Source organism: Pleurodeles waltl, chromosome 12 (genome assembly GCF_031143425.1).
Source record: "Pleurodeles waltl isolate 20211129_DDA chromosome 12, aPleWal1.hap1.20221129, whole genome shotgun sequence".
Classification (NCBI taxonomy): domain Eukaryota; kingdom Metazoa; phylum Chordata; class Amphibia; order Caudata; family Salamandridae; genus Pleurodeles; species Pleurodeles waltl.
Genome location: NC_090451.1, coordinates 95,680,921 through 95,747,910, shown reverse-complemented (window position 1 = coordinate 95,747,910; position 66,990 = coordinate 95,680,921). Strand labels below are relative to the sequence as shown.

The window sequence follows — 66,990 nt, the reverse complement described above, 5'->3', positions numbered from 1 at the left end:
TACAGAGCTTCCCCCCTCTGGAAACACCAGCACAGCACCCACCCAGCGGGCCCATACCTCTGTCCCCAGGACACGTCAAGCAGCAGTGTGTCCACCACTACAGGGAACCCAGTCTAACCCACCACCCCAACAACAACAGGGACCTGGGGGCAGTGGCAGTGGGCACACGGTTCAGGGGACAGAGGCCCAGGAACACAGGGGAACTGGGAGGGCTGCTGTGTGATAGGGGGAGGACAGGCCCAGGGAACCCACTCTCCACAAGGCCCTCTCCAACATCATGGGAGCCTACCACCATTCCCAGGAGACGATGGCAACGGTACTGGACAAGTTTCAGGAGACCCAGCGGATGCAGGAGGAACAGTATTTGGGGTTCAGGGAGGAACTCAAATCCATCAATACCACCCTGGGCTCCATTGCAGGGGTGCTGAAGGAACTTGTGAACACCAGGAGGGACACTGTGGCACAACAAGGGGCACCTGACACTAGCCTGGTCGATGAACTGCCCACCACCTCCGCCGGCGCTAGTGGACAGGAGGCACCGCCACAGGACCACCACACCAGCACTCCACCCCCTGCAGAGGGAGAACCACCCCGCAAACGGTCCCTGAGATCCAGGACAAAGACAGAGAACGATGCCAAGACCCCCGCCAAGAAATGAGACCGCCCTGATTGTCATCCATTTGTCCCACCTTGTCACCCTGTCCATCCTTAAACTGCCCTAGCTCCACTTCCTATGCCCCTTTGGACAATGCACCTGTGAGACTAATAGACTGGACTCTGCCATGGACATACCTCCACCATCACCCCTGAACATTTTACCCACCCATCCATTATTGAGCACTTAAATAAACACCCTTAAAGCACAAAACAATCTGGAGTCTGTCTGTGATTTCGAAATAGTGTATTAGCAACTACAGTGGCAAAATGCTCTTTCAAATGTAATGTCAACATACCTATGTCACACAGCTGTAGTCCATGAGGAAACAAAGCAGATGTCACACAATGGGACCCACATCTGTGAAATCGTAAGGGAAAGTGACAACTCAGTGACCATACAATGGGTGAAAAGGACAGACAGTAGAGAGGTAGTAGATTAATTCATAAGTAGCAGGCAGTGTTGTCTTCTTACCTGTGTCTCACTGGAAGTATTGCAGGATCACTGTGTTCCTGTTGTCGATGTCCTCTTCTTCTGCGTCCTCGTCTTCACTGTCCACAGGGTCCACAGCTGCCACAACACCTCCATCTGGACCATCCTCATGCAGAAAAGGCAGTTGTTGTCGCAAAGCCAAGTTGTGAAGCATACAGCAGGCCACGATGATCTGGCATACCTTCTTTGGTGAGTAGAATAGGGAACCACCTGTCATATGGAGGCACCGGAACCTGGCCTTCAGGAGGCCGAAGGTCTGCTCTATAATCCTCCTAGTTCGCCCATGGGCCTCATTGTAGCGTTCCTCTGCCCTTGTCCTGGGATTCCTCACTGGGGTCAGTAGCCATGACAGATTGGGGTAACCAGAGTCACCTGAAAATGGTGAGGGACAACTGTTAGATACACACTAACTCACAGGGACATCCACAGTCCCAGCAAATATTCCCACTGTATTGGGTCCATGTGCTCGACTAATAGCCATACACGGTGCCTCTGGAGTTACACCATCACATTAGGGATGCTGCTATTCCGCAGGATGTAAGCGTCAAGCACTGATCCAGGGAATTTTGCATTAACATGGGAGATGTACTGGTCTGCCAAACACACCATCTGCACATTCATGGAATGGTAACTCTTCCCGTTTTTATACACCTGTTCACTCCTGCGGGGGGGACCAAGGCCACATTGTCCCATCAATGGCACCTATGATGTTTGGGATATGTCCCAGGGCATAGAAATCACCTTTCACTGTAGGCAAATCCTCCACCTGAGGGAAAACGATGTAGCTCCGCATGTGTTTCAGTAGGGCAGACAACACTCTGGACAACACGTTGGAAAACATAGGCTGGGACATCCCTGATGCTATGGCCACTGTTGTTTGAAAAAACCCACTTGCTAGGAAATGGAGTACTGACAGCTCCTGCACTTGAGGGGGGATTCATGTGGGATGGCGGAGAGGTGACATCAGGTCTGGCTCCAACTGGGCACACAGTTCATGTATTGTGGCATGATCAAGCCTGTAGGTGATGATCACATGTCGCTCCTCCCTTGTCAACAGGTCCACCAGCGGTCTGTGCACTGGAGGATGCTGCCATCTCCTCACATGCCCCAGCGGACGGTGCCTATGGAGGAGAACAGCGAGCAGAGAGTCAACCAACTCTGAGGTACGGAAATACAGCTTACTCAGAAAATATAGATAAATCTAAATTTGCCTGTATGAGTGTTTAGGCAAGGCCTAGGTATGTGTGACACAGTCAAAAATAATGCCATGTGGCCCCCTGAAATGGCGGCTGCCTGACCTGTAAGGTGGGACAAGGGGATATGAGGTAACTGCGCTAGCGTTGTACACCATCGAGGTAGGCGGTCGAAGACCGCAGCCCAATCCTGCATTGGTTAACATTGGACCCTATGGGTCCCAGGAGCCAATGACGATGTACTCCGGCGGGGACGGTACGCACCGCCACGGACGTGACTGCCATTTCACTCTGTTCAATCACTCGATGCCTGATCTTCGACAGGAGAAGACCTACACTGCAAGTGCTGCTGTGACCTCAGTCTGGAAGAGACAATGGCTCCTGTGTCTGGGGAAAGGGCCCCTGCCTTCAGCACGGAGGAGTTGGAGAAACTTGTGGATGGGGTCCTCCCCCAGTACACGCTACTCTACCGTCCTCCAGACAAACAGGTAAGTACACTGTGAGCATGCTGTGTGGGCAATGTCTGTGTGGAGTGGGGTGGATGAAAGATAGGGGGGGTGAGAATGAGGCGTGCATGAAACGACGGTGAGTGCATGTGCTTCATGGGTAGGGATGTGGGCCAATGGCAGTTGGTAATAACTTATTTTTTTCCCCTGTACAATTCCTGTAGGTCAGCGCCCACCAGAAGGACATTTGGCATGCCATCGCCAAGGAAGTCCTGACCCAGGGCTACCACAGACGGAGCACCCACTGCCGGAAAAGATGGGAGGACATTCACCGCTGGAGCAAGAAGACGGCGGAGGCCCAGCTGGGGATGGCCTCCCAACGTGGGAGGGGTGCCCGTCGCACCATGACCCCCTGATGTTCAGGATCCTGGCGGTGGCGTACCCAGAGTTAGATGGGCGCTTGAGGGCATCACAGCACACAGTTCACTCTCATTCTGCTGATTCAGCGCGCATTGGAGGCGTCTGGGTGGGGGAGGTGGGCTGTGGGTTCCCCTAGGCCAGGGCGAGTTTAGTAGGCAAGGTCCCTTCTTCCGGCAGGCCCTGTGGCACCCCACCCCACCTGTGTACAGTGCCAACTACACCTAGTCAGGCTCCTGTGAAGTCCATGTGTACAGAAATCGGCCATAGCCTTGTAAGGCATGTCCCAGGGATTGAATAGTGGACTCCAAGTGCACCACGTAGTGCAGGGGGCTTCTGTGTCTGTCGTGTCCTCCAACGGTAGCGGTATTGCATGCACTGAAGATGTCTTTCTTCTGTCTCCCCCCCCCCTTTTTGTGGTCTCCCTGTTCTTGTGTGCATTAGCATCATCAGGCTGAGGAGCGGTGGCATTGGAGCAAGAGGGAGCTGCATCCCACATGGCCCTGGGGGGCGACACTACGGAGTCAGAAGTCACCAGTGGGACGGAGGGCGAGGGGAGCTCCACGGTGGGGACAGGAGCTGACACCAGCGATACGGACTCCTCCTCTGATGGGAGCTCCCAGCACCGCCCTCCCAGCAACCCCTCAGCTTTTGCCCCGTGCCCGCTCACCCAGGAGGGTGGGCATCACCTTCGCCCCAGGCACCTCAGGCCCTGCCCCAGTCACCCCTGCTGCCCTCAGTGAGGAGGCCATTGACCTCCTCAGGTCCCTCACTGTTGGGCAGTCTACCATTTTGAATGCCATCCGGGGTGTAGAGAGGCAGTTGCAACAAACCAATGCATACCTGGAGGGCATTCACTCTGGTCAGGCAGCCCTTCAGCAAGCTTTTCAGACTCTGGCCTCAGCACTGATGGCAGCCATTGTCCCTGTCTCTAGCCTCCCCCCTCCAACTTCCTCCACCCAGACCCACACCCCTGTACCTCAGCCTATCCCAAGCACACCATCAGACCAGCATGCACACACCTCAACACACAAGGGAAGCTCTGGCAAACATAAGCACCACACATCCCACATGCACTCATGCAAGCATCACACACATGCAGACACACCAACATCCACTGCCTCCACTGTGTCCCCCTCCTCCACGTCTCCCTCCTCCCTTCTTGTCTCGTCTCCACTCACACATGCATGCATTACATCCTCAGCCACTATGTCCATCACCAGCACACCCACCACCACACCCCGCTCACGTGCACTCACCACCCCCACTACCATTCACACATCCCCTGTGTCCTCTCCCAGTGTGTCAGTGAGGCCACCTCCCAAGGTACACAAACCCAGCCACACACCCACCCAACAGCCATCCACCTCACGACAGCCTCCAGCCCATGCACCTTCACCCAAAGTCACCAAACGTATACCTCCTACAACCACAACCTCTTCCTCCACTCCCAAACCCCCTCCAGCTACCCGTCCCAGTGTTCCTGAGAAACTTGTCCTGGTCAGCCTTGACCTCTTTCCCTCACCTCCCCCACCCCTTCAGTCTCCTAGGGCTCGACTCTCCAGGTCCCAAACTAGCACCTCAGCCACCACATCGGCGGGACCAGTGGTGCCAGTAGTCACCGTATTATGGAGAGCACCAGGCAGCAGGGCAGCCACTGTGGCAAGGAGCCTGAGCACGGACAGTCCCCCACCTGTCAAGCATAAAAAGTTGGCCAGTGCCCAGCAGGAGAGGGGAAAGAAATCAGCCACCAAAGCCACTATCAGGGGAACAGTTGGGACCGCCAGCAGCAGCCCCGCTGCCCAAGACAGGACCGCCAGCAGCAGCCCCGCTGCCCAGGAGAAGACCACCACCAGCTGTACCGCTGCCCAGGACACCGCTGCCAGGCAGCAGCCCCGCTGCCCAGGATAAGACCGCCACCAGCTGAACCCTCTGCCCAGGACCGCCGCCAGCAGCACTGCAGGCCAGTGAGCGCATATGATTCCGACGCTACTGAGGCCGCCACGGGCTAGATGAAGCACTCTGGGCACAAAGCCCCCTCCAGAACCAGTGGAGATTTACATCCACTACCTCTGTCCTTGGCAGGATGAAGCACTCTGGGCACAAAGCCCCCTCCAGAACCAGTAGAGATTTACATCCACTACCTCTGTCCTTGGCAGGATGAAGCACTCTGGGCACAAAGCTCCCTCCAGAACCAGTGGAGATTTACATCCACTACCTCTGACCTTGGCAGGAAGAAGCACTCTGGGCACAAAGCCCCCTCCAGAACCAGTGGAGACTGTTATCCACTTGAGAGACTGTGGCTTTGCACTCCCCAGGATTGAACAGTGGGCAAACCACCCACTGTAGAGACTTGAGAGACTGTGGCTTTGCACTCCCCAGGATTGAACAGTGGGCATAGAGCCCCCTCGTGGATCTGGCGTCGTGCCCTCAACCGGCTGAGGTGCCCCCCCTTCACTTCCCCCTGAGGTGCCTGTTTTATTTCTATCTGATGCCCCTGCAGTGTTCTCTCCGTCTTGTTCGGGTATTGAGTGTGGGCCTCGCCCATGCCTTTTGGGCCCAGTGATCCACGGACTATGATGGTGGAATCCCTTGGACTTGTGTTCTTGGTGTATATAATTGTATATAGTATAAATGTATATATTTGTAAATATTTTTGATTTATGTAATTGAATATATCACAATTATTCGACTCATTTCCTTTTGTCCTTGCCTTCTTTCAGAGGGGTGTGGGGGGTGTAACTGTATTGTATCAGTACTTATTTGTGTGTATGGTGTTGTGGGTGAGGGTGGGGGTGGGGGTGTTGCGTATTGCGTGTGTGTGTCACTGTTTTTTCCCTCCCCTGTGTCGTAGGTGCAGTATTCACCGTGGTCTTCGCCGCCGGCGTTCGTGCTCCTGGTAGAGGAGCAGGAAGATAAAGGCTGTGAGTATCTGAAGTTCCGGGTCCATGGCGTCCTGGTTCCTCGTGGGGTGTGTAGAGGTGAGCGTTTTCCCTTCGAAGTTCTGTTTACGCCGTGTTTTTGTTCGCAGTGAATCCGCCCTGGAAAAGGTGGCGGATTGGCCTGTCATGATACAGTGGGCGATGCATTGTCTTCCGCCTGACTGTTGGCGGTGACCGCCATGCTGTTTGTTTGTACCGCCGTGGCGGTCGGAGTGTTAAAGTGGCTGTCTATGTTGGCGGTTTCCGCCACGGTCGTGATTCTTTTTTTTCTGCCGGCCTGTTGGCGGTCTTACCGTCACTTTAACACCGACCATCAAGGTTGTAATAAGGGCCCAAGTTTGCTATGCTGTTGTCGGTAGTTGATACTTGCGAGGAAGTTAAGAGACTAATGGAAGAAGTGTCATAAGCTGAACAGCAAAGATGGATCATAGCAGGATATACCAAGAATGTGGATGAGATTTGGGTCTCAGCTGATGGAAGACTTGTGTTACCTGCTATTGCTGTGGCTGTGTTAGAATACCAGGCTGATTGAAGAGGATCCCTAAGTTTTTGCTCATACTTTTTACTTTTTGCTGGTGTTTTCCTGACTCTGCTGGTGCACTGGGCACTGCGAACCAATCCCTGGGCCTGTGCTCTGTGTAAAATGAGTATGCAAATTAGGCTAATTATAATTAGCTATGTCAACCTACCTATCAGTCCCTAGTATATGGTAGGGCATGTAGGTTTAGGTTCCCCAGCATAGGTAGTGCATAGGTGCACTGCTGAGGTACCCAGTGTCATTTTAAAGGCTGGCCTGTCTTGCTGGCTGCTTTTAAATGAAAGTTATATGCAAATTCGACTTTGGAAATAAAATAAACTACCTTATTTTTACATATGTCACCCCTAATGCGTGCCTTATGTGCCACTAGGGTTCAGTGCTATGTAACTATAAGCAGGGGCATTATTAAAATAGTTTTATAAGCCCGTGAAGTAAAACAGCCAAATTCATTTTTCCCTCACTGTAGTGAATGGCCTCCATAGGCTGAAATGGGGAGACTTATTTTAATTAACAAAGTCCCCTTAAGTGTCAGATATCTCGTGTTTGGAATCAAATTAATTGTTATAATAAATCCCACAACTTACAATTGTTGGATTTAATATAACTAGTTCAGGTAAAGAGTTTTAAACTCTACCTAAAAAGTTGCCAACTTCAGCTCTGTAGTGCCCTTCTCTGATTTACCAGCCACTGGCAGCCTGGCCAGGCTGCCTTGATGAGGTGTGAAGTGGCCTGGGAAAAGAACTGCCTCAGCAGACGGGGAAGCAGGAAGGGGGGAGAGCTGCCAAACTAGTTTTCAAAGGCAGGGGGGGACATTTGGAGCAATTCAGCACCTCCCTCACATCCTGCAACCCCAGACAATTAGGTGCCCTCATGATTGGATTAGCTGAGGTCAGGAGAGGGGTGTGTTTAAGATTTTTAGCCACACCAGTGTGTGGGCTCAGCCAGATGTAACCCCCAAAAATCAGCTTAAGCCGTGATGGGTTTTAGAAAGGTGTTGCTCCCTATGATTGATTTTTGCCACATTTCCCCAGGAAGTGGTCATCAAAGGGGAAGGACCCTGCATCTGATTGGAGAACCAGGAACCCCCTGTTTTTCACCCAGGAGCAAGGATAAATATAGCAGAGCTGCACCCACACCTCGGTTCCCTACCAGTTCCCTACCAGATCCCTACAAGGAAGAACATCAGAAGAAGAAGGACTGCCCTGCTGGACCGCTGACCTGCACCTGGACACAGCACTCTGAAGGACTGTACCAGCTGCACACTTGGGCTCCACCACAAGAAGGACTTTTGCCTGGCTTCAACTGGTTCAAGGAGGGACTCTCTGTTTGCTACAGGTGAGAAATAGCTAACCGGAGTCCTCTGCATCAAGTCCTGCAAGCAGAGCCCAGCTGACCGGTGTCCAGCGGCCATTTGAGTATTCTGACAATGTCCATTCTGGGAATCTTAGTCCCAAATCCAAGGAGCAACTCAGAGCTTCTGGAACCTTGGATCAAGTTTTGGACACTTCAGGGACCCAAACAGGACCTCTGGAAGAAGATCGAGAAGTTTGGAAAGGTTTGGAGTAACTCTATAAGTTGAAGAGGTACATTGTTGGAGTTGTAGTCCCAGACCCCAAGAGGCAAACCAGAGCCTCTGATCCCTTGGCTGATGCTGTGGACCACTTTCCTGAATCAAGAAACACTTCTGAAAGTAAGTGTGACAGTGTTACCTCGTGGGTGGCCTGAACTCTGGACTTTGTCCCTTTCCAGTGTGACCTTTTTTAACCCTTTGAGCACTAGTTGCTTCTATAAACAAAAAATAATTAATTCTTTAAAAAATTCATATCTCTGGTTCCTCTTATTCGTTTTTAACATTTTTGGTGTCATTTTAAAGATAAGTATATACTCTATTTCTATAAATTGATATTGATTGTGTTTTGTGTTTTACATATTTACTGTTTTGAGATTTTTAAATGCTTTACACACTTGCCTCCTAAGTTAAGCCTTGTCTCTCGTTGCCAAGCTACCAAGGGTTGAGCTGGGTTTAATTTATTGAGACCTAACTGGACATAAGTGGAGGTTAGTGGCCTATTGCTAAGTGTAGGTACTTACCTTCCCTTACCAATAATCAACTTTCCAACTGGCTGCTATTGTGATGCTGCGCTTAACCGCAGCGTCTCTGTGTACAACCATGATTGGACTGCGACTCCGATTGTCGGAGCGCCGTCCTCTGCGTTTTTACCCAGTTCTTGCGACGCATGCTCATGGTCGCATCGTCCTTACCTGTCTTTGTAATATTTTTTATATTCTGTTGGTGGTGACTCCTTTCCTCTTTCTTTTTCTTCTTTTCTTCTGTTTTTCTGTGCTCTAGTCTTTTTCTTCTTTCTGGTCTCCATGCTGTCTTCTTGCAGGTTTCCATGTTGTCTTCTTCTGTTCCTTTTTCCCAGCATGCCCTTTTTCTCTTATACTGCTACTTTTTTCCCATTCTCTTCTATGGGCCTTTTCCCAATCCAAGATGGTGTTGTTTCCTTTTCCTGTGTTGTCACTTCCTGTTTTCCAGCATATAAGTCACTCAGTCCTGATCTGCCTTGTGTTGCAAACACTTCCTCTTGGTGGTGATCTTCGCTCCTGTTCGTTTGTTTTCCAGTTCCTGTTCCTCTGGTTGTGGATTTTTCCTCTTTTTTCCAGTTTTCATTCCTGTTTTTCCCCTTTTTCAGGAGTTCCTGTTTTTGAGGTTTTTCCCATTTTGTTTTTTTTTTCCTCTGGGACTCCTTCTGGAGGGCACGGTCTGCTTTGGCGGTTTCCTGTTAAGCAGCATTGTGGCTACTAGAAAGGGTCGCCCCTATCTTGGTCTATTCAGAACCAGCAGAAGACCAGGTGCTCTTTCAAACCCTTCAGTCAAAGGTGAGAAGCATCGTGCAGATCATGACAGCTATTGCTATTCCCAATGAATTAACATTTTCATGGTACCACACACATAGAAAGAGATGCCATGATTAAATTGTTCAGGCAGAAATAGTTTAATCTCTGGTTTAGAGTTTTCGCTGAAGATTTGTGTCATTGGTGTGTGACACGTCAACAAATGAATGTAGGGAGAAGAATACCAGTTACCATGAGCCACATAGGCAGATCAGGAGGATCTTTTAACAGAATGCAGTTGAACTTAATCGATATTCCTGTCGGTAACTGGCTGTGATATGTCTTTCACTTAGGGCCTCATTACAAGTCTGGTGTTCGGAACACCCGACCACCAGACTCAGGATAAGGAGACCACCACAGTGCTGACGGTTTCCCTATAGACCCATTCGGAGTTCTCCACTGGGCTGCCCAGCAGAAACTAAGGTTTCTGCTGGTCAGCCCCATGGAAAACATGCAGCTGCATTGGACTCAGTTCCACTTGGAGCCGAGTCCAATTCCGTTGCACAGGGGGCTGACCAGGACCCTCAGAATGAGCACTGTCTGCAAAGCAAAGTCTGCAAAAGATTTCCTTTTTTTCTGGAGTTAGACAGAGGGACTCATTGCAATAATGGGATAATTATAATGTTGTGTATGGCACTACAAGTGGAAGAGTTATTACATTTTTGTTACAGACCAGAAGCTTTGGGTATTATTGAACAAATGGAACACTGAAGTCTTGATACTCAAACTGTGTGCGTCTACTTCTTTAAAATGACCTGATGCTTTGCCTTTGAGTTGATGAGTCTCTGAAGTACTCCTGACAGAAGACCAGGATTGTCACCACATGAAATATTCATTGGATGTGGTATGAGATGCCCTTCTGTGACTGAAAATGAGCTTATAAATATCACCATACTGCATACTGTGCCTCAAATGTACTTGTTAATTTCACAGATTACATGATTCTTGAATACTGCAAAGGACTGGCTGAAGAAGTACCTTGGGTCTCTCACAAAGTTGGACCTGCCAATGCCCTTACACATCAAGAGCAATACCATAACCTTAGCTTTAGTGATAGGGTCCTGATGAAGAAACATCATTGGAGGTCACATTTCATCCCAAGGTGGAATGGACCCTACCAGGTGATCCTGATCCCCAACACTGACGGAAAGTGTGGAGGACTGCCTATCTGGCTACATGCCTCTCACACCCGGAGAGTGAGATGTCCGCTTCAAGATGTGATGACGACAGAAATAAGTCTGCAACCTCTTGAGACTGCTCGTCCGGATGGAGTGGATGTCGGGTACCATAGTTCCCTAGCTGACCAAGTCCCAGAAGTATCCCAAAGTGGTATAGAAGCACATAAAGAGGAAGAGACGGAGACAAGACCAGATAGGAGAAGCTCCACAAAGCAACCACAGGTGCAGATGTGTAATCCTGGTGACAGAATAATTGAGAGAAGTGGGAGAGCCAAAGAGGGAGAGGACTGGCCAAGGAGCAGAGAGAGCCTGAGAGTGAATGTATCAGTTGAACTCATACCACAAACCATCATTGAAGAAACAGAGTCAAGCTGTTTGAGTGACACTGAAGGAGACTAACAGACACCACGAAGATCAAGGAAAGCAATAGTGCCTAGTTGCAGATATTCAGTGTCTGAGTAGCCTTATTACAGGGACAGTGTGTTCAATTTGACAATCTATGACCTCAATGAACAGAGAGCAAAACCATTTAAACACCGATGATATGCCACAATTATAAATACAATTGTTTCCTGTATATGATTAATTTTGATATTGATCTTGTCCTGTCACCTATGCACTTTGTCTGAATTGCACTGAATTTGAACAAACATTACCATTATTGCTTAAAAGAGGAAAGCATATAATAGAGGAAATATAAATAAGAAAAATGAAGAGGTTAGAAGATTCCATGGGGCCAAGGCTTCAGTAAAAGTGTAGGTTGTCATTCTAGAAGACGATAGGGCAGGGCTAGGGATGGCTCATGAAGATTGCTGTACATAAGTTGAGTGAAATAGCCACAATTAACAACCACAAGTTGTGCTCAGTTTGCACAAACAGAACCAATTACAAGTCAGCTTGCTGCTATATTCTACTCAAAGTCTGACTATAGGCAAATGTGTGTTTCCTTACCAAGAATAGATGTAGAGTAGTGATTGTTGTGACGTTAACAGTTGATAAGTTAGAATTCAACAATAACCTTCTTAGTTCTTCTACTACAGGAACCCCTTAGATCTGCACCTACATTGTCTACACATTCAGTAGTTCACATACAGATGCATCATGTTTAGATATTGCATCAAACATTTATTCTAGATTAGTGCAAGAATACACACATGCCCTAGATGTTAAGGATTGTTACGTTTGGCTACATTTACCTGCTTCATCTGTGGAAGATGTAGCCTATCATCCCATCCCAGGTTTGTATGGAATCACTTGTAGCACATTGATTAGTTTATTTTATGGGTAGAAACATTTTTTGTATTATTTTTCTAATTATGATTTTATCCCTTCTGAAATACTTTTCATAAGAGAATTAACTCCCAACAACAAGCTACGGAGATGGAGACAGCTTGGTATTTCTTTAAGTTTCTCAGTACAAAAGACACTGGTGAGACATATAAAAATAATTTGACATGTTCCATGAGTCCATTAGAAAATAAATTAATTCATACTTTAGAAGAAAGAAGACTTCACGTATTTCATAAAGCAACAGAAAGGGAAGATGTTTTAAAGAACGTATGGAAAAAGGAGGACAATGAATGCAAAGAAAAGAGGGTGTATCCTAGATTGAAATTAGATAATCGAAAGGAAAATTGATTGTGCATTCACATAAGAAGGATACGCATTCAAACTCAACACTAAGATTCTGTGGATGTGAGCACATGTTTGAAATGTTTGGAGAGCCAGTTCAGAATCTTACTGGAAAGGATTCTGTTATTCCTGGAGTATATGTTGTATGGGGGCAGGACACTTATTTTCAACTACCCGCTGACTGGGAGGTACCTGCTAATAAGCTTCAGTGTTCCCAAAAATGTATCATGTAAATAGTTTAGAGGCTTTTGAGAAAAAATTACCTCATACATCCAGGCGTAGTACTAATGATGACTTTCATTTAGTGGGAGATATTTTGGGGCCATTATTTCTGAAGTAGGAGTAATCTTAAATGATGAGAAGATCATAAAGCTTTCTTCAGTAGGGAATAAATTAGCAACTAGTACACCTGATGCTTTGCCAGCAGTAGATGCAAAATTAGTGGTTTATGGTGTTGCAAGATCGGTTAGCTTTAGATATTGTGTTAGCAGAGAAAGGTGGATTCTGTAAGATGTTCAAAATGCAGAATTGTTGTGCATTTATTCCAGACAACAGCAAAGAGGTAGAGAGTTTTGCAAAGAACATTTCTGATTTGAAACCCAAATTAGAAGATTTAGAAGCAACTAGTGTATTTAGGTCCTTTAGGAAAGGGGGGTTTCTGTAGCTGGTTTGGAAGCATTGATAGTAGAATTGTAGGTGCTATATTAAGGCCAATTGTGATTTTGACTATTGCTTAATTTGTTTATTTGCTTGGAAGTTGGGTATTTACAAGCAAGAAGCAGGGAGGCAACAGAATGGAGGAGAAAAAGTGTAAAACTTACAACGAAATTAAGGAGTTGCAGAACTCTCGTAAGATGATGCACTCGGCAGCATAAAAAGGTATTCCTTGGGGATTCATTTGTGTTTGATGTGATAGTTATTCCACCCATCTGATGGGGAGATTGGCAGGGCAAAATGTTTTCATTTGCAGAATCAAAACATTTCTAAGTTGAATTAGATTTCCATTGCTAAATAATGTGTGCATATTATTCATATAGTTTGTGGTAGAGGACTTTATTTAGTTATTATGAGCAACACCCAAGTTAACATGTTAAATAATTAAAGCAAGCCACTTTTTTACTGTCATCTTGAATGTCAACTTTTACATATAAAAGGCTGAAAGTCCTGCACATTTCATACTCCTTTGTATGTTATGTGTTTTTCCATCGTAAATGCTCTGTTTTCCAGATGCCTTGTGTTTATTGTTAGGTATTAGACAGCTGATAGTGAGGTTCTCATCGGAAGGAGGAGAAGATGCCAGGATGAAAGAACAACACATGGAAAGAGCTGACTGTCGCCGACAGTCTATCCAATGTAATAATTCAAGAACATAACCATGCGTGGACCATTGTATACACATGAGAAAGTGGGGCGTACACCTGCTCCCAGAGTCTTGAGAATACTGATTGATTCCTGAGACGAGGAGGAGCAACAATCTGAAATGTTGCAATTAATGTTTGTGTCGACTAATAATAGTGTGTTTTCCTGACACTAGTTAAGAGGGAAATGCCTGCTGTCTTCGAATTAAGAAGACCCTTAGCACCCCCTCTGATCTCTACAGCTTCAGTGCAAAAGCTTTATGCCTAAGCATTCCTATTCTCTCCCTATTCCTGGACTCTCATTCAGAATCCTTTATTTGGTTTTCTGAAGCTGAGACCTTATCTTATTTGCCTAACTAAATGCCCTTTTTCCCGAACTATACCAGCTAATTTAGATTAGGGATTTCCTGTGTGAAACACAGTTTCTGGATATCCTTTACTCTTTATGTAATTCTTGCTGAAGTTCTATTCTACCTTATTCTGAAATATAAACTGTTGAACCATTTAAACCTTAAACTAATCATACTTAAATTAGAATTCTTAATGGATTAATGTCATTGCTTTAATGAAAATTGGTTAATACATATTTTGTTAATTATTTTATTCTACTTGTCATTTCCTTTTAAGCCTAATGGTTTCACTGTTGTAGTTCCTAAGTTCCTCTTCACATTGACTAACAAAGGTCCATATGAATAGCGGTGGGGTTTGTACAATGACTATACCCGCAGATTAAGATTTAAGAACCCCTTCTCCATCAGAGGGTTTATCTCTTTGTTCATAGAGTTCTTATCGGATTTTTGCTGAGCTCCTTGTGCATCCATGTCATTCACCTAGATAAAAAATTGCTCTCAAAGAACAATCTTGATTAGGAATTATAATTAGGATTCAGACTTTGCCACCTGAGCATAACTGATAAATTACGTTAGTTTTCTTGATAGAAATTGTTGTAAATAACCTCCCATTGAAATAAGGCAGGTATACGCTTTTATAAGGTTGATTAGTAAGTGATATCAGCAGGGAAACAAAATCTTTTTAAAGTTTTTATATATATGTATATATGGGATGACATATTCACACAGACATGATCCTGTTGATATGTCTTTTTTTGTAAAGTAAGATTTATTGGTGACAAGGAGTTGAATCTCTCGCCTTCCTAAATGCCTCTTTTACATCATTATTTCTAATACTGTACACAAATGGATTCAGCATAGAAGTCACCATGCTATACATGAGACTTATTCCTATATCCTTATCAAAGGAGTATACTGAGGATGGGCTAATGTATGTAAAAAGTCCAGGCCCGTAAAAGAGGACTGTGGAGGTGAGATGTGAGAAACAGGTGGAAAAGGCCTTTTTCCTTCCATCGGATGACTTGATTTTCAGTATGACTAGTGTGATTCTACAATATGAGATTAAAATGCAAAGAAGTGGTGTTACCACAATTACAGATCCCTCGGTTAATAGTAGAAGATCGATAGCAGTGGTGCCTGAACAAGATAGCTTCAGGAGAGGTGGAATATCACAAAAGTAGTGGTGGATCTCATAGGAGCCACAAAAGTGTAACCTGGAGACCAAGAAACAGTACATTAATGAATGAAGAGTGGCAACTACCAAGGCAAGTAGCACTAGACATACACAGAACTTCTTTCTCATAACACACTTATAATGTAAAGGATGACCTATTGCCATGTATCGATCAAAACCCATTATTCCCAGCATGAAACTGTCCATATTACCAAATGAATGAAAAAAAAACAACTGTGTGATGCAAACAACAAAAGAAATTGCCTTCTTCTGTGACAACTGGTCCACCAAGAGCTTAGGCATTGTAGTGGATGTAAAACAGATGTCCACACAGGCCAGGAGGCTCAGAAAGAAGTACATTGGTGTGTGAAGTCGAGAGTCCATCCTGATGATGAAGATGATTGTCAGATTTCCCAGAAGGATGATTGTGTACATAGTAAGGAAGACAAAGAAAAGAAGGAACTGCTGCTCTGGGTGACTGGAGAAGCCCAAGAGGAGGAATTCTGTAGTAGAGCTCTGGTTTCCTTTCATCACGTTAGTGAAGATCTAAAAGCAGGAAAACAGTGTTTTTGGTAGCACAACACCAGCTTACCATCCCACTTGTTAACATCTAAAAATCACAGTTGGAATACCCTACTGTCAATCTTGCAGTGTCAGTGTCTGAATTGTTCCTGTTTGCTAAATCAGACTTAACCCAACATACTTAACCAAAGAGAGACCTGTCACAAAAAGCAGTTGGCAATTGGTTTGGAACAGAATTGGCAAACTCTAAACAGAAGAGCAAAATCTGTAAAGGTGGTTGATCTTATCTAATAGATATCCAGATAGAGTTAAGAACAGAGTCTGCTTTTAAGCATACAACATATCCTGATTTGAAAGGCAAAACATGTCAAGTATTCCATCCTGTCGGGTTTTCAATTAAACCTAGTGAGATGTTGAATATCTCACAAGGAGTGATGGAAATGGAAACTGGTAAGTACATGGTCATAGCATTCTGCACTACTGTCATAAAATAATAGCCACCAACACCGCTAAAACATTTTTAGGAAGCAATTGAGACAACCCAGAAGTATGGCTGCTTAACATCCATACCACCAAACAAGACTTGGACAACCATATAAGTTTTTTTCAATGCTTAGCCTTCCCCAAGGACTCAAGGAAAAATATGCAGTAATAGCAATAGATAAAATAAGAGCTTTGCACCTCATTATTGAGCTTTGACCTGTGTTCACCATTAAGGCCTACTTTGTTAGTACATTACCCTGTATTGAACGTGGCACCCACCTCAGAATTCAAAAACCCTGCTGTTCTACAGCATGCCATAATGAGCACATTTTTAGAGAAACCATCAATAGATTAAAAAGCATGCTCAGAGGACAGTGATTCTTTAGGCCAGGAAGAACCTGTGGTGTTGAAAAAGCAGACCTCCCATTAACTTGCAGGCATGTTTCACTTCAGTCACCTTTCCCCAAGCTTCACCCCTCCAATAGAACATTAGCACTTGAAGGTAGTCATCTATCACCAGATACCCTATTTCTAAGCCACCCCCTTTCTGGATCCAGTATTTAATGACTAGAGCCAGACACTGTCTGGAGAGCAGTAACTCCTAAAACACTTTGCTGACCCATATCAAGGCGCAGTGGCAGCCTAACCAAGTGGTGAAGTGGTTGACTGCGCTGACAGAGTCCCAAGTTGAAAGAATTATCTTGCCTTGGGTCATCATGTGCTGCTTCCATGTCTACATCTAAGCCTTCACAACCCATTGTCTTTATTACAGCCTTCTTTGCCCCTCTCCCCATGTATCTCTCTCATTCAGAGGAATGTGCAGCACATGCTTTGCCTGTGTCCTTGCCTGCATAGGAGGATGTGATGACCTTCAGTGTGTGAGCTGACTATGTAGACCAAAACCTCCAGGAACCCTTGCCACTAAACCATAAATATGTTCTGTGCTGTATGGGAATTACTTTTATTTTACATATGATTTTGTGAAAGCATGTTTATTTTTGAATGGTGGATTCAGAAAGAGTTCTTTTTTCAGGCCATTACTTTCAGCTCTCCCACCACTCAGAGTTCAGCATCCCACAATCAATGTTTGTTTTTTAACACTGATATTTTTGTAAAGATCCAGCACACTGCTTGCCATATATCCTTTTTTGGTTCACCTGTACTTCTCCAACACTATTTCAAAGTGAATTTTAAATATATTTTGGATGTGCTTAACTTTCTTTTGCTGATGTTTGTATGTATGATGCTTGAGAATGTTAGTTGAAAAAGGCCTATAGATATGTGGAAATATTGCATTGCATGCCCTTCATTTCCACATATCACAATACACACACATGTTTTCATGATGTCATCCAAGAACTGAACAGGTCGGCGAATACTGTTTCCATTGACAATATATTTTTATTATGACATGCATTGGTGGGGGTGCTGTTTTATTTTTTTTATCAAATTTTTCTTTCACCTATGAAAGCATTGAGTTTCTTAGCAAGACATTCTTTTCACTTTGTGCTTTCCTTAAGGCTGCAGCGAGATAGGGTTGCCAGCAAAGTGGTACACTTCGTCTCTAAGGTTTACAGAAACATACACATCCTTAAGCGGGGACATTTTCTCAGAACCTCAGTTGTTTTATTATAAAAACACTTCTCTGTCCACTGCACGTTAAAGGGAGATTCCAGCCAGATGACCCCGACCGAATGCTGATTGACTTTGCTGCAGCTGCTTGCTGAGACTACTGGTTCCCCGGGCCTACATGGGGATGGTGTCTCTGTCGACAACAGGCTTCCTTGCTAAGGTATGGGGGATGATGTCTTCCCGGGGGTCCTGTAGAGTGGATTAGGGCTTGTAGAAGGCTGGCCTGGTTTGTAGTGAGTACCAAGGGGTACTTAAACTCTGCACCAGGTCCAGGTATCCCTTATTAGTGCAGAGGTGTCTAGCAGCTTTGGCTGATAGAAAAGGTAGCTTAGCAGAGCAGCTTAGGCTGAACTAGGAGACATGCAAAGCTCCCACTATAGCACTGATGTCATATGCACAATATCATAAGAAAACACAATACACAGATATACTAAAAATAAAGGTACTTTATTTTTATGACAATATGCCAAAAGTATCTCATGAGTACCCTCAGTATGAGGATAGCAAATATACACAAGATATATGTACACAATACCAAAAATATGCAGTAATAGCAATAGAAAGCAATGCAAGCAATGTACTGTCAGAATAGATTGCAATGAGAGCACATAGGAATAGGGGCAACACAAACCATATACTCCAAAAGTGGAATGCGAGCCACGAATGGACCCCAAAACTATGTAAGCTTGTAGAGGGTCGCTGGGACTGTAAGAAAACAGTGAGGGTTAGAAAAATAGCTCACCCCAAGACCCTGAAAAGTAGGTGTAAAGTGCACCTAAGTTCCCCAGAGAGCACAGAAGTCGTGATAGGGGAATTCTGCAAGGAAGACCAACACCAGCAATGCAACAACGATGGATTTTCACACGAGAGTACCTGTCGAACAAGGGGACCAAGTCCAAGAGTCACACTCAAGTCGTGAGTGGGCAGATGCCCAGGAAATGCCAGCTGAGGGTGCAAAGAAGCTGCCACCGGATGGTAGAAGCTGTGGATTCTGCAAGAACAAAGAGGACTAGGAGCTTCCCCTTTGGAGGATGGATGTCCCACGTCGTGAAGAAGCTTGCAGAGGTGTTTCCACGCAGAAAGACCACAAACAAGCCTTGCTAGCTGCAAGGGCCGCGGTTAGGGTTTTTGGATGCTGCTGTGGCCCAGGAGGGACCAGAATGTCGACAATTGCGTGAGGAGACAGAGGGGGCGCCCAGCAAGACAAGGAGCCCTCACAAAAGCAGGCAGCACCCGCAGAAGTGCCGGAACAGGCACTACGAAGAAGAGTGAACTGGAGCTCACCCAAAGTCACAAAAGAAGGTCCCACGACGCCGGAGGACAACTCAGGAGGTCGTGCACTGCAGGTTAGAGTGTCGGGGACCCAGGCTTGGTTGTGCACAAAGGAAATCCTGGAAGAGTGCACAGGAGGCGGAGCAGCTGCAAATCACGTGGTACCCAGCAATGCAGTCTAGCGTGGTGAGGCAAGGACTTACCTCCACCAAACTTGGACTGAAGAGTCACTGGACTATGGGAGTCACTTGGACAGAGTTGCTGAGTCCCAGGGACCAAGTTCGTCGTGCTGAGAGGGGACCCAGAGGACCAGTGATGCAGTCTTTTGGTGCCTGTGGTTGCAGGGGGAAGATTCCGTCGACCCACGGGAGATTTCTTCGGAGCTTCTAGTGCAGAGAGGAGGCAGACTACCCCCACAGCATGCACCACCAGGAAAGCAGTCGAGAAGGCAGCTGGATCAGCGATACAAGGTTGCAGTAGTCGTCTTTGCTACTTTGTTGCGGTTTTGCAGGCGTCCAGAGCAGTCAGCGGTCGATTCCTTGGCAGAAGGTGAAGAGAGAGATGCAGAGGAACTCTGATGAGCTCTTGCATTCGTTATCTAAAGAATTCCCCAAAGCAGAGACCCTAAATAGCCAGAAAAGGAGGTTTGGCTACTTAGGAAGGAGGATAGGCTAGCAACACAGGTAAGAGCCTATCAGAAGGACTCTCTGACGTCACCTGCTGGCCCTGGCCACTCAGAGCAGTCCAGTGTGCCAGCAGCACCTCTGTTTCCAAGATGGCAGTGGTTTGGAGCACACTGGAGGAGCTCTGGGCACCTCCCAGGGGAGGTGCAGGTCAGGGGAGTGGTCACTCCCCTTTCCTTTGTCCAGTTTCGTGCCAGAGCAGGGCTGGGGGATCCCTGAACCGGTGTAGACTGGCTTATGCAGAGATGGGCACCATCTGTGCCCATCAAAGCATTTTCAGAGGCTGGGGGAGGCTACTCCTCCCCAGCCCTGACACCTTTTTCCAAAGGGAGAGGGTGTAACACCCTCTCTCTGAGGAAGCCCTTTGTTCTGCCTTCCCAGGCCAAGCCTGGCTGGACCCCAGGAGGGCAGAAACCTGTCTGAGGGGTTGGCAGCAGCAGCAGCTGCAGTGAAACCCCGGGAAAGGTAGTTTGGCAGTACCCGGGTCTGTGCTAGAGACTCGGGGGATCATGGAATTGTCTCCCCAATGCCAGAACAATTCCATGATCTTAGACATGTTACATGGCCATGTTCGGAGTTACCATTGTGACGCTATACGTAGGTAGTGACCTATGTATAGTGCACGTGTGTAATGGGGCCCCCGCACTCACAAAGTCCGGGGAATTTGCCCTGAACAATGTGGGGGCACCTTGGCTAATGCCAGGGTGCCCACACACTAAGTAACTTAGCACCCAACCTTTACCAGGTAAAGGTTAGACATATAAGACACTTATAAGTTACTTAAGTACAGTGGTAAATGGCTGTGAAATAACGTGGACGTTATTTCACTCAGGCTGCAGTGGCAGGCCTGTGTAAGAATTGTCAGAGCTCCCTATGGGTGGCAAAAGAAATGCTGCAGCCCATAGGGATCTCCTGGAACCCCAACACCCTGGGTACCTCAGTACCATATACTAGGGAATTATAAGGGTGTTCCAGTATGCCAATGTGAATAGGTGAAATTGGTCACTAGCCTGTTAGTGACAATTTGGAAAGAAATGAGAGAGCATAACCACTGAGGTTCTGGTTAGCAGAGCCTCAGTGAGACAGTTAGTCATCACACAGGGAACACATACAGGGCACACTTATGAGCACTGGGGCCCTGGCTGGCAGGGTCCCAGTGACACATACAACTAAAACAACATATATACAGTGAAATATGGGGGTAACATGCCAGGCAAGATGGTACTTTCCTACAGGGCTCATCATGCTGTTCTCTAACGTAGCTTAGGTAGGAACTGTATATATTACACGCATAGTGGCAGTATGGTGGGACTTTTCCTGTATTTCACTTTTCCCAACACCATTTTGCTTCTAGCATGTTTCATTATTCTAATTATTGCAATTCATGCCATTTTATCTAAGACACAGCTTATTCAATAAACCTTATTGAACCATTTTCTGCCTCTGTTTATCTTTGTCTGTGTGAGACTAACATAACTGATAGAAAAGGATGAGATCTGATCCACCACTATTTCCATGAGAAGTCATTCTTGTCATGAGCCCAGTTGCCACAATTCATCCATGCTTTGGGCAAAGATGAGGCGCTGTTAGTTGGATTAGGCTGACAGTTGTCATATGGTGTGGGATTGGACTCAGTTCCCCACAATTCAGGTGATACTGCCGCCCAATCCCAGCAGTCTCATTAGGATAATGAGAGCCCACATGACATGGTGCCACCATCATTTGGTCAGGCACTGATTTTCTGATCCTCCTAAGTATCTCTGTTTCACCACGTGCTAAAGGTACCTCAATACTATATGTGGTGACGTCCGTGGTACTGAGGATTTCTTCCTCGGCTAGGTAGGTAGTACCTATCCAATGCTGTAGGTTCTTCAGGTTTGAACCTTAAAAGGATATCTCCATTTTGTGTCCTTATCTCTGAACAGGTATAGCCACCATGGCGAACCCGCAGAGGGTAGCAATTGCAGTAAACATGCAACCTCCCCTCACTGCTCATTTGCCAACAAATGGCCTCACAGCCCAGGGGGGTCCTGTAACATGTGTAGTTGAGGCTCATGCAGCCTACAGAACAGAAATATTTTATTCTTGGGTCACCTTTCCAGGAGTTGATGTAAAAATCCATATATTTCATCACTACACACCTGCAAACATACATGCACAATACAGAGCATATTTATAGTTAGAGATTCCTCTATCTTTTCAAGACCATAATAACTGGCTCGATGGAGTCCTTCCATATACAATACTACACATTAGGTTAGGTCCTCTGAGCAATGATGATCCTACCTGGTACCCTATTGGTCACACATGCACCGCATCCTAATGCAGCCACGTTGGCAGTAGCTGAGGTTTGCTATTTGTACGTTGAGCTTACAGCTAACTACTGAATGTTAGTACAGTTCGTAATGCAGACATTAAACACTAACTCAGCACGTGCTGCTTTAGCGCTACCACATGCAGTCATGCCAGACATTAACCCCTGTGACTGTACGTTCGGTTATGGGTAAAGTACCTGCCAAAGGGGAGGAAATTCCATTTTGTTTAGCTCAAAAAATAAATACACTGGAAGCAGTCTTTCCACATACTGGATCTCAGGATAAACATAGTATACTAACTATGTGCTTGCCTTTTGGGATTGTTCCAAAAGTAGATAACTGTAATACTTCGGGCACAGTCTTTGCCACCCTCTGTACTACCGCACACGGTACACACTGACTTTGCGGGCCACATGTGTTGTCGCTATTTTGGCCAGCACAGTATCAGACCCATGACAGGGTCTTGTAACTGACCAGAAGCTTCATTATGCCACCTGGGACTCTTCTGCTTGAGGTTGTTGTGGTTTGTCATTAGTTTACATTGCACTTGAAGAGAGCTGTTCAGAATTTTAAATTAAGTAATGAAAACATTTGTTGATTAAATAAGAAGATAAGGGATGCTCTCTGGTAATCATGGACAAATACTGATACATACAACAAGCTAATCATTTAATTCAAGAAGTAGGATATATACATTTGCAAAGCAATCACTTTTGTGAAAAAGCAGCACAATATGGTTGTGTTGTTGGAGGTGATATTTGCTGAGGATCTAGATACTGACTGCACAAATTCAAAGTGTCTGCACTTTATGCTCTTTTACATTTTATAAAAATATTCTGACTCCACTGCTGAAACCTATCATATCAGAGATAGATGTATTACAATCAAACCTTAGTTACATTTATACATATTAATTTGATGCACTTTCCATACATGCACCTACATTGTCTGTGACAAGAATGTGGTAGTATTGCATGAAGTAGCATTAGACAACAAAAATAAATTATCTGGGAAGGATGGGGTATTTGCACAAAATATTGCAGTTGTACATATGGGGAGACAGAAATATTGAATAAAAATATTGTAATGCAAAAATATTGTGATGCAGAAATATTATCATTGCCAAGTTTATTGTTTTTTTTCAGGTAAATATTATCGTTAAGAAAATATCATTTTCAATACTGTAGTTGCAAAAAATTTAATTTTCTAATTATTTAATGTGTTTTAGTATGTGAATTAATTTTATGTGTGAGTATTGTTTGCATAATTATTATACATGTTTTTAAAATTATAGTTTGTAAAGTCTTTTAAATTTTTTTGTTTAATTAGTAATAGTAATTTATAGTGTTGTAGCAGGTTGCTTTATAAATGAGGGATAGGGTTGGAATTCAATTAAGTAAACATTAATTATTAAATAATTAATTAACATTTTAAACATGCTATGGGTATTCATTATGCATATTAGATAATACTAATTTATTATACTTATATGATAGCTGTGGCTTGGTAGGTTTGAAGGGGTATAACCTAGGAAGATAATTAGGCAATAATTAATTAACAATTAATTTATAATTAATTAATATTTAATTGATTAATATTTATGTCAATTGTGTAATAACCATATATTTTAGTTATATCTTAGGTGCAGACTGCTGGCTTAGACGGGGTATAATGTGGAAAGTTAATTAAGCAATAATTCATTAACAATTAATGATGTATTATTAATTATTGAATTGATTATTAATTATGCACATTATGTGATGTTGATTTTTTTAGTAATATTTTGCTTGCGGGTTGCTAGGTTTATAGGAGTATATGGTAGGAAGTTAATTAAATAATAATTAAGAACATAATTATTATTTATTAATTAAATGTTTAATGAATAATATTTATTTAATCTCTGTCATAATTAAATATTTTAGTTATATTTTAAGTGTGGGCTGCTGGGTTTGTAGCGTCGTTGAGTAAGAAGTTAATTAAGTAATAATTAACTAATCATTCTTAAAATAATTCTGTGTTTATCAATTATGTAATTTGGGTTATACTTTTTTATTTTCCTTATATTTTATGTGTGGTTTGCTAGGTTTGTAGGGGTATAGGGTGGAAAGTTAATTAAGTTATAATTAAATAAGCATTATTTTTCCCTTGAAAATTAATGATTATATATTTTATGAACTTTGCTTATTGGATAACTATTTTTTCATTTATTTTTATTTTCATATATATTTTATGTTAAGTAAAAATGTTTATATCTAGATTTCTATATGTTTTCTAAATTAGTAGGGTTATTCAAGTATGTAATGTGTTTGAAATGAAGTAGTTTACCTACTGTTGCTAAGACTGGAGTGGGAAAAGTAAATCTTATCCCTCTGAAGTCCAACGAATTTCCTACTGTTGTACAGACTGGATTGGGAATAGTAAATATTACCCCTCCAAAGTCCAGAGCTTTCCCTACTGTTGCTCAGACTGGAGTGGGAATAGTAAATTTAAGCTCTCAGAAGTCCAACGCTTTCCCTACTTTTGCATAGATTAGAGTGGGAAAGTAATTCTTATCCTTCTGAAGTTCAACACTTTCCCTACTATTGCTTAGACTCGAGTGAGAATAGTAAATGTAACCCCTCCAAAGTTCAGCATTGCACAGACTGGAGTGGGAATAGTAAATGTAACCTCATCGAAGTTGAACACTTTTCCTATTGGTGCACAGGCTGGAGTTTGAATAATATATGTAACCCCTCTGAAATCCTACAATTTCTCTACCGTTCTAAAAACTGGCGCAGGTATAGTATAATATTTTTTTAAATATCGTGTGCCATCCCGATCGCCTTGATCGTAGATTGGTGTACCCCTTATTTAGAACTCCATTCTCAGTTGGAAAAGAAACTGTTTGGTTTTAGACCCAGTATGGAATGGAAGCAGCCATTCTTATGGCCATGGATGAGATTCAGATGCTAGCTGATGGCGGCAGATCAGTGATTTTGATTTTGTTAGATTTATCTGCCACCTTTGACACAGTAAATCACAATATTCTCTTGGAAAAACTTGCCTAGCCTGGGATAAAGGGCACTGCCCTGAGCTGGATTTATTCCTACTTGTCAGAGGAATGCCAGGCCATTGCCCTACCTCCTTACCACATAAGGATGTCAAGTATAGTGTTCTTCAGGGGTCGGCCCTCTGCCTCATTCTGTTTCACCTTTACATGAGGCCTTTGGTGACCCTTATTAAGACTTCCCCATTCTGTTTAACCTTTACATGAGGCCTTTGGTGACCCTTATCAAAGCTTACAATATCCATCTAGTTTGCTACGCTGTTGACACCAAGCTAATTCTGGCACTGAACAGTGACCACCAGACAGGGATTATAACCTTCCACAACTGCATGAAGGACATCACTCCTTGGCTAAAGGCCAATTCACTGAAATTTAATGAAGACAAAACAGAAGTCCTGTGCTGTCCTGCTAACAAAATCCCTGTTACCCTTCCAGCCAATTTTGGCCTTTATCTACCCAGGAAGAACCATCCCCTTCGGACTTGGTCCATAGTTTGGGGGTGACTTTTCATAGTAAGTTATCCTTCTACGGTTATCTCATGATATCAGCTGGGCTCTGTTTTTTTCTTTTATGTTGTTTACAAAAACGTCTCCTTCTGCTACCAGTATTGGCTAGAACCCTGGTCGCGCGTAGTGGGATACTGAGTAGGCCAGATTATTGCAGTGCTTTCCTTCATGAGCTCTGGGCGTTTTGCTGCAAAATCTACACAGTGTACAGGATGCTGCAGCCAAACTGGCTCTAAATAGGCAGCATAGGTCATCCGCATCGGACGCACTGAAGGAGCTTCATTGGCTTCCCAATAGGCAAAGAATTGCCTTTAAGGTTCTCTGCATTGTCTTTAAAGATCTTTAGGGCTGCAGTCCTATCCACTTCCACAATGCCTTCTGAAAATGTGCTCAGTGGAGATCCTTCTGCTCCTCGTCAGCTAATTTGGTTTGTACTCCCAATTTCAAGAAGACTGGACAGGAAGGACTTGCCTTCTCAGTGATGGCTGCCCAGCTCTGGAGCTGACTTGCAACCTCTCTTAGGTTTTCAACTGATCTTCTACAGTTTAGGAGGTCTTTAAAAACGTGGCCTTTTTGACAGCGTTTTGATTTCAGGTTGATTGCTTTAGTGCCAGAATACCTTTTAGGTGACAGTGCACTTCATAAATGTCAAAATAATCATAATAATAATAATAAGAAGAATATGAATAATGAGAATAATAATTGTTAATAATGTAATGGTATTTGTTTCTAATTTTACTTCTTGTTAAATATTTAGTATTTTTTTTGTAAATGTGTTTTTTGAATTGTTTTATGTTTGGTAATATATTTAATGTTGTACAACTGAATGAACCGTTACTCTTTTTTCTGTTTTGCCTAAAATATATATATATATGTATCCTGGTGCACTGTGCGATCATAATTTATATGCTCTAAAAACTAATACAATTGAATATATAATGAAAAATGTGTTGTAGAATGCAACCATTTTGCCATTTTTATCCACATTTTCTCCCAAGTCCCCTTCTATTGGTCAGGGTTGCTCTCTGTGCTTTCTATGAACACCAACCACTTAATGGATCAGTAGGTATATCCTTTGATGTGGGCATAGCAGTGTTTCTGTGGGTTGGACTAGGTGTTTTGGATTTCTGTTTGAGAATTTGATTTAGTTTCTACAGCAGCTGGCTTTTGTAGAGATGATTACAACATTGGAATGTTGAGAGCTCCATTGAAGACAATGGAGTGGCTCGAGGCCTGTAATGACTGACATAAGCCATGTTTTTCTTGATGTTTCTCCCTTTTTTATTTAGAGCTTTCTACCTTCAGTGGGTGGAATGTTCTAATAGCTTTATAGCCCTTATTCCTCAGGCAATATCGATTGTTAAAGGCCCTCTCCCTCATAATAGGCCTTTGCCTGCGGCTTGGGTCTATACCGAAGGAGTGAGCCTTTACTAACTTCTATAGACCTCGGCAGTAGCGGGCTATACTGCTACATTAAATAGTCCTGGATGGAGTTTGGGGAGTTCCACTATATGGAACTCCGTGAAGTGACCAAAACATTTTGCTGCACTACGCGAAGTTCCGCAAGTGGCACAGTGCATTAGGTCGTGCTGCTCGTGCTGATTTTTAGCAGAGGGTGTAAAATCAGTGTGAACAGCACCACTCACAGTGCAGGCGGGCACTGCTTCTTTTCTGCCACTCGAGTAGATTTTCTTCTCATGCAGCAGCATCCTCAATCCAAACGGGTTTCTCAATGTGAGCGGTATGACCGTCCACGTTGAGAAATCTCAGAGGGGGGATGGTCTGGAGTAAGATTTTCCTAGCTCGCCAATATAACGTTGGTGAGTGCAAATGAGGAAAAAACTCTGCTCCACTACGTAGAGTTTTTGGAACCCCGTGCTCTAAGCGGAGCATGAAGTGGGAAAAGTTCTGCAAACTCTGCATGCAGAGTGGAGTTCACCACCGACCCCTAGTATTAAAGCCTTTTATGGCCTGATATGGTACTTAAGGATTAATAGAGAATCAATGTTTTGTACACATATGTTTACCCCTCTTTTTATTCAACAGTTCTTTAGTTTAAGAGGGTGCATTTATTTTAGACTTAATTATTTTCTCTATCAAAGCTTACTGGATAATAATGATATAAAGTATCTTCTTATTTTAAATATTTGTGATGGATTTAGGGCAGACAGAGAGCAAGGCTCTTACTTACACCTCTCTCTGGCATGAGATTCAGAATGATGATGAAAGCAGGAGCCGGTAAAGGTTTTGCTTTGTCCAATGAAAATGGGTGAAGCCAGGAAATGTGCCTCACGAAGGTGGGGATAGCTGTCTGACAGAGCTGAGGCTCAGTCTAGCCTTGCTTCCTGTTTCAGGTTGTCTCATCCAGAAATTATTGGACTGATAATAATCATGCAAGGTATAGTTAGGGACTATTTATTTTACTTCTTCTCCCTTCCCCAAAATACTCCTTGGCAGCACAGGGACCCATACTACTCATCATTCCACTACCTACCAATCAGGAAGAGGCAGTTGTTGTTTCAGTATGGAAAATCAAGACAAACATTAAGGGGCTTATTATGAATTTTGTGGTTGGACGAGCCGACCGCCAAACTCGCAGGGATGCGGTGGGCGTCAACCTGGCTGCCTCAACCCCCCTTAAGGGAGCCAAGGCCAATATCGTAGCACAAGCACCCTCGGAATACACACTCTCTGCAAAGCAGACAGTGCTCATTCCATGGGTGCTGGGCATGGGGGCCCCTGTACTGCACTGCTCATGCCACAGGCATAGGCAGTGAAGGGACCCCCTTGTAGCCCCCTGCACAGCCTTTCCACCTGCCTTTCCATTGCAGTGAACTGCCATCGAAAGGCTGGCGGGAAGGGGACTCGTGCTCAGCAAGGTGGTGCTGAACTCAGCACCTCCATGGCTGAGCATGAGTCAGACGTACATCAGCCCGTCGGGAATCATGATCCTGGCGGAGACAGCGGTCCCCTGGTGGTCGGACCGCCAGGGTTGTAATGTGGCAGTTGGACCGACTAGAGTGGGGTGGTCTGACCACCACCAAGAGTCTGGCGATCCTTGGACTGCCAGACTCATAATGAGGCCCTAAGCTTTTCAATGTCCTTTAGTGTAACTGGGAATATTTCCTTTGGCCATGTAGTATAAAAGTAAATCATCTGCATTCAGGGAGACCATATTTCATTCCTGATGACATTATTCCCTTGTCTAAAAGCACTGCCCTTAGGGTGCTAGCAGAGAATGGAAATTGGAAAGGTGACAAAAGATTTAATTACCTTGTTTGTGTCTGAATTTCCTGACTTACAAATGCTACCTTTCTTTCGGGTGTTTATGCTTCCAGTTATTATTAATACTATTAATAATAATAATTACTATTGCTGTTTATGTGCGCAGAAAATAATAGTTGTTAGCAATTTCCAGTGTAATGGTTGTCAGTTTTCCACCCTTGGAAGGATGGAATACTAATTTGGACTAGCCAGGTTACAAGCTCATGATCTGCAGATCATAACAGCACCTAACTCAGAAAGCAAAATTACTGGCAGGTAGATCACACACACAGCAGTCACACGCACTTCTTGTGTTTTAGGCAAAAGTGATCTTTATTGATCTGTTACATAAAAACTGCTATTAAACATAATCCAGTAATAATCCTTTTCTGAATCTAGTAAGGTAACACCGGATTTTCGATGTTCAAGCCTCAGCGCTCAACTATGTGAAACCCTAGCAGCTCAACAGCCACAGGTCTACCCGATCACAGTAGCCTCTGTAGACCAGATGATCTACTTGACCTCCTACTAGTCTTTAAATGAGCCTCATGTTTGTCTACGGTCAACATCTTAGTGACGAAGGCCCTCATTACGATTCTGGCAGTCTTGTGACCGCCAGCCTGTGGTGATGCTTGGACTGCTGCACTCCAGGCGGTCTGACCTCCACATTATGACCCTGGAGGTGGGCTGCCAGGGGACTGTCATCACCACTGGGAACGAGGTTAGCGACAGGCTGGCGGGGGTCAGACTTGTGGGCAGCCACAGCAGTGCTGAACTCAACACCCTCCTCCCCCCTTGCTGATCACGACTCCTCTTTCTGCCAGCCTTACCATGGTGAGGACTCAGCCATGGAAAGGCTGGTGGAAACAGAGGCTTGGGGCCACAAGGGAAGCCCTGCCCAGCACCCTCTGAATACACACTGTCTGCTACAGCAGAAAATGTGTATTCCGAGGGCCTCTGTGCGAGGGCATTGGTCTCAACTCCATTAGGAGCTGAGGTTAATGCTGCCACACAGTTTCCATTGGGCTGACTGGCAGAAACCTGAGTTTTCCACCAGTTAGCCCAGTGGAAACCTTGTAATGGGCCCGGGGGAAAACTGCCAGCTCCATGGCAGTCTCATCTCCATGGGACTGGCGGTCCGTTGGTCGGCCCACCAGCTTCATAATGAGGCCCTTAATAACTTTGGTTTATATCTGTGGTTTATATCTAAGAAGAAACTGCATATCTCAAGTCTGAATTCTATGAGGGAAAATTCTACCTTTCCCTGATGAGCAATTGATCAATAGAGGTTCATTAGCAGGGTATCTCTAACATCTCCTCATGCTTCTACAAAATGGCTAAAATGTGGAAGCAAGGGCATACTGAAAAAAGTCACAGAAAATATGCAATTAAAGGTTAGTTGTGGTTCAGCGAACACAAATATGAAAAAGCCCTGAAATCCCCCAGTTATGGTGTGCAGTGCACAATGCACACCAATAACTCATGGGTCCACTATGTTTCACTCTTCATAGATAACCTTTGGCTAAAGGGTGTTTTGAGCATGGTAGAGGCATTATTCATGATGTACATTGTGCGTTTCACCCTATTAACGACTAATTTCAGACTTTTTCAGTTTTTTGGTCACCAAGACATAACTAACCTTATCTGCATTTTTTTAGATCATTTCACGTGTTTTTTTAATGATGTACCACATTCACCTGCCATTAACCCATTCTGTGCTGTGCATGGCCATCGACCAGGCTAAGTGCCCAAGTCATTTCTTGTTTTAAAAAAAAGAAAAAATTCCTGCCTCTAATTCTGTGCTGTGCATGGCCTTCTCCAGGCTCAGCATCCTAACCAGTTTGGCTATTAGCAACTGAGGGTGGTCACTGGGCCTGCCTCTTCCTACACTTGGTTTATTTTGCTGGCAACCAAATTTCATGCACAATTATCAAACACTGCCAAAGTAATTAGTGAATGAACCCTCCAATTATCTTTACTCCCTATGGATCCGTTCAAATTGTGATATAACCATCAGAAAGCTAAATCTGATAAACGTCTGCTAAATTTTATTTGAATTCATCAGACAATGCAAAATGTATAAGCAAACAAACATTTATTTTACCTCCACCCTAGGAATTCCACCACCAATTGACCTGCATACTACTTTTTAGTATTCACAAGCTACAAGTTTAATTTTACTAATGGTAATATCACACGGCAGAAACCCTGCACATATAAAAATAGTTCTGTAGTTTGTTAATATAAAAAAAACAGTAAACTTACAAAAAATGTAAGTTTACCTTTGTAAGTCATGCCAATGTGATTAGTAAATCAAAAAATGTTGACACTCCTTTTTTCGCTTCCAAATGCAGCCAGCAGTTTTGCTGATTTGTCATATAGTGCCAATATTATTAGCAAATGAACACTTCCCCTCTTTGACTAGGGCTACTTCATAGATGAACCTGCACATAATTAAACCTACTGAGGCAAGGTCAAACATGTTGTCTGCCAAATGTTGTGTAGTTTCATTAAACAGTGCCAAAGTTCTTAGTAAATCTAAATTATTTGTCACTATTTTTAATGCTGACCCCTTCCCACAAGTGTATTGTCATGAAGCATGTCATACCTTCACTGGGTGTATCTTGCTAACTGCCTGCCACATTTAAAGCAGATTCATCAAACAACATTAAGGTCATAAACAAATAATTTTTTTATTGACCTTCTTTGATCTTTGGTCACCAATGGATTGGCACTAAGTTTGACACACTAGTCAAAAACGAATCCTTTCAATCTTCTGCCAGTTAGTTTTCTTTACAGATTCATCACACAGTGGCAGACGCATTAGCAAATGAACACTTAATTGCCTTCTTTTACAGCTGCTACCTCATAGATCTGCATGAAAAAAACAATACTAATCTTAAGATACTAAGGGCCTGATTTAGATATAAACAGATGGGTTACTCCATCACAACGGTGACGGATATCCCGTTCACCAAAATATAAATCCCATAGGACATAAGGGGATTTAGATTTTGGCGGATGGGATATCCATCACCATTGTGACGCTCTAACCTGTTCGCCAATATGTAAATCAAGCCCTAAATATTTGTCAAATTTCTTGCATATTCATCAAATAGCACAAAAGACATAAGCATATTAACACATAGGAGCTCATTATGACTTTGGCGGTCCCACCACAGGACTGCCAAATTCACGGAAAGAACGCCACCGCTGTGGCGATGATGTCCTCCCCCCCTCCGAGTGTATTACAATGTTCCTGCCAAGCTGATTGGCGGGAACATTGTAATATGCTTTACCACCGGGCTGACCAGTGGGAACGATGCTAGGATATTGGCCTCGGCGAGGCCAATATCCTAGCACTCCAGCACCCTCAGAATGCACACTGTCTGCAGTCCCCCGGTATTGGCTTTCTGCCAGCCTTTTCCACGGCGGGGTCCCTGCCAAGAAAAGGCTGTTGGAAAGTGGGGTTGTAATCAGCCAGACGGCACTGAGTTCAGCCCCACCATGGATGGTTACTAGCCCGATCCCGCCAGGATCACAGATTCTGGTGCAGTGACAGGGGTCTTTAGGCTGGTCTGCCCACCCAAGCTGTAATTGGGCAGTCAGACCGCCTGGAGTGCGGCAGTTTGACCATCAACAGGTCCGAGGACCACCACACTCATAATGAGGCCCATAGCTCTTCAGCTGTTAAACAAAAGTGTTAACCGTTTTGGTCCACCCATCTCCTTTTTCCAACACCTATATCTCAAAAACCACTGCTCGATTTACACCACATCAACAAAAGTATTATTTTTTAGTACAATTCTTCATTCTTGCCAAGTTTTTTGTAAATTTATTTAGTAATTTTGACTGTAGGTAAGCCAGTGAATGAAAAAAGGCTTTTCAATGGAAAGTACTACTGGACCGTTACTACCAGTATGCTATAAAAGCCATTAACATTGTTATTGTCTAGTGCTATTTTGCTGAGGTAGGTCATGAACATAAATGCTGACATTTTATTTTATTTTATTGTATTTATTTATTTTGGAATTTATGAAGTGCAGTACATACAACCATGACGGTGTATCTTAGTGTTCAACACAATTGTTAGAAGAAGGCAAAATTTGGTCTTAGTTAAGGGCAAAGGAAACAATCATGTTTTCGAAATGATTTGAAATTGCAAGAGATTAGAGCCCTCCCTGAGAAAATGACAAGCATATGGTTTGTGAATCTAGTGGTCTAGAAACAGGCTTAAAACACCTGCAACTCTGTTGACGTGTGCATGCTATATCACCAAGGGACTTCTTTTCAAACATGATTGTCGTGATAACCATAGTGTCACAAAATAACCAATAAAGAAATCATATAAAACCAACCTAAAAGCAATCTTGAATCTCTCATTTACGAAAACTGGCTACTGATCAAGAGGGGTAAAACCCAACTCAAGCAGCAACCACAATCTTTGGCAGGGTGAAATTACAAGCAAACCCAAAATTAGCCTGTGCTCCACCTTCTGGCAGTACAAAGTGGTCAGGCTTAGCTTGGAGCAATATTGTAAGTATTTATGCACCACTCAAAACATTAATAAAGTGAAAAACAACACAAGAGAAATCCCACACCAATTTATGAAAAATAGAGTAAAATTTAATAAATAATTTAAGACCAAAATTAAAAAAATCCTGTCATTAGAACTGGAAACATGCAAAAAGCACAAAGCCAACTGTGGTTATCTGGTCACGCCCGACCAGGACAAAGTCACAGGTTCAAGCTGACCATGATGAAGTGTGGGCTGGGTAAAGGGACCCAGTTAGGTCCTGCAGCAAGTATGATTCACACAGGTGAGGCAATGCGAGGTCCTGGAGGGGAGATGTGTTGTGCACGGTTGCAGGAAGCTGTGAGATCGCAATGTGAGGTTCTGCATCATCGTCAAGGATGCCATCAATGAGTCGCTCGCTATGGGAAGACCTACATCGAGGATGCATCATGCAGCGATGTTTCTGAGGATGCTACAGGCTGTAATGTAAAGTCCTGCATTAGAGATGCATCACATGTCTGTTTGGATGCAGAGTTTGATGAGGTGGTAAAATGCACAGCAGCTTTGATGCGGATTTCTGAGAGGCAATGCATCCTGCTAGCATCACAATTGAGTTGCCAGAGCACCTTTGGGCCAACTTCCAAGGGTCCAGGATTGAGATGGCATCCCTTGTGGGGTGGGATTCAAGCACACAGAGTCCAGGTTCAGGGTTCAAGGTGGTTGGAGACTTCTGTCCCTGGGGCTTTAGTGAGAAGGACAGCTAACTAGTTGTTTCAGTTTTCTGGTAGTCATGCGTTCAAGATGCAGGTCCAGTACTCCACTCAGGCAAAAGGGCAACAGGGCAGTACAACAGGGCAGAAGAGTGTCAGTCCTTCTTACAGCAAAGCAGCACAGCAGTCTTTCTTCTGAGGATTCCACTGGCCCAGATGCGTACTAAGGAGTTGGGGTATGAAGTCTAACATTTATAGCTGGTGCCCCCTTTGAAGTAGGAAATGTTTCTAGAGGCTTCCAAACCCTCGCCCCCCACCAAGCTGGCAGGCATTCCCTTCCTCCCTGCCCTGGCCCCAGCTTGTCTGTGGGCACAAAATAATAGTCACAAACCCTTTTGCTAGAGTGGTCATGCAGAGCCTAAGTGATGTGCAACTGTTATGGGTGACAGCTTGTCCCCTCATCAAGCCAGAAATGGCCCATCCTACCAACACATGTGGGCCTTTGTCTCACTGTCTGGGAGCAATACACAAAGTAAAACTTCCCTGCCCTATGGGATGTTTAGGGCCTACCCTAGGGGTGACTTAAATGTATTAAAAAGGAAGGTTTAGGCCTGCCAAAAGGTTTATTTTGCCAAGTGGGGTTGGCAGTTTAAAACCGCACATACAGGCAGCAATGGCAGGCCTGATACACGTTTGAAAAGGCTACTTAAATGGGTGGCACAATAGGTGCTGCAGGCCCATTTGTAGCATTTAATTTACAGGTCTTGGGTACATGCAGTACCACTTTACTAGTGGCTTGCAAGTAAATTAAATGTGCCAATTGGGCATAAGCCAATAGTACCAGATTTAGATGAGGGCACAAGCACTTGAACACTGGCTAGCAGTGGCAAAGTGCACAGAGTCCCAAGGCCAACTAAACCAAGATTAGCAAAAATAGGAAGGATGAATGCAAAGAAAATACATTAGGGGAAGACCACCCTATGGCAGATAGGTCTAACAACTCACAAGTGTGGTTTGGAAGCATCCTGACAAACAATTACAGCCACTGAGCTTGTCATTTTTACATCACAGAGCAAACCTTTTCACACTAAACCACAGTCAGTTTCCGTTGAGTGCTGAAATAGATGAGGTGATTGGGTTGGTCAGTATCAACTCTCTTTAATATCAATATTCCGTGACATACATAATAATGTCTGCCAGCACACCCACAAGAGTACATTGTAAAGTAACAGTTGTTCCTTTAATTTAGCATTGGTGGAATTTTAGCGTTTACATATACTAAATAAGGGGCGAGTTCAACGTTGGATATAAAAACAGTATTATCTTGTCCATCGTCATGCTTGCTGCTGGCTATATAGGCTTGTCCTAGTACGTCATGTACACATGCCGCCACCATAGGGGATGTGCTGACTCAGGATAGGTGATGTGAATATGCCAAGAAACAATGACCAGTAATATTACCCTTTGCTTTAACGTTACACTGTACAACTAATCAAAAGGTGTTTATCAACACATAGACACTGAAAACAGACATTGCAATTTCAGAAGAGAAAAGTGGGAGATTTGTAGAAAAAAACTGGGAGAATGTATTTTTCCCATTGACTTCTATGGGGGCCTGATTCTGGCTACTGTTATGTATGGGATTTACAAGTCTGGTGCTGAAGGAGCAGATATTAGATACACAAATGTATGTTTTTTTCCTTACCTGTCAGGAGCACAGATAAAGTGCTATGGCAGGCAGAGAGAGTGTGATGCAAGTGTGGTGCACTGGCCTGCAGGAGCAGATTACGGGTAGTGCATACTCTGAGTTACACAAGACCAGGCCCTGTCAGCTGAAGCCTGAGGAGGAATCAGGTTTTTACATGCAGAAATCGGGAGGTGCAGACTAGCCTTGAAATGGGCAGTCTCCCGCCTGAATCGGGAGGGTTGGCATGTTCCTAAATGTACACATATTTTAAAATTACATGGCAGAACCATCCTTTAGAGAGAGCTGTTTTTGCAGACCCCACAAATCTTGCAGGCCTTAAAGGGATATCCTTTAAAAGGTGTCCCAAAATGTCTCAAAACACAAAGTGGCCCAAGCTGACTTCATCAAACAAAGGAACCTTCTAGAATTCCTGTTGTCGACGCAACATAGACTGAGTATGGAAAACTACCTTTTTATTTCACTGAATGGCCCTTGCAGAATTTACACAGTAGAGTAATAGTTCAGGTTTTACTCAACAAACAAAAGGCAAACATTTTCTGTTCCAATAAAAAACACATTAGAAACGATTTTTTGTGTTGTAGATTCTCGCACTTGTCTCGTCCTCCAAGTATAGAGTGGACAAGTGAAGGGACAAAACCCTAAATAGTCATGCTGGAGGAGCTTAGGCAACCATCAGTGTAAAGTAAGTACAGTATCAAAGCGCTGAAGGAAATGAGTCATTTACTCAGCATTATGTGTTGAATGGCACATTTTAAGGGAGTAATGTTCTTAGACCCAGCAGAGTTCGTGCATCACAGACATTGAATAGAGGACATTGGCCATGGAGCACGTTTACGCTACAGAACACTCACTGATCAGACACTAGAAAGACTGGATCAAACCTGAAGAATGCTGGAGGTCCATGAATCCATGATCTAGTCAAAACTTCAAACAAATCACATACATCCTTTGTACTGCCACATTTACCACCAACACCTTCCTGGATCATTGGGTTCTTCCTACAGATGTTACAACCATTCATATAAAATGTAGTAAATACTCCCAACCAAAACATCTAACGGACTGATGTAAAACTTATCAATTCAACTTCAAGTAGTGGCACGTTTGGTGCCCTTACAACTTCAAACTAACCTGGAACTGAACAACTGACTAGAAGATGCCCAAGTGATACTTATAATATCCAATAGCAAGGAATGTGCCATAGTCTCAATATAGCAAAATGTGAAACGATAATCTGGCAAGGATGGTGCTGCCATGCTCATGTTAGCCCTTTCTGCAGATTCAATTTCATCAACCACACCAACCCAGTCAGAACACTCTGAAAGGTTGGAGCAAAACAACTTGACACAGTCTTTTTTATCCAACAGTAAATGAACCATATCTTGGGTAGTTCTCCTCTTTCCCAGCCCGTCCACTATGTGGAACTCTAATGATCCATCCCAGTACATCATTTGCTGTATCCTTTTGTCTGTTTAATTTGCTGGTTCAAGATACTCATTCTACCACTCTGAATGATGAAACACAAACCATCATCAAAAATTGGCAAAACCCTGTGCTTAATGAAGAAACATAAACACTGCATGACAGAAAGAAACAAATGAAAGTTTGGATGAGAAAGAATTAACTGACACTCAACCTAGATAAAAAAGTAATGCAAATCAGCAATGCATCCTCATTACCATTGTTTCTCCTTGCCAACCATCAACTTTCATGATCAGTAAAAATCTATTGCCTGATTTAGAGTTTGGCTTTTGGCATAATTCATCAAAACATGACGGATATTCCGTCCGACATTTCACAAGTGCCATGGGCTACTATGTACTTGTAATACTGCAAATGGTACATCAGCCACATTTGTGACCAAGTATCCGAATCTGCCAATATCTAAATCAGGCCCTTAGACTTTATCATGGCCCTTATCATCTAATCTCTCCAATGTCACAAGTATATAAAATTATCAAAAGATGCTACAGTCATCTAGGAATTAATGAAAACATCTCAACAGACAATTTTTTCAACTTACCAAAGCAATATTATCCACTATAATGTTAGGACAGAACTGCACTAATAGACGATGTGTAACCCTTAATGCATGTCTAATGAAAAGGCTCCAACAAGTGCAAATGGTGGAATTGAGATTACTCCTACCATTCGGTACAAGGAATCCTATATCTTCAGCACTTGAAACTGTACATTGAGTACCAATTTATTGAAAGATAATCTACAAATCTCTCATATTTCTCTTAGCGAGGTAATACAAGAGAATTAGAATTCCATATGGACAACTCATGAGATAGTAAGCTATTCCTCATTTATGATAATCTTCAAAATTGCAGCTTGCCATCCCCCATTTCAAACAAGCATGGGAAGATAAAACCATTTCACCGAAATGCCATAAAACTACAGAATGAACCCCGAAGGCTCTTCAGTGAGTTCAAGCACATTCTGCTTCATATAGGAAATTGACCTATCTTCAGTAATAGCTACATGCAAAGAAACAATGCCTTATCTTGATTGTTTGTACCAAGGACATAATGTGTACTACCCAAAGGAAGCTACAAAAAAACAATCTTCTTGGACTCAACTAATTCAAAATGTCTCTGTCATTTGCAAATCAGTAACTCATGATCTCTCTACTCGTCTAGCTAACCTGTCATGTGACTTATCAATTCTCAATAGTACTAAAATTACTTTTACTGACATTTACCGGTCAACAAGCAAGTACTATATTTTCCAAAGTTTTTAGTTTGAGATTGCTATGGGTAAACACTCTGGACACACTGGAAACTACCCTTAGCAGTGAGGAAGGATACAAGGCTAATTTTCCAGATGGAATAGATCTCTTGTCCTTTGATCAATGTTTTTGTTGTGCGCTTTTTGTCTTTCTTCGCCATGTGTGCAACATAGAATGCCACACCACCAGCACTTGGTTTTCTTGGACTGGCTGACTGGCTTGTTGCTGACGAATCGGTTGATGTGTGTCTATCCAGTAGTTTCCGTCAGCAGGAGATATATATATATATATATATATACACATTACCCAGTGCCACTGGATACTTATAGTTTGGACTATGTTTATATATATATATATATATATATATATATATATATATATATATATGTAATATATATATATATATAATAGTTAGGACCAACTTTTCCCATAGACGAAGTGTCATTTGTTTCGTTAATATATTTGGCGCCGTTTGATGAATCTTGATGAAATTTTCAAAACTAGTATGCTAGTTAGTTCAGCTGACGTCTAGAAAATTTCAGGGTGATTTGTAAGGCAAGGGCTGAGAAAAAGGAGGAGTCCCAAAACATTTTTTCATCATGCAATGTCTATGGGGATGTTGCATTTTTTTAACACGACTACAGCCCGAACCGCTACATGGATTTACACCAAATTTGGCAGAAGTCTAGATCTCCTTTTGTTATCTGGTGCAAATCTGTTCAGTAGTTTTGGAGTTATTAAAGGAAAAATGTATAGATATTTAGGGAAGCGGATCCTTCGCAAATCCGTGGGTACCAGCGTGGATCCACGGATCCAAGTGAGAAGCAAGGCTCTGATTTGCTAGCCCCAACCTAAAAGGAAAGTTGCAGAAACTATTTTGTTTCTTTGCTTGGCCTCCACAAGAAAACATAAATAAAAACACACATAAGTGGTCAGGTTTCAGGTATCATGTCCCTATAGGACACATAGAGGGGTCTCTAAGGGATTGGTCATGGGCAAAAAATGCACCATTTTCTTTTTGTCTGGGTTTGTGGAACCTCCACGACACACAGTGAGACCCTCAGTGTAAATCTGCAACGGACCTCTGGATCTGAAGCCCTATGGAAAAAGAAATCCTCACTCACTCACACACTGTACCTCTGCCGTAGAAGGCCAAAGGCCAAGACCCATATATTGCTTTATGTTAAAAAAAACATATACATTCACTGCAAAAAACAAGGGTTACAGGAACGTTACAGTTTGGTTCACATTTTAACCGCACAAAATCATAGAAATTCAGGACTTCTAGTTATACTTATCTGAAGAAACTATAACTCGTGCTGTTAAGTAACTTTAGACCTAGAGTTATAGTTATAGTTTCTTGATAGCAGTATAACTATGACTATAGCTGTTGAACTGCTATGGTTTTGTGTGGGTAAAACGTGAACTGAACTATAACGTTGTAACCTTTGGTGTTTTCAATGAAAATAAATATATATACACACACACCTGGCATCCTTCAACCCTCATGGAGTCTGAAACAAGTTTCCTCCATGCTGCATTATCACAAGTGTGAGTGAGGGGCTGCTGAGCATAGTTACTTTACCATGGATTGTACAAGGACCACGAGGAACGCCAGATTTAGGGCCATCATTTGTGCTTCATGTCTGGACTCACAGCTATGTTCCTACTGGTGGCCACCCCTTTGCTCCGGCTTTCCTGAGAATACTTGATGTGACAGCAGCACAATGTGTATTAGTAGTGGACTTCATGAAAATATGTTGTTATGTCTACTTAAAGGTATTGAGATTCGAGGAAGGGTCTTCACATAGATAAGTTTGAAGTGGGCATAGATGAACTTACTGTTGCACAGACATTACATTGATTAATTTATGTACTTTCTTGGTACGATTGTTATGCATTCCCGAAATTCCCTTATTAGCCACTTCACATTTCCCATTTGCAGGAAAAAATGTTGATTTTGTATTTTACTTAATAGCACATAATTTGAGGTAATTATTCAGAAATTGTGTGCAATTATAGAAAAGCAAATTCCGTAATTTTGCACACCCCTGGTCATAACCCATGTTTGTCGGAAGGAATAAGTTATTTATTACAGCTTAGATTTGATTTATCACCACAACTGAATAGCTCCTGTCAGGTCTCTATCCTCCTCCAGCAGTCAGTGACCGCCGGCCTTACATCAGAAAATACACAACAACATTCCATTGCACCACCACATGGTCTCTTACACACACACCCTTCAGTTTTGGCTGATCAAACATGCGGGAAATGGGAATATGCAAGGCACAAAACTATGTCACTATTTTATTTTTATGACATTATGAAAGTAAATTGTTATATTAGCATAAAAGGTAACCCTATTCGTCTCCAAGTGTCATTTCTTAAATCTAAATTAATCTGACAAGCTTTTATCTAGCCCTCCGGACTTTATTTGGAGTTCTCCGTTGTATACGAGACTAAATCACCCAGTCTTTACCATCAACCATATCCATAGAGGCCTAAAGTCCTGTTATGGTGGTCCATGCCAGCCAGGATGGTTTTCATGGGCATGTGAATCTCTCACCTGCTGGAAAAAATGCAGCCTACCCGTTATCTAGTGCAGGGCAAGATGTAATAATCTTCACAGCATCTCTATAGAGCTTCTATTTAAGTATTTCTTAATCAGTTCAAATATTTAACTCTTTCTCCTTACAAAGAGACCTCTCATCATATTTCTCAGCGGAATACTGAATCATTAACTCAGCTGTTTTCTCATTACTCCTTTGAGAAGGGACTCTCTGATACTTAGAGATAAATGGCTGATTGTTGTTTACGCTCTGTGTTTGAAAATATTTTGAGTAATTTTCTCACGATTGTCCCAAGTGGTGATTAGGATTATTACAAAAAATATTGATTGCAATGATGCTGATCTGTGTTGCATACCATTCACAAAACCGGTATTTGGTTGTGAATCGTTCAATAAAATACAAAATTCTAAGCAGAATTATTATTATCATAAACAGCTTGGCTTGTAATTGACATCTAAGATTTTAAACATATTACATTAAACATGCAATGATGCTGGATGTAGTCGCATGTAAGACTGGCACTTTCCTTTGAATTAGACTATGGGCCGACCGAGAAAGGGTGTGTTTATGGAGAAGAATAGCAGAAAAGTTACTAAAAGCTAATATTGAAAGTTGGCATACTGTAGAAAATCTGCTTCTCTACATGATCACTCCGAGTTTTTATCTGTTTCAGAGTCATATTTTTACCCTGGTAGACAGGAGTAAAGTGCTTTTGCTCCAACTTTAAACAGGCTAACATTAGACTACGCCTGATTGGTTTATTTCACTTTGCTATAAGTCCCTAATATATGGCGTACAAAATGCATTCAGGCCTACTGTGTGTAGCTTGACTGCAGCAGTCTTAAAAACAGCTGTATTATCTGTCAAAATAAGGCTTTTTTGACAATTGGAACACACTTCTTTCAAAATATTACTGTCACAATACTTCTAAATATTAAAAGGTCACCCCAAAGAACACTTTGTTGCCAACAAAGTAGGGAGGCTGATTTTAAAAAGTGAAACGTGCAAAATTAAATCAAAGTTGGCATGTTTCTTCATTGACTAAGCCCTAGAATCGATTTTCACTAAAACAAAAGGAGCTGACTCCACAAAATGCAGAACTGCAGATTATAAACTTTATTCTGTAACTTTTGACAGGAGCAATAATCATTCAAATACTATTTTGCATATTTATTAACCATTCAATGTATTGGTGGTTAGATTTTTAATATATATCTAGGAAATAAATCTTTTAGAAAGTCACATTTTCTCTACCCACTGTTCCAGATCCTACATTACATTAGCCTGCCTGCAGCTGCCCAGTCTGTACCTCACCTTGATGAGGTGTGAAAACTGGTCCCACAGCAGAACACTGACTTAGGCCCGGTGAGTGATGGAGTGTGTATGGAGAGTATGCTACCTAGCAGCTCAGGTGAGGCAGCTGGAAAGGTACCAGGAACTTAATTAACATAAAAGATACAGAGGTGTAAAGCTTGCCTATTCATAGTTTAGTGTAAGTGGAGACCTAAGGAAAGGACAGCTTTGTTCTTTAGGCCCAAGGTGGACAGTTGGGAAACAGTCTCTTGGGAAGAGGATGTGTTCCTGAATGAGTTTTTGGTAGCTGGTAAGGACAGAACTGCTCATTTCCATAAAATAAAACATTGGACTGGCCCCCAATCTCCTTCCAGAGGACGAATGCCTGGTCAATTTTGAATTCCCTTTGAATGGTGCAATGTGGATTGTTTGCAAGAAGGTAAAAAGGACTTGCAGCAGAAGTGTGGAGGGTTGGCTTCTGGAACTTTTTTTTAATTGGTTATTGAGGGCCTCATTAGGAGTTTGCGGAAGACTGCCACTCCGGTATTCCACCCGCTGGCTCTATTATGAGTTTCCCACTGGGCCAGCAGGCGGAAACAGCATTTCAGCCTGCTGGCCCAGTGGGAAACTACCCACAACTTAATGCTAGCCTGTAATTGAGCTGGCAGCAATGTTGCAGTGCTTTGGGTGCATGAGCACCCGTCGTGCTTTTCCCTACATGTAATTCAGGCAATGAAAAGCGCGGCAGGGCTGTCCATGGGGGCCCCTGCACTGCTCATACCAAGTGCATGGGCATTGCAGGGGCCCCCACGGGGCTCCCCAGCCCCCATCTCTGCCAGCCTTTGCACAGGAGCCATACGCCCTGCCGGATTAAGATCACCTGCACCACCAGGCCCTCAGTCACCAAAAAAGTGGTGGTGCTGGCGGTCGGACCGTGGTGCTTTCACCACTGTCATAATATGGCTGTTGGACTGCCAACGGGAGTTGGCGGACCTAGGACCCCCAGACTCGTAACCAGGGCCTGAGTGTCAAAGAGTCACCCTCACCCACTGACCTGTGTAAACCATAAATGTGTCACCTCAAAGAACCCTCCTCAGAACACTTTCTGGACCCACGGAAGATCAGAAGAAGACTGGACCTACTGTCTATTACCAAAGAAGAGTAATTAAGGACTGAATATGCTCCCTCTTGTACCTATGATGAAGAAGTAGACTTTTAAGGTCAGTTGAAGGCCCTCCTATGTGGCTATAGGACACACAAGCTACAAGATACCTGAAGTGACCAGTTGACCCCTATGAACTGGACCTTGACTGGGCCTTGCTGGTGGCCTCTGCTGGAGCGAGTCCTGCCCTCCAAGTGTTGCCCCTGAAGTCCTAGGAACCTTATAAGTGCAAGTAGGAGCTACTCCACAAACCATCAAAAATTAGGACTTGGGAAAATGTTTGGACTTCTAAGACCTCCTGAGCCATCAGCAGCACCTCGAAGCAAAGGTGCCCTATTTCAACAGAACTTCCCCTGGTATAGATTTAGCTTCACATCACTTTTAAACTCCATGAAATGAACTAAATCAGAGGTAAAATCTATGACCGGGACAAAACCAGGTGGTGTATGTGACCCTTGCTCCATTAAGGTCAGCCTGAAATGGTGGCTAGGTCCCAGACTACCACTGTGCTTTTTGGTTTTTTGCACTTAAAACATTTTAAAAATATATATCTCTGGTTCTATCCAATGGATACATTTTTGTTTTGCTGCCATTTTGTTAATTAAGTTTTACTCATTTTTTCTAATCTGTTTGGGATTTTTAGTGTTTGGTGTTTTGACTTTATTGATGTTCACTACTGAATAAATACTTTACACATTGTCATAGGATAAACCTGTCAACTTTGTGCAATAGATACGGGTGGTTGAACTCTGGTTAATTTAGTGACTTTGGGGTTCTTCCTGAAATGTTAGTGCTATTATTCCTTGAGATGGGCTACTACTGCCTGCAAATAATAATAATCCACTTTCCTACACATACCAAGACCAGTATTGGTATGGCCTGTCGGGCAGTCTGGCATTCTGCACTGCCAGATGGGCCAGCCTGACACGGTCAGGGTATAGGTTGATTTTTTGAGTCCCCTCATTGTCCATTAGACCACAAAACAGTCCCACACACAGGCCCAAACAAACTGGCCTATCTAACAGTGCTGGATTTCTTGTCAGGGAAGCAAGACATTCTGACACTGACCAAGACTAGCTATTGTATCCAGTGCCAGAACTAAAGAGTGACTGGAACCAACAGCTGCAGTGTGCACAATAAACACTTAGGCCCAGATTTATACTTTTTTAGTGCCTCATTTGATCCGCTTTTTGATGCAAATGCGGTGCAAACATACAAAATGCAATTGTATTTTGTAAGATTGTGCCGCTTTTGCGTCACAAAATGACACAAATGCGGCAATAAAAAGTATAAATATGGGCCTTAGTACATGTGGTAGAAATACACAGCACAACATCCTTCTCTGGAAAGTTAAGACAGCTACTCACATTCACAGAAATATAATCTGTTATTTGGGCTAAGATTGTACGTTATCTTCTGTGCAAAGTTACTTGAACAAACATGGCACTGGCTACTAAAAGAGACAGTGAGCTGGATTGAGAGGCCAAATAACCCAAATCAGTGTTGCCATTTGAACCTGCCTGCTAGATGGAATGTGCCTCACTAGGCATTCTGTTCTATAATGGAATTTCAGGGGAGAGGAAGAAAGCTGAGCTATCAAGACCGGGTGAACCTTTGGGTAATGAAGATTGATGCAAGTAAATAAAGATTGTAAGGACTTTGCATTACTTGTGTTCTTTTTGGTGTACAGAAAACAAAGCAGGGCAACTAGTGACCTATGCTAGGGTCAGGATTTGTATATGCCCTTACCTCGGTTACCAGGAACTGGAAAGACCAAGAAGTTGGCCTGGGAGAAGCTGAAAAGATGAAAGGCTTAAATACTCACTCCCTATGAGTGTTCCGCCATGACTGAATCCCAGGAACGAAAGACATGTTGAGACTGCTGCACTTATACATGCTTTTTGAATGAGAGACAGTTGATTAGAAGACAGTTCTTGCACTTCCAACATCTTGGATTTAAATCCACTAGTCAAAGAATTTCGATTACACCATTGCAAGCAACCTAGTGCCTTGTGAGACGCAACGTGCCCACTTATGACACCACACCACACTGTGACCCTGTACACTCACGGTAACCCCAGCATGCCACCATCTATATTTACATAAAATTAAAAAAGAATCACATTGCTCAAGATGACACGCTACCCAAGAGGGAAATGAGGTGAAAAAAATATACTTTTGATATTGACTGGCCACTACTGGAAAGGTAGAAATGTATATAAGAGTCTGGATGAAATTCCTGTTAGTCATGGGGAATGACCAGTGGTCATTTATGAAATGTCTCTTAAGATGTTGGAGCAACATTTTTGTGCACAGATTAATGTAGTTATGGAAAGACATATGTTTTTTTCACGTAAGCAAGGAGATATCGAATTTTGTGTCCAGTTTGAAGTACTTAGCACAACATGTGATTTGGTGAACTCAAATGCTCGCTTATAAGGGACTACGTAGTACAGTGCATTAATAATTAAGAATGCAGGGGACATTACTAACTAAGAACCCTAATTTGAAGGAGGGAATTTCTAGTGTTTAACGTGTAGAACAGGAAATGAGGAGTGAAGAGAAAGCTATATCAGAGATAGCGAGGGTGAATGATAAAGAGAAGAAAATATAGCTGGGACATACAAATAACAATATTCAATGAAATTTAAATGTTATCATTGTGGGAGGGTCAACCATGATTCTAACAGTCCAAATTGCTATGCCAAATTACCCATTTGCCGTAAGTGTGGCAAGTTAGGCCATTACACCAGAGTCTGCAAAAGTCTAGATGAAAGAGATCCTGATTCTGTACAACAAGCTCAAGAGCTGCAAGGTGTTAGTAAAGTGATTTTTTGAGTTACTGATTCTGTGGAAATGGTAAAAGAGTATGATGTTGGTGTCATAAGAATACCTGAGTGTAAAGACAACATAGGTGGAAAGGACTATTTTAGCTGGTTTTGGATCTCCATCCATTCTAACAGGAAAAAAGAAGTGCAATTCTATTTTGGGTGCTGAAAAACGTACAATTTTGCAACCTGAAATCAATCTAGTAGGATAGGGGGCTGTAGGGAATGTCTACGTGGCAAAGAGAGGTGACAACATTTTAGGTTGGTGAAACTAACATTATTTGGGAATTACTTTGAATCCAAAATTCCCAAACCAAGTAATGACTACTTTGCTGATAGATTAGGCCTATTGCAAGGGTTTGAGCACAGAATCATATTGAAGAACGGAGTAAAAACTGCTGGACACAAATTCTGCAAAGTGCCACACGATGCTTGAACCTCTTAAGTTAGAGCTAGAAAGGTTAAAAAGCATTGTCTAACTAGTACACTCGGTCCAACTGTGTACTATGAGTTGTCACAGCAGACTACTATACTTACTCCACATCTCCATTGTCTGCACCATGTACTATTTTTTTGTATGGAAAAACATGCAACGCTCATATAATGTGCATCATGTAGGATCTACAACAGAGATAGCTTTCCAGCTATTGAGACATAAACAGATCCCTTACAATGCACCAATGGCAACTGGCAAAAATTTAAAGGAGTGCAGTGTAAATATGTACCTATCAATATGCTAAGTGAGAAAACAATGCAAAAGTCCCAGCTTCTCCTATGCTAGTTTCAAGCTTTTTACGTGAAGAAAACATTTTAAAAATTGTGTCAAATTTTGAAGTTTACAGCAGAATTGTCCCAACGTTTGCCTAACAAGTCACATGCTTGGCCAATAAGTCTGACACTCTGGAAGAAAAACTTTGAAAAAAATTGTAGGAAATCGTTCAGCTTTTTTTTATCGTTGTTTTCCTAAAAGTAGCTAAAAAGTCTTACTAGCTGCATGCTAAAAACAATTTTAGTATGTAACTTCACAAGTCATTATTTCACAAAATGTGCATGGCAACTTTCTTCATTTCTACGTTCCACTACCGTTCATCTCCCTATAATGCTCTTTTTTACTTAACCCTCATCCAACTGCCGTACATGATAATCTATTTGAAGGTTGATGAAAACATAAAAAGTTACACTGACTTTCAAGCTCAGAGGAACAGGAATTTAGATGGTTGTTGATGATGTGGAACATGGAGGTATAAGATCTGTGCTTCTTTAGGTCAGCACTGGGCAGTTAAAAGCTAACCAGTGACAGGTGGAGGTGAGTCAGGTGATGATATTTGAGTTAGAACAGAAGGAGAATAAGATTGGCATTACATCAGTAATCAGGTTGAGGAGAACCTGAAGAATGAGATGAGATGAATAAGTTACACTCTGTAGTGTACACAATAGGAGCACGTGGGCAAGGACTGACCCTTCACATATAACTACATGATAATATAAGTTAGCTTCTTAACTTCAGATATAGGAATAGAAATTCTGATAGGATTCACTGCACAGATAGACACATGTCGGGGACACTGTGGAATAGGTTGAGGTGTTTGTGTAGAAAATATATAATCTGCCATTGACACCAAAGCCTTACATCTAAAGGCAATCAGGAAACAGTTTGCTCTTCTAAGAACAGTATTCGGTTATTTACTACATTGTCATCTTTTCAAGCAATGCAGTTCGCTGTTAGTATTATCTGGCAATCCCATTACATAAAATTTACCACTCAAGTCTCTGAGTTGCATAATCAACAAATTGACCTCTTGCCCACTTATCATGTCTTGTCAAGTAGGTTTATTCACATAAGACTGTTGGTATACCAGAACAAAAACATCTCCGGGATTTAATGAACGTTAGGGCACATAAGTGTATTTAACAACTGGTGTACCCAAATGCATTTAGAAACTAACAGTTGCAAAGCCAATAGTTCCAGAGTTGACTGCTGGCATGGGCAATGCTTATTTGGTTTGTGAATGGTTTTTGTATGAAAGGACACATTGTTTTAAATTAGGAATTGTTTTCATGGAAAAGCATACAGTAAACTAGTAGTCCATGAAACTAGACATACTTATTGTGCAGATGTGCACATTGTAAAAGCAGAATGCTGTCATTCACAGTCTGGCAAACCAATGACTGAAGTGAGCTGACTGAATGCACTATACTGTATGCCGTGGTGGAACGCGGGTTGCGCTATTGGTTTGACTCTCCTCACCTGGGGGCTGACATCGGAGCACCAGAGCTCAAGGGCAGGAGCCCTTTAAATTCTTCCTTTGCGCTCCCGCTCGCGGGGACGCGGGTTGCGCTATTGGTTTGACTCTCCTCACCTGGGGGCTGACATCGGAGCACCAGAGCTCAAGGGCAGGAGCCCTTTAAATTCTTCCTTTGCGCTCCCGCTCGCGGGGACGCGGGTTGCGCTATTGGTTTGACTCTCCTCACCTGGGGGCTGACATCGGAGCACCAGAGCTCAAGGGCAGGAGCCCTTTAAATTCTTCCTTTGCGCTCCCGCTCGCGGGACGCGCGCGGGCGTGCCCGGGCGAAGCCCGGGCCAAGGGCGGGCCCGTCCGTGCCCGTCAGAGGCCGAAGGAGGCCGGGCTGGGCCACCTCTCTTGGTCCTAAGGCACGGCAATTGTCCCTCCTGCATAGGGAAGTACTCCAATCTCTCCTCTACATTGTGACATAGTACCATTCGCCAATGGGAAGCGTAAGGCCAAAGACAGCCCGACTTTAGGCTCTGGCAAATCCAAAATACTCAAAATCAATAAGACTATGTTACCCCACACTAGCCATGTTGCCAAGGAAATAGATGATTTAATAGAAGAGGTAGAACAGATCCTAAACAACAAGGAGAAGCCTAGTCGAAAGGGCTCAAAATCTGGCACGCTTATTCCATTTCTAACACCTAGTTCACATACTGTTGTTAACTCTCATTCTGTCGCCTCATCTCACCAACCACTCCAACAGTTGTTGCCTTGCCAAGATCCTATTGCCCTCCCTACACCCTATTCCGATGTAGATGCTCTTAGAGCTTGCACACCTCACCCTTCAATTTTATGCTCTAATCGTTTTTCTCCGCTGGCATCCATTGACTCGGACAATCAGCAACCAGCCGTCTCAGCTCTGCCATGTATAGTGAGTCCTCCTCTACAAAATGATTTGTTCACATTGGTGTGTAGCCTTAAGACTGAAGTTAGCGAGTTGAGAGCTTTATTGCTTGAGATCACCACCCTTCTTAAAAGCAAATATCCTTCCCCTATTAGCGAGCCTAACTCAAACCTTTTGCCTACCAAGCATCCACCTACAAAAGGCGTTTTTCCAAACGGGCCTCTTCTGCCACTAGCTTGTGCTGCAGGTCCCATAGACGATCAGTGTCCTGCAAAACAGCTTACGTCCTCTTTTGGAAGAACTACCCCTCTCCTTCCTAATGTTCCCTTCAAATGGGATACTACCAAAGCTTTATACCACAATCATAAATTAATTAGCAACAACTACATATACATGTGCAATGTTCCACCTTTGCCCCCAAACGTGAGAGAAGACAAAGCCTCACTAACAAACAAGGTCTTGCACTGGGTGAGACATACCAGGGGTTGTGGCTCAATCATCCATGATGACATTGTATCTGTCGAGCGATCTAATGGTTCCCCTGGTCTCTCTGGTCCTAGTGACTTTATAACACTTAGGGCCTGATTCTAACTTTGGAGGACGGTGTTAAACCGTCCCAAAAGTGGCGGATATACCACCTACCGTATTACGAGTTCCATAGGATATAATGGACTCGTAATACGGTAGGTGGTATATCCGCCACTTTTGGGACGGTTTAACACCGTCCTCCAAAGTTAGAATCAGGCCCTTAGTCTTAAAAGCCCACATTTGGCAGCAGGCCTCATGGAAATGGAAGCACGGTCTATACGCAGGAAGTCCTCAGCAATTACTCTTTCAGCTAGCTGTCCTATTGCTAGCTATATGCGTGCGAATCCTTCCACTAGATCAGCCAATTTGGCCCCGAACCATTTTACAACTACTCAAGACATAAGACCAACAGGCCATCAGGTCCAGAGAGATCCACTCCCTGATTTGGCCCCTAAGTTCTGTTTTGGCCCTGCTTCAATGGCCCAACTAACCCATGATCCTGGGGCCACCTCGGATATTGACTGTCTATGTTTCACCAACCTTTGCACAGCCACAGCAGCCATGAACTTTCCATCTAATTCACCCTGCCCAGCCTCTCTTCTTTTATCGGACTCACAACCTGGAACTATTAATAATACCACAAGTTTATTCAAGGCGAACCCCGTTGCCAGTTACGTCCAAGTTGATACTACCACGAACTCAAACATTTCTTGTGTCCAGCACACAGCAAAACTTTTATCCTGGAATGTGGCTGGCATTAACAGCAAACTTGTTGACACTGAGTGGGGGGCACTCGTTGGAAATTTTAACGTCTGCATGTTCCAGGAAACATGGGCAACGCATTGTACATACAAACAAGGGTATAGTTCCTTTTTCAAGCCTGCTAAGCCATCTTTAGCTGGCAGGGCGGCAGGGGGTTTAATCACATGGGTAAAATCTATAGAGGGGAGTGGTACAAAGGAGATATATGTGGATTCCCATGATATTTTGGCCGTTGCTATCTACCCAGCCTCAGGCACTCCTGTCCTTTGTCTAAATATTTATAGCAGACCGGGACCCTCAAATCACCGATCTCCCATTGTCGAGCTACTGAATATCTTAATCTCAGACCTTCGCCTCAAATATCATATCATAATAGCTGGTGACTTTAACGTTCTACTTGAACTTAATGCAGATCACATAGAGGTCATGCAGTCTGAAGATAGTGTATGGAATATCCCTCCTCCTGTGACTTTTCATTCTACCCAGCAAAATTCATATAAACCAAGCGTTAGGGCCTCACAGATAGTGGACCTCATGATATCCCATGGCCTTCGTTTGGGTAATGGCCGCTTTCCAGCGGACATTCCGGCCAGACCAACCTTCTTCAGGGGCTCATATAGTAACAAATTGGATTATATCCTCTTTGACTTAAGACTATGGCACCATATTCTAGACTTAGAGGTGGGTCTTCCCCATACTAGTGATCATGCTCCCCTCCAGATCACATACAAGAGTTCTCTCCTAGTAGGGGTCGCACTTCCCCCTGTCTCCTCTACTGCTATGGAGCTGTCCAGTAATAGGCGTACAGTCAGGTGGGACTCTTTTGTGCAATCAAACAAGCTTCAAGGAAAATTGCGTGCCCTAACCTCTTCTCACCAGTTATTTGATACCAACCTTATTCTGGCTCCATTAGAAATATTGCCTCTTCATTTGGACCTTTTTTCTACTTTGAAAGAGCTGTTTACTAAACGTCCAAGGCCACTGACTATTTCCTGTATTCGACCACATACTAAATGGTTCAACAAGAGGTGTAGGGAGACCAAAAATACTTTGGCCATTGCGCTAAAGACCAAGGACAGTTCAGGCATCATCATTGCTAGACATCATTATGCTTCTACTTGCAACAAAAGTAAATTCGAGTACGAAGAGGGGCTATGGAGCAATTTACTTGAGGCAGCTACCGTCCATGATTCAAAACGGTTCTGGCTCCTAGTTTCCTGTGGTGATCAGAACCGCGCATCTCACCTGGAGTCTTATATTTCTCCTGACATCTGGCTCTCCTACTTTAAGGAATTGTATGGACCATTGTTGGCAAGTCATATTTCTGACATAATTTCGGAGGAGCCAACAACTTTTGACGAGTCTATGGCTTTCTTGCTCCCTTTTACACTGAACGAAACTGTGTCGGCCATTGCAGCTCAGAAAGCAGCAAAAGCCCCTGGGATGGACGGGATCCCCTCTGATATGTTTAAAGTGGACCAGAACACCTGGGGCCCATATATTAACAGACTTTCTAATGCCATCTTGACTAGCAGAATTTATCCTGACTCATGGAAAGAGGCGATTATAGTGCCCATCCATAAGAAAGGAGAGAGGAACAACCCGGGTAATTATAGACCCATCAGCCTCCTCGACAACCTTCAAAAAAATTTCTGTTATCAGTTGTTGAGCAGGCTGAACAAGTGGCTAGTTGAAAATCAAATCTTAAATCATCTACAAGCGGGCTTCAGAGAAAAAATTAGCACATTAGATCAGATATTTCGTTTTACTTCTATTAAATGGAAAGTTGTCGATGTTGACTTAGGCCACCTATATGTAGCATTTGTAGATCTAAAATCGGCCTTTGATCTAGTACCCCGCCACAAATTGTGGGAAGTTCTGTCTAAAATAGGAGTCCCGTGCTCTATTTTAAATATTATCAGGGATCTTTACACTGGCAACTATGGTAGAATTAGATGGGGCCCACAAGGTGAATTAACAGAAAAATTCCTTACTGCCCGAGGTGTAAGACAAGGTTGTGTTCTTGCCCCTACCTTATTCCTTCTCTTCATAAACGCATGCATCCCTTATCTTATGGAGTGCTCTAACGACTCGCCTAAAATAGGAGGGCAGAAGATCCCCTGCCTTCTTTTTGCCGATGACACCCTGCTGGTTTCTCAAACAGCCACAGGCCTTTCAACCCTGCTTTCAAGATTCATTGACTATTGCAATGATTATGGGCTCGAAATCAACCGATTAAAAACCAAGTGCATGGTGTTTGGCGATAGGAAAGGCAGAATGAGACGACCTATCTATTTAGAGGGTGCCGCGCTGGAAAGAGTCAGCGGTTTTGATTATTTAGGCCTGAAACTAGAAGACTCGCACAAGTGGCAGCGCCACATCCAGAAGGCAACTTTACGATTGCAACAGCGAGCGAGTGGCATTGCAAGATTTGCAGCTAGATCTCCTAGCTTTGCCATGACGCCCGCAGTAGAAATTTATAAACTACAAGCAAGAGGGGGAGCAATCTATGGAGCTGAACTGTGGGGCCACTGTTGCCTGGATGATTTGATAAAAGTGGAGAACTCTTTCTTAAGGTCATTGCTAAGAGTTCCTTCCAGTACCCCACTGCTCCCAATACGCATGGACCTAAATCTCCCTTCTATCAGCCAGATCGTTGCACTCAAGCCCCTGTTGTACTGGATTCGCTTATGGTCATCAGATTCTCTTGTCCATTATAGATGTGCGCTAGCTAACTTGATGGCCAACAACACTAGCTCCAAAATCAAGTGGTGTGCATATGTAGAAAGGACCCTCTCGCTTCTTGGTTTGGGGTCCTATTGGAAGGAACCATTATCTATCCCTAAGAACGCAACCCAGACACTAAAGGATGCTTTCTGGCTCCACGTTCAACTTTCCCAATTGTCCGCTGTCTCGTCATCATCCATGACGGGAAACTTTTTATATTTTAAATGCCATTATGAATTTGCACAATATATGGATATAGTATCTTCTCCGTTTGCTCGTTCATTATACATTAGATTCAGGGTGGGCTCTCTTCCTTTGCGTTCCCTCACTTATAAATGGTCTAATTTTAGTTGTTCTTCTAAGATGTGTCCGATGGGCTGTGCCAGAGAAGAATCAGTAACTCATATTCTCTTCCAATGCCCCGCATACTCCAAACAAAGAGCCCGTTGGATTATTCCTCTGTGCAGAAGTAAGGGTTTTAAAAACTGCTTGCTAGCTTTGAGAATTTTTAAATCTGATTCATCGGTTTTAGTGGTTTGTTGTTTGTCAAAATATTTAGACTCAATCTGGCGTATCAGACTGAACACGCTTAAAAAAACAGAGGGAAATTTAACAATGAATGTGGTAAACAACAATTGATGGACTTATCATTGTATGCACATATCTCTTTTATTGGTTCAGATGCATTCCCTACCTGCTGTTTTTATTTTTCTTAGATATTTTTTAAATAGAAATGTCCTTTTTATCTGATATGGTTTGCCAGGCCTGTATTTTATTCTTTTACCTATAATGTGTTTTTACATAACTATAAGGTGCGATTTTCTATGAGGGAACTGCTTATGTGTAAATATTTCTTTTTTCTTTTTTCTCTCCTTTTCAATCTTTTATGACTTAAATTGTTTATCATGTAGCTTGCCGTTCCTTTTTTGTGTGATGTGCTTTTATGGTATTTATATTTACCGAAATAAAGCTAATAATGATGATGATGATGATGTATGCCGTGGTGGGCAGAAGCAAAATGAATGGCACTACAGCAGGCCAAAGTATGAAGAGAGTTGGTTGAAAACGTCTGTACATGCATAAATCATAAGTATATGCATCACCAAAAGGAAAAAGAGGTTGTGCCAAAGAGTCTTTGCATAATATTAATGTCAAACTTTGACTAGCGATAGAATATCGCACAATGAAATCTCTCATAACATCAAGTTCAACCATTTTGTGTTGCCAATACTTGTTATTTCTAGATTGTAGTGAGGGGATGCATTACTTGGCTGTTTCCAAATGAAAAAGAGAGAACTGTAACTGGCACAGCAATCCCTGTGTTTTTCATGAACCCTATATTCTAGTGGGTGCATCTTGGAGATGCCCACCCAAGTGTTCTTACGTTTTAGGGTTTATAAGAAGCATACCTCGGAATTTAATCATAACATTGGTAGGCAGGTGGAGCTTCGAAATTGCAAGTCTCAGGAAGCAAGTGCTATATAAATGCTATGTTATTGTAAACAAGAGCCACTTGCATAGCATTATTGACAAGCTTTGACTATCAACAGCAGATTGTGCAATTAAATCACTGATAACAGCATGCAAGATCAATTGGCATTGCCAATGCTTGTTCTTGTCTTGAGAGGAGAGCAGTTTCAAAGAGAGCTGTTGGATGTACTCTGTTGCCTTAGTAGGTGAACTGAAAACACATGTATTTATCCTGAATTGAACATTCTTTAGTTAAAACATATTTTGATGAGAATATCCTTAAATTATTTGCCCCTAGAGGGTACCCATTCTTGACATTATCTTCTGAGAGGTTATGTAAGTTAAGCATTCCTTGTTGATATTCTGAAAAGATCTAAGGGCCTGCTTTATAATTTGGTGGACCAGCTAATACTCTGTCAGGTCAACATACTGAAATACTCATTCAGACTGATGGAGTACCTATATGCCAAATTTAGAAATGACAACCAAGCTGGCAGTCATTTTATAAGCCTTGGCAGGAACCGCTGTAATGATGGTTCCAGTCAATGCTTCGCTAAGTTGGTCTCATGGCTCCATCAACATGATGGAGTCATGCGCCAAACTTAATTTTGTATTCAAAGTGGGATTTTCTCTTGAAAATTAGATAGTTTTCACTGCACCCAGGATACGATGGTGGTGACAGGTGGGGAAGACTGACCTGAATGTCCACCCATCTAAATGTGGTGGGCAGACATAGAGGTTTACCTCTGATGGCCCTTATTCTGTTCGACTGTTGCAGGGGTGTAACCAAGAAGGAGACAGAGAGATCTTCCTCATGTTTACACCAATGGACCACTGTCATATAAATCGGACAGGCAGACCATTTTCTTTGTGGTAAGGATACTCCTTCACCATTGCAACAGAGTATTGTTAGCACCAGGATATAAATGAGGCCCTAAGTGTCCGTAGCATGCAGTGCACATTTTGCCATAAAAATGATGTCATTTTTGCGACTGAGACCCTTATTATGAGTGTGTCGGTCCAACCGCCATATTACGACCGTGAGGTCTGAGGGCCTTATTAAGAGTTTGGCAGGTGGCGGAGGCCCGCCAAACTCTTTGGAGGTCATTCTGACCTCAGCGGTAAAAGGCGCTTACCGCCGGTCAGAAGACCGCCACAACACCGCCGCGGTCGCGGTAAACCGCCACGGTCATTCTGAACCGCAATAGGCAAACCGCCAAAATCCTGACATCCACAAAAGTCCGCCACATCAATGGGCAGCGATAAACTGGCGATGACCAAACCTCCACCGTCACGCCAACAGAGAAACGCCCATGCCATTCCGACCCACGAATCCACGCGGCGGTCTTTCACCCGTGGTATTCCATTGGCGGTACACACCGCTGCGCTCAAAATACACACACACTTACAAAACACAGCCACATTGGACAATTTGAAATACACACACCTGATACACATACACACACCACTCCCACACACCCAACACAATATAAAACACACACCCACATCACCCACAAACCCACACGACAAAAATTATTGACGAAGGCCAGAGAGACTGCACAGAATAGAGAACACCATCACACAGAGGCACAATACACCATCACCCACACAACATCCACGCACAAAACACCACACACCACCACACTCACCACACTCATCAACACATACTCCACCCCACACCTCATCCACACCACTCCATGGCACCCCAAAGACACCCCAGGTTCTCAGACGCAGAAGTCAGGGTCATGGTGGAGGAAATTGTTCGGGTAGAGCCCCAGCTCTTTGGGACACAGGTGCAGCACACCAGCATTGCCAGGAAGATGGAGCTATGGCAAAGAATAGTGGACAGGGTCAACGCTGTGGGACAGCATCCACGAAATCGGGACGACATCAGGAAGCAGTGGAACGACCTAGGGGGGAAGGTGCGTTCCATGATATCCAGACACAACATCGCGGAGCAGAAGACTGGCGGCGGACCCCCACCTCAACTCCCAGAATTTACAGCATGGGAGGAGCAAGTCTTGAACATCCTGCATCCTGAGGGCCTCGCAGGAGTAGCTGGAGGAATGGACTCTGGTAAGTGAAATCTTCACTACTTCATCCCCCCCATCCCATCCAGCATGCCAACTCATACCCCCACCCCCATCACACATCCTCCTTGCTAATGTCTCACCATCACAACCCACCCATCCCAACACCAAACCCTGCATGCCACCACAAACCATGGACACCCATCACCTAAGCATGCCCACTGCACATACCCACCTCCCCCACAATCCACCGTCACTACAGCCCCCAAAAGGAAATGCCAGCACTGGGGTACATGGGCACCCACCCATTGCACGATATGGCACACACAGAAGCAATAACCATAATCTTATACCCCTGCAGGACCCGAACGCCACCACACCACCCAGGAGGGTCCAGAAATGTCCATCCCACCCCCAGAAGAGGCCCCCAGTGATGACAGCAGCTCTGTCTCCCTGGACCCAGATGACCAGCCCGGCCCATCGGGGACCTCGGGACAGTCGGTTCCCCTCACACAGCCTCAGGCCACAGCAGACCTACCCCCCTCTGGGAACACCAGCACAGCTCCCACCCAGCGGGCCCATGCCTCTGTCTCCAGGACACGTCAATCAGCGGTGTGTCCACCACTACAGGGCACCCAGGCTAACCCACCACCCCAACAACAACAGAGACCTAGGGGCAGTGGTAGTGGGCACACGGTCCAGGGGACATAGGCCCAGGGAAACAGGGGAACTGGGAGGGCTGCTGTGCGACAGGGGGGGGACAGGCCAAGGGAACCCACTCTCCACGAGGCCCTCACCTCCATCATCGGAGCCTACCACCACTCCCAGGAGACAATGGCGACGGTACTGGCCAGGTTCCAGGAGATCCAGGTCCTGCAGGAGGAACAGTTTATGGGGTTCAGGGAAGAACTGAGAAACATTACTTCCGCAATGGGCACCATCGTCGTGGCTCTCAACCAGATTGTCACCACATTGCGGGAGACTGTGGCACCACAAAGGGCCCCTGTCACTAGCATGGACCAAGAACAGGCTACCACCTCCGCCGGCGCTAGTGGACAGGAGGCCCCCACACCAGAACAACAAGCCACCAGAACCCCACCCCCTGCAGAAGGAGAACCACCCAGCAAGCGGGGCCTGAGATCTAGGAAGAAGACAGAGTAGGATGCCAAGACCCCCGCCAGGAAAGGATACCCCCTGATGTCATCCCACTGTCCCACATTGTCACCCTGTCCAACCTTAAACTGCCCCTGCTCCACCTTCCACAGGCATATGGACAATGCACCTGTGAGACTGAAAAGCTGGACTCTGCCATGGACATTCCTCCACCATCACCCATCACCGATTTCCTACCATGTCCCTAAATCCAGCACTTTAATAAAAACACTTATTGCACAAAAACAATCTGGAGTCTGCCTGTATTTTGAACAAATGTATTATAGGTAACCGTTGCAAAATGTCAAGTTACATTCTGATGACAACATACCACTGTCACACAGCTGTAGTCCATGGGCAAACAAAGCAGAGGTCACGCAGTGGGGCCCACATCTCTGAAAGTGGAAGGGAAAGTCACAACTCAGTTAACATACACTGGGGGAATAGGACAGACAGTAGAGAGGCAGGAGACTGTAAGTAAATGTAAAATGCTGGTGTTGATTCTTACCTGTATGTTATTGAAAATACTGCTGTATTACTGTGTCCCTGTTGTCTGTGTCGTCCTCGTCGTCTTCCTCCTCTTCACTCTCCACAGGCTCCACAGCTGCTACTACACCACCATCTGGAGCATCCTCCTGCAGGAAAGGCACCTGGCGTCGCAAAGCCAGGTTGTGAAGCATACAGCAGGCCACGATGATATGACACACCTTCTTCGGTGAGTACATTAGGGATCCACCTGTCATATGCAGGCACCTAAACCTGGCCTTCAGGAGGCCGAAGGTCCGCTCGATCACCCTCCTAGTCCGCCCATGGGCCTCATTGTACCGATCCTCTGCCCTGGTCCTGGGATTCCTCACTGGGGTCAGTAGCCACGACAGGTTGGGGTAACCAGAGTCACCAATTAGCCACACACGGTGTCTCTGTAGTTGCTGCATCACATAAGGGATGCTGCTATTACGCATGATGTAGGCGTCATGCACTGACCCAGGGAACTTGGCATTTACATGAGAGATGTACTGGTCAGCCAAACAGACCACCTGGACATTCATCGAATGATAACTTTTTCTGTTCCTGTACACCTGTTCACTTTCTCTGGGGGGTACCAAAGCCACATTTGTCCCATCAATGGCACCAATGATGTTGGGAATATGTCCAAGGGCATAGAAATCACCCTTCACTGTAGACAAATCGCCCATCTCAGGGAAAACAATGTAGCTCCGCATGTATTTCATCAGGGCAGACAACACTCTGGACAACACCTTTGAAAACATAGGCTGAGACATCCCTGATGAAATGGCCACTGTTGATTGAAATGACCCACTTGCCAAAAAATGGAGTACTGACAGAACCTGCACTAGAGGGGGGATCCCTGTGGGTTGGCGGATGGGTGACATCAGGTCTGGCTCCAACTGGGCACACAGTTCCTGTATAGTGGCCCGGTCAAGCCGGTATGTCAATATGACATGTCTTTCTTCCATTGTCGACAGGTCCACCAGCGGTCTGTACACGGGAACATTCCTCCAACTCCTCGCAAGTCCCAGCGGACGGTGCCTAGGAAGGACAACATGGAGCACAGAGTCAAGCAACCCACAGGTACGTTCCCACAGCATGCACAGTACACGATTCTCTATGCAGTGAATGGCTTGTATGAGTGTCGATGCATGGCCTAGGCATGTGTGACGCAGTAGGAATTAAGCCATGTGGGCCCTTGAAATGGCGGCTGCCTGACCTGTGAAGTGCGACAATGGGATGTGAGGTCAATGCGCTAGCGTGGCACACCGTGGCGGTAGGCGGTCGAAGACCGCAGTGCAAAGCCGCATTGGTTAACATTGAACCCTATGGGTTTCATGAGGCAATTACGAAGTGCGCCGGCGGTCGCGGTACGCACCGCCGCGGTACGTACCGCCGCGGGCGTGACCGCCATTTTCTATCTGCTTATTCACTCGAGACCTGATCATCCACAGGAGAGGACCTATACTGCAAGTGCTGCTGTGACCTCGGTCTGGAAGAGACAATGGCTGCTGCGTTCACCTCTGAAGAATTGGAGAAACTCGTGGATGGGGTCCTCCCCCAGTATGCGCTACTCTACGGTCCTCCAGACCAACAGGTAAGTACACTGGGACCATGCTTTGTGGCCAATGCCTGGGTTGAGTGGGGTGAATGAACGATGGTGGGGAGGGGAGCGAATGTGGCATGCATCAAACGACAGATGAGAGCATGTGCCATATGGCAAGGGTGGGGAGGGGGGGCCACTCACATAGAGAATGCAGAAAATGATGATATGTTATTTTCTCTCCCTGTACATGTAACATAGGTCAGCGCCCATCAGAAAATCGACATTTGGCGTGCCATCGCCAAGGACGTCCGGACCCTGGGGATCCACAACAGACGGGGCACCCACTGCCGCAAGAGGTGGGAGGACATCCGCCGCGGGAGCAGGAAGACCGCGGAGGCTCTGCTGGGGATGGCCACCCAACGTAGGAGGGGTACCACACGTCAATTGACCCCCCTGATTTCCCAGATCCTGGCGGTGGCCTACCCAGATTTGGATGGGCGCCGCAGACACAAGGGGGTGAGTACAAGCACATTCTGCTATCTTAGCGTGCAGTTGAGGTGTCTGGGTGGGGGAGGAGGGTTGTGGGTATCCCTAGGCCAGGGCGATTTCTGTAGGCTAGTCACTTCCGTAAGGCATGGCCCTGTGCCCCCGCCCCCCACCTTTGTAGGGTGCCAAGTACAGCAATCCATGGCCCTGTCTCACCTATGTGTGCAATTGTCGTCCATAGGCTTGTAGGCCAAGTCGCAAAGTTTGAGTAGTGTACCCCAAGTGTGCGGCGTAGTGCAGGGGGCTTCTGTGTCTGTCCTCTCCACCAACTGTGTTGCCAATGCATGCACTCAACATGTCTTCCCCCCCCCTTTTTTGCTGCTCTTCCTGTACATGTGTGCACTAGCATCATCAGGCGGAGGAGAAGTGGCATCGGAGCACGAGGGAGCTGCATCTCACATGGCCCCGGAGGGCCATGCAACCGACTCTGAGTTCACCAGTGAGACGGAGGGCGAGGGGGGCTCCACAACGGGGACACGTGGAGACATCAGCGACACAGACACGTCCTCGGAAGGGAGCTCCCTTGTGGTGGCGGCAACATCCGTGCCCACCGCAACAACAGGTACAGCCGCCACCCAGCGCACCAGCTCCGCCCTCCAAGCAGCCCCTCAGCGTTTGCCCCTGCCCGCTCGCACACGAAGGCGGGCATCTCCTTCGCCCCAGGCACCTCAGGCCCTGCCCCAGTTACCCCTGCTGCCCTCAGTGAGGAGGTCATTGACCTCCTCAGGACGCTCATTGTTGGGCAGTCTACCCTTTTGAATGCCATCCAGGGTGTACAAAGAGAGGTGCACCGGAGCAATGCATACCTGGAGGGCATTCATTCGGGTCAGGCTGCCCATCAGCGATCGTTCAACGCTCTGGCCTCAGCACTGACGGCAGCCATTGTCCCTGTCTCCTGCCTCCCTCCTCCAACTTCTTCAACCCAGTCCCACTCCCCTGTTCCTCTGCCTATCCCAGACACACCATCAGACCAGCCTGCACACACCTCAACACCCAAGGGCAGCTCATCCAGACATAAGCACCACACATCCCACAAGCATTCACACAAGCAACATCCACATGCAGACATGCCAACAGCCACTGCCTCCACTGTGTCCCCCTCCTCCTCGTTTCCCTCCTCCCTCCCTGTGACGTCTCCACTCACACTTGCATGCACAACATCATCAGCCACTACGTCCATCACCAGCACACCCACCAGAACACTCCGCACACGTGCAGTCACCACCCCCACTGCCATTTACACGTCCCCTGTGTCCTCTCCCACTGTGTCTGTCACTCCCTTTTCCAAACCACACAAACACAGGCAGCCACCCACCCAACAGCCATCCACCTCACGACAGCCTCCAGCACAAGCACCTGCACCCAAAGACAGCACACTTGACTCTCCTACAACCACATCCTCTTCCTCCACTCCCATACCCACTGCATCTACCCTTCCCACTGCTCCTAAAAAGTTTTTCCTGTCCAAAATTAACCTCTTTCCATCACCTGACCCACCCCCTCCATCTCATAAGAGTCCAACCAGCACCTCAGCCACCACAACCCCTGGACCTACAAGGAGCATAGTCCAGGGATATTGGAGTCCACCCCCTTCAAGGGCAGATACATCTGCCAGCAGTAAAGGGACAGCCAGCCCACCCCCTGGGAAGAAATCCAAAAAAGGCAAGGCCCGGTGCGAGAGGCCAGAGACGGCAGCCTCCAAAGGCACTACCCTGGCACCGTCAGGAAGTGGGGTGCCACCTGGCCCATCGACAAAGGGAGGCAAGGGCCACAGAGGATCAGGGAAGGATGGCAAGGGCAGCACGGCCGACAAGTCCGGCAGCAAGCCAGCTGCCCAGGAGGGCCCCACCAGCCCCATTACGGGTGTGAAGGAGGACACCCACGGGCCCAGGACTCCAGCACAGGAGGGCCCTGCAAGCGAGAAGTCGGATGGCGAGTGAACTCCAAACATTGGCTGGATCTGGTGCCCTGGTGACACATGTGAAGAACCGCTGAACAGGGTCCTTCAAGACAGGAACCGATGAACAGGGCCCTTCAAGACAAGCACCGCTCCGCTGGGCACCGCCGTCTCTGCACCGCCGTCTCTGCACCGCTCCGCTGGGCCCTTCACCTCAAGCACCGCTCCGCTGGGCCCTTCATCTCAAGCACCGCTCCGCTGGGCACCGCCGTCTCTGCACCACTCCGCTGGGCCCTTCCTCTCAAGCACCGCTCCGCTGGGCCCTTCCTCTCAAGCACCGCTCCACTGGGCCCTTCATCTCAAGCACCGCTCCGCTGGGCACCGCCGTCTCTGCACCGCTCCGCTGGGCCCTTCCTCTCAAGCACCGCTCCGCTGGGCCCTTCAAGTCAGCCACCGCTGACCCATTGGCAGGAGGGGCAGGCCCAGATCTGTGTCGGGCAGGGCTGCACGAAGCACTCTGGGCACCATGCCTCCTCCAGTACCAGTGGAATCTGTAATCCACTTGAGAGACTGTGGCTTTGCACAAAGCAGGATTGAAAAGTGGGCAACTCACCCACTGTATAGATTTGAGAGACTGTGGCTTTGCACTCCCCAGGATGGCACAGTGGGCAAACCACCCACTGTATAGACTTGAGAGACTGTGGCTTTGCACTCCCCAGGATGGCACAGTGGGCAAACCACCCACTGTATAGACTTGAGAGACTGTGGCTTTGCACTCCCCAGGATTGGACAGTGGCCATGGAGGCCCATCGTGGATCTGGCGTCGTGGACTCATCTGGCTGAGGTGCCCCCCCTTCCTTTCCCCCTGAGGTGCCTGTAGTTTTTCTATCTGATGCCCCTGCAGTGTTTTCTCCAATGGATTTGGGTCTCCTGTGTGGGCTTTGCCCATGTGTTATGGCCCATTGGTCCACGTACATTGACTGAAAACCAATTCGGACTGGACACTTTACATATGTGTATATAGTTATGGATGTTCGTATAAAATTTTTTACTTAGCCGTATGATATATATTTCAATTTCATGATCAATTTATTTTGTCTTTGCATTCTTCCAGAGGGTGTGGGGGGTGTCACTCTGAGTTGTTGCTCTGCATTGATGTGTGTGTTGTAGTGGGTGAGGGTGAGGGTGGGTGTGTCGCGTATGTGTGTCCCCGTAATTTTTTGCCTCCCCCCTCCCCTGTGTCGTAGGTGCAGTACTCACCGTTGTCTTCTGCGCCGGTGTTCGTGCTCCTGGTAGAGGAGCAGGAAGACAACAGCTGTTAGGATGTGTAGTTCGGGCTCCATGCTGTCCAGATTCCTCGTGGAGTGTGTAGAGGTGAGCGTTTTCCTGTTCGTAGTCTGTTTCTGCCGTGTTTTTATCAGTGGGGCTCCCGCCCCGGAAAAGGTGGCGGATTGGTGAGTTGTGATAGGGTGGGCGGTACATTGTCTGCCGCCTGTCTGTTGGCGGTGACCGCCGCGCTGTTTGTTTGTTCCGCTGTGGCGGTCGGAGTGTTAAAGTGGCGGTCTCTGTTGGCGGTTCCCGCCAGGGTCAGAATTCAATTTTTTTGACCGCCTGCCTGTTGGCGGGTTGGCTGCCGCTTTAACACCGACCGCCAGGGTTGGACTGACCCCCTTTGTGTCGGAAAACCACCACTTCGGTTTTCCGTCAACTGGCCCTATTACGAGTTTCCCACTGGGCAAGCAGGAAACAGGCCACAACATTGACGTCGGCTCGTAATCGGGCCGGTGGCAATGTTGCGGTGCTTTGGGTGCAACAGCACCCGTCATGCTTTTCACTGCCCATAATTCGGGAAGTGAAAAGTTCTATGGGGCTGTCCAAGGGGACCCCTGCACTTCCCATGCCAAGTGCATGGGCAGTGCAGGTGCCCCAATGAGGCCCTCAGCACACTGTCTCCGCCAGCCTTTGCATGGCGGTGGGACCGCCATGCAAAAGCCAGCGGAGAGGGGACTCGTAATCCCCAGGATTAAGACTACCGGCACCACCAGGCTGTCGACCAGCGGCAACCTGGTGGTGCTGGAAGCCCGACCGTGGAGGCTCCGCCAGGATCATAGTGTGGAGGCCAGACCGCTGCTTTGGCAGCAGTCCAGCCCCCACCGTGGCCCTGGCGGTCTCATAACCGCCAGGGTCATAATGAGGGCCTCAGGGTCCCCAAAAAGAAAAAGCTACCCTTCTGATTTTAGTACAGGTGTGTGGACCCACTTTTAAAATGTGGCCTTGAAGCTTGTAAGTACCTAATTAAAGTTGCATGAATATACCTTTTCTTCTCGTTTTTTAAATGGGCTCTTGTTTTTGAGAAATTTAAGTGGACACTAGATAAGAAGTGGGTTGTGATAAATGGAAACCACACTATCGAACATTTGCCTTAAATTAGTTGTGTTTAAGCCTTGTGATTGATGGAATGGCTGTACAAAGGTGAGAAAGATAGAGAGTGAGAGTGCGTGAGAGAGAGAGCTTTACAAACTCTAATATTTACTGGGTCTCTATTACAGCACAATCTATTTATTTTTTCTGAATGCACCAATAAAGTTTGGTTATGTTTGTGATAGAAAGCACATTTAGATTAAGCTTAATCTTCAGGCTTCCAAGTACTGCTATACACCACTTAAATAAATAAGAACAGTCAAGGCAGCAGCTGTAGCAGAAGAACAGGAATAGAATGCAAGAAGGTACACAATATAAAGTCCTGGAGCAAAGAGCATAACTGCTCAGAAGTGTAAATTTGGAGAGTTGCAATGTAATTAACCATAATTTGAAGACATTCATTCAGCCCAATGGAGAAAATGCATAACAGGAAAAGAACAATTGCCAAAGGGCGATGATGGAATTATACTGGTTCATTCCAGAGAATGAGCTTGCCCTTTTCATTTCATTGTATAAAGACAGTTGTCTCAGAGAACAATAAATACATCCTTTTGTCTTAAGGAAAAACCCAAGATCACTGCCATCACAGCTAGTGATGTAGCTACCTATTCCCCCTTCCATAGAGGATAAGCTACAATTTCATCTCTCGCAGAACAGATATGGCGTTGGATTTTATTAGATCAGCATATATGATTCTGTGAAGAACGTATCATGCCAGAGACGTCCGTGGGTCTTGTCAAGGTTATTGAACACAGGATAAGATTCTACAGAATAATTTGGGAAAAAAGGCCTTAGCAACACTCTTACTGGTTCCTGGTTTGTGGGGATTAATGTGTTCATATTGAGAACATTTTTTTTTGGCTGATATGACACTGATAATGATATAACACTTTACATTTTCAAGGAACTGTTTGTAGTTCAAATAGAAAATAGCTTATGGTAATTTAGACTTGGCATTTTTAGTTGAAAGATTTCTCTCACAATAACTGTATTCTTTTGACAATCAGAACCAGTGCGGCAGAGAAACAAAATAGGGTGTGTCAGATTTCCACCATCCAGTGCTTGCAACTGACTGGCCCAGATTCTTATATTCAAAGTGTCAGTCTCAATAATGATAATTTAATAGTAATTCTTCACATTTGTAAGGTTTTACTGCCACACTAGCTGTCAAATAAACATTGAAGGTCTTTCAAAGCATCTATTTAATGTGTTTCAAAACATACCAAGATATCAGTATCCCATCAATGTGCTTACCAACATAGGACCTGATTTAGAACTCTGCGGACGGGTTACTCTGTCACAATGGTGATGGATATCCCATTGCCTTAATCTTAATCCCATAGAATATAATGGGTTTGAGATTTTCGGAGGAAAAGATATTTGTCACTGTTGTGAGCAACCTGTTCGCCAAGTTCTAAATCAGGCCCATAGTTCCTTAACTTGTTAAAAGAAATGACTGTCTGAAACGACCATATCAGAGCCAAAAAAGTCAAAAAGCATTATCCTATACTAATAGTGATCAATAGGTTTTCTAGTCTGAAAATTTGTACTTGAAAATGTGGGATACAATTAATGGTCATTTCATTATGAAATATCATGCAGTTGACTACACTATCCCTCAGTTAAGTTGCTTATTATGGTAGGTCTGTGTAATCCATACACTTTCAGAGACCATAATTCATCATAGGTTCAAAAACAAGCTGCATATTACTTTCTGGGGGCAAGAAAAATAGAGCAATTATATTG

The 66,990-nt window shown here is 44.6% G+C and overlaps 1 protein-coding gene across 1 annotated transcript; it reads right to left on the bottom strand.

The window, feature by feature from the left end:
- Positions 1 to 14,868: 14,868 nt before the first annotated feature.
- On the bottom strand, positions 14,869 to 15,804 carry LOC138267065 (olfactory receptor 1f45-like). The gene has a single exon (XM_069215912.1). The coding sequence runs from the start codon at positions 15,802 to 15,804 to the stop codon at positions 14,869 to 14,871; it is 936 nt and encodes a 311-aa protein (XP_069072013.1).
- Positions 15,805 to 66,990: the final 51,186 nt, after the last annotated feature.

Bases quoted from the DNA above. Each gene is read 5' to 3' on its own strand.
- LOC138267065 (XM_069215912.1), bottom strand. From the start codon at position 15,804: ATGAAAGGAAACCAGAGCTCTACTACAGAATTCCTCCTCTTGGGCTTC.